Here is a 72,089-nt window from a genome sequence, read left to right on the forward strand (position 1 = left end):
ACCCTTGATATTTAAACATCCCTAGACAAAATCTCTAGTCAGGGGTATAGTGCTAGTAATCCACTGATGTGCCAAAATTATACTTGTAAAATACATTTGTTTAGGCTTGCTAAAGGAGGAGGCAATTCATAGGGAAAACAGGGTATATATATCGTGTATATGTAGCCAAACACTCTGCCACGGCGGGTCAAGAGTGGAGGAGGCGCAAATACAACCCGTATTCTGGTAGCTGTGTCGGACTCCAGTGACGTCACCAATCGTGATGCTCTACTTCATTTGGGTCCCACCACTGCTACCTGTAAACTCTTCCATATTCATAGTCTCTAGCATCACAGATAAAGAGTTTAATTGGAAGCCAGGAGAGGGATTTCAGCAGGGGCCGCTGAGACAGATTTAGGAGAGATTAAAGTGACTAGCAGCAGCGTTTAGGATAGATTATAGGCCGGACCGTAGAAGGTTACAATAGTCGAGACAGGAGAAAATGAGGGCCTGTGTTATATGTAGCCCGGTCTCTTTTTGGTCCCAGTGACCCCCTCTGTAGCGTGCCGAGCGATCGCGGGTGCCGCCGGAGGCAGCGGCGGACCCGCTGGCATGGCGCAAAGGTGGGGGCCGGAGCAGGGAGCGCTCCGAGTCCCCGGAGTCCCAGCGGTGCACCCGGCAAGCGGGGGCCGCCATTACAAGTGCTCGCGCATGCGCAGTGATCGCGCATGCGCAGAAGGCTTACAGGAGTCATTAGGGACTCGCGCATGCGCAGGGTAAGTGCGCACGCGGCCCCAATGCAAAGGCAGCCTCCACAGGACTACAGTTCCCATGAGGCTTAGGAGCGCAAGGTTACTGGGAGAGCAGATAGATACATTTTGCGGGCTTTGGAGCAAGGCAGTTGGAGCTGGGAGCAGGAAGGGGAAGGAAGGGTGTAGGGAGCAAGTGGCTCCCTCGCCAGGTAAGGTAGTTCCCCAGATCTCAGGCAGGCCCCAATCCCCACCAGGGTAGTGGGTAAGTACTGAGGGACGGCCCCTAGGTTAGGGACCCTGCCCTTAGCAGTGTGTGGAGTGTGTAGTCTTGTCAGTGTCACGGCTGTCAGTGCTGTGTGCGCTGACAAGTAGGCACAGTGTGTGTGTGCAGCACGGTTGCTGCAGGTAGAGTGTGAGTGCAGTGTGTTTGCTGCAGGTGTTAGGTTCAGTTAGTCAGAGGGGATCCGGGAGGTGAAGGGAGAGGTAGAGTGGGTGCAGGGGGTCATTGACCCACCTGCATAGTACAGGCTACCCCGTAGGCCCCTAGCAGTGTTCCCTGAAGTCACCAGAGGTTGCTGTGCTGCATGGACGCCCATAGTGGTAGCGAGCATCACCCTTCACTGTGTAGACAGCTAGGGACAAAGAGACAAGCGTGCGGAGCAGGCTTGCTGGCGAGTCGTCTGGGACCAGACGGCTGGACATTGAGACCCAGGAGGCAGACCGCTGATTTATCTGACCCTTTGTGAAGAGGTACCGGTCACCGCTGTGACCGGAAGGTACTATAACAACAAGTGCACCAACACCGGTCAACAGGCGCTGATCCCGCCTTAGGCTAAACTCTTTAGGGACACTGAGCGAGTGGTTAAAGAACTGAGCCTATACCAACACATTACCGTACACGGACACGGTGTGGAGCACGCGGTAGCGGGACTGAGACAGTACTCATGAGGAGCGTGGCTGAGCCACTACCGTTATAAGGACGGTACCAGTTATTAGGGTGTTAGGCATTTCTGCTAAGGTTATGCGGTAGGATATGCTGCGTGTGTGATTGATATGCGTTATTGCTACGTTGCATTATAGAGTGATAAGGTTGCTGTGCATTATCATTATTACAGTAAAGTTGGTTGCATCACATGTGTGTGTATGTATTTCTTGCCCAGGGGAATCTCACGTCACGGGGATCCTGGGTAAGTGGAGGCGCTGCGCTATAAGTGTTACCCCAGGCTCCCAGCTAGCAGAGGCTCAGATCTCCTGGAGCCGCAGGTGTTGTACAGTGACCAGTAGTTCCTTTGGGAGGGTTCAGAAAAAGGGCTACATAGTTTTAGCAGTAGAGGGACATAGAAAAGGGCGTATCTTTGCAATGTTACTGAGGTAAAAATGACTTGTTTCAGCTACATTGTGAATGTGAGAGGAGAATGTGAGAGAGTAGTCACAAGTAACACCTAGGCAGCATGTTTGTGCTACTGGGTGTTTGATAGTTCTGCCAACAGTTATGTGGAAGGGGGCAGTAGGGCCAGGCTTGGGAGAAAGTATGAGGAGCTCTGTCTTGGACATATTAAGTTTGAGTCAGTGGAGGGCCATCCAGGATGATATAGCAGAAAGACATTCAGAGACTTTGGTCTGTACAGCAGGTGTAAGGTTGGGTTGAAAGGTACATTTGTGTCATCAGCATAGAGGTGATATTTGAACTCTAGAGATGTGATAAGGTCTCAGAAAGTGTGTGTGTAAAGAGAAAAGAGTAGGAGGTCTAAGGATGAGCCCTGGGGTACCACCACAGAGAGATCAATAGAGGAGGAGGTATTAGCAAATGCGACACTGAAAGTACAATGGGAGAAGAAGAAATCCAGGATAGGGCTCTGTTATGGATACCAAGAGTATGAATAATGTGAAGGAGAAGAGGGTAGTCCACAGTTTCAAAGGCTGCAGAGAGGTTGAGAAATATGAACAAAGTGTAATAACCTTTGTCTTTTGCAGCATGAATGTCATTAGTTATTTTAGTGAGGGCTGTTTCAGTGGAGTGAGCCATGCGGAAGCCAGGTTGTAGAGAGTCTAGGAGAGAGTAGGAGGTGAGAAAATGGAGCAAGCGAAAGAATACAAGGTGTTCAAGGAGTTTAGAGACCAAAAGGCAGGAGGGAAACAGGGCAATAATAAGAGAGACAGGTAGGGTCAAGCTTGTTGTTTTTGAGTATGGGTATAACTATTGTGGGTTTGAAGTAGGAGGGTAAATGTAACAAAGTAGAGGGAGGAGTTGAAAATATGTGTGAGTGTGGGGATTAGAGTAGGAGAAAGAGTTTTGAAGAGATGGGAGGGAATGGGTCAAAAGAGCAGGTGGTAGATGGAGAAGAGGAGATCAGCAGCAACACGTCCTCCTCTGTGACAGGAAAAGGAGTCGAGGAGGAGAGTTAGGAAGAGGTGTAGAATGTGAGGATAGAGAGATGTCTTGACGAATTGAATCCACCTTTGTCTTGAAATAGTCCAACAAAGTCCTGAGGTGAAATGGAGGAAGAAAAACATGTAACAGATGGTTGTCTGAGTAGATAGCCAAAGACAGAGAAAAGTCTGCGTGGGTTAGACTTGTGAGTGTTGATTAGTGATGAAAAGTATGTTTGTTTAGGTAGCTGGCAGTCCCCCCCTCCCCCTTAACCCCTGTTTTGGTGAGTTTGAGCTCTTTTTCATGACTGTGTTGTGCCAGTTGAATAAATAGACTTTATCGAACGCCTTTTTCTTTTCTGGTGCCTTGATCCCAGTCAATTGTCCTGGTCTCCCGTGACAATTACATCCAGTAGTTTCAATGGGATTCAATGGCAGTGCTGGGGCAGAATATCGCAACATATCCCCTAAAAAGGGAACGACAAAGCCTGGTACATCTGCCATACTAATTAATATGTGGAAATATGTCTGAACTTACATTGTTGTAGCCCTCATTACCCCCCTCAACATAAAATATTTATGATCAAAAGTGTTATTCATTAATGCATGTTTTGACATTTCTTCCTGATGGGGTTTAATCATAGAAATGTCAAAATCATGTATTAATACATGTAAACAGGATTCCAAGTATGAATGCAGCCACCACTGGCCATGAACTCTAGTAGTCCCTCATTAGCTCCTGGTGAGGGTGTCTTCATCAGAGTATTGAATACATATACCAGTGAGAATAAATACCCAATGTATAACCTTTGCCTTGCTACAAAATGACCCATGACCTGTTATGGTGCTACTGAATGTGAGTCTGCTGCTCCGTGCGTATGAATGACTGATAGAAAACAGTGTACCAGTAATCAGTCAGTATCACATAAAACCCTGCTCATTTCTCTCTGAAATGCTTCCTCAGTATAAAAAAAAAAAACTGTTTTATGGCCTTTTTCCTCCAACTCATCCATCCAATGAATTCTCTTTTTATGATTTGATACAGTTACACTAAAAAGAAATACCTTAGTTGTTCTCTGGGGGCTATTAACGAGGAATAATTTATCCTAGAAATTTGTTATGTTAGAATTACCAATTAGATGTAATTATAACTTACTGCGGCTCGCACTGCTCTACAGCCGAAGAATTTGGATCACATTAAAATCAAATTAGCATACATTAGGATAGCTGGGCTTCTCTACCAAGCCTGTGCCAGATAAGAGAGCCTCAGTGCCCGTATGCACGTGAGGGTTATGCTTTGCCGTGACCCTACAAAATCTAGCACTAGTTACAGTACATAGTAGATGGGGTTGAAAAAAAAGATATATTTATTTATTTATAAAATGTGTTATCAGGAAGTAATACATTGAGAGTTACCACTCGTTTTCAAATATGTCCTGGGCATAGAGTTAAGACAAATAATACATGGTTACAAATACAATGACATAAATGAACAGGGTTATACATTATGTACAAGTCATTGCATGCACAGTTAAAGAAAATATATATTATAGGCTTACATATATATATATGTCCCTTGAGTTCCACCTATGCTAAATTAAATGTGAAGTACAAATAGCAGGAATTCTGTATATTTTAGCACATTTTAGCACATTGTCGGGATGTGTATGTTGAGCAAGGGCAGTGATTACCAACCTTATTTTTTCATGCACCCCCACCATGATAAAATAACAGAACGTCCCATATCATCAGCTATTTACAGGTTTATAAAATGAGCAGTAACTATAATTATTCTCCGGAGCTCATCTATGTTTAGTCTTTGGACACGCCACTCTTCCAGTTCATGAGATACTTGCCCTTCTAGATGTCAATGTTTTCTCTTCTGTCAGCAAATCAAAAAGGCCACCAAATAGGCATTGGCCAATAGAGCCGCAATGTTATCAGGTAGATGGTGTTGCGACTTCCTATTGGATGACTCCGGCAGCCATCTTTTAAATATCCAGGAAGAACACAGGCAACTACAATGGCCAACAATCACCCAGAGCTCCAAACTCTGTAAAGCAATCAATATGAAAAATGGGGAGAGGCGGGGGGGTTACTGCTCTAATATCGCTTACGGAATTGCCGTTTAACTCTATTCGTGTTTGGTGCGAGTTTTATGCTTGTTTTCTGTTTGCTTTTGTTATTCCATTCAATGAAATGTAGACCTTGTAGAGCTAGCTAAAGCCGCAGTCTCCCAAAGTAGCCCCCTTTTGTTTACAGGATTGGAACTGCAGGGTCCTTCACAGTTGAGCCACACTATTTTAATCTCTGGGGATCCCATGGTTCTCATAGTTACATATTGTAGTAGATGAGGTTGAAAAAAGACAAATGTCCATCAAGTTCAACCTATGCTAAATTTAGACGACAGATACTTTAGCCTATATTTGTATTTACACTATTTTGATCCAGAGGAAGGCAAACAAAACATTTTTGAAACGGTTTATTTAGAATATTTTCACAATAATGTATGGCGGGGGGCAGGAAGGAGTACAGAAAATAAAAGAGGGGAAATGGGGAGGTGGAGAAAGGGACACTGTACAATTAATGTATTTATACCATTACATTTTTACATACTTTGGTAGTGTAACGGTCAGACCCCCACCCAATCTCATATTGGCTCCTGTGGGTGTAATCTGCTCCCAATTACATGTACGTGTGTTGTGGTGCACCTGCTGGCATCAGGACTCCTGAGTCTCCCGCGGGTTGGTAATGGGGAATATCACCATGACAGGTGTCTGAGGTAGTGTTCTGAGTCCTACTCACATTTGGTACAGTGCCTCCACCCCATCAGGATCCCTACGGCAGCAGGGAGGAGTATCTGACAGGGAACTCCTTCTTGGTGCATCCTCCTGGTAAATAACTCCACACTCACACAGGAGGGATCTTTTGAACCAGGGCATCTTTAATGTCATCTCTTCTGGTAGACTGCCCATCATAGCGGTCGTACTTAGCCGCTAATTTCCATGAGGTACTCCATGCAGAAGGTTCCTCCTCTCTTAATTGAGTTGCTCTCCACCTCTCCCCTAATGGAGGCCAGCAGCTGTGCCAGGTCCCTGGACACAGTGTGTAATCAGCTTGCTCTTGACTCTCTGACAGACAGACTTGAACTGCTGCAGACACTTCACTCAGGATGAACATAACACACTAACTTTAGGCAGTGCTGTGTAATATATAGACTCCAGAAAGACCCACCTCTATGTCACTAACAGTGGACACAAAGCATGCTGTCACTTCCTTTGCCACATATGACACTTCACCAGGGTTTGAGGGCAAACCTCCATGATAGTTACTGGCAACCCTGCCTTTTTACCAGGATTACTGCCAGCAAGAGAGAGAGCTGTACACCAATTTTACACGTGGCTACAGTAGTAAGAGTGATTTAGTTACAGAGTCATGATATAGTGCTTTGTAATGCATTACATTACAATATAACACAATACAAAGGTCAATTTGAAATACAGGAGCCAGTGGCGTAACTAAATTTTTTTAAAGAACCCCCAAAATAACAAAACCATGAAATACATCTAGAGTTTCCCTCGGGGTCCCCGTGTCAGTGGCCCTGTGACCCTGTCCCTTTCTTACTCATACCTCGCTTTCACCCCCTCTATTTCTCTCCACCTACTCATACTCCCCCCTCTCGTCTTCCTCCACATATTTCTCTCCCCCACATCACTGCGGGCCAACTCCAGGTTGGGGAATAAGACTGGAGGAATTGGCTCTGGAGTGACGGGCCCTGTTCCCGCATCTAGCAGCAGCAACCAAAAGTGGAACTTGGGGCTTAGCTCACCCCCCTCCCACATTGCAGAGTTCAAAGGCACAGTGTGTTAGGAATGTGAGCACACAGCGCCACAGGCGGAGCTCATGGCTCTCTCCTTACACTGCTCAGACCCTTTCGCTACAACCACGCAAGCCCCCTTCATCTGCATCACTTACCCCTCGGCATGGTGGAACGCTCCACGAGGTACCTCCTCCACGCTCTATGCCGTAGCCGTCGGCACGGAATCGCCGCTGCACACGCACACCCTGCGTTGCTTCCTCTCATGCGCACCTCGGACTTACAGCGCACACACAACAGCCCCTGAACTTATCCCCGCTCAGGCTCCGCCCCCAAACACCGCACGGTTACAATCTGGCTCTTGCTGAGTGGCACCTGGGCTCTAAGAACAGCAGCCAATGCGCTGAAGCTCCCTGGGCTCCTCCAGGCACGCCCCCTCTCCTGGTTGGCTGTTCCAGCTTTATATACCCTCTCTGTTCTGTGCTTCCTCGCTCGTCATAGTTCTGTATGGGTGTTTCACAGTGCTTGTTCTTTGATTCTCTCGGTTTTGACGCGGCTTGGCAGACTTCCCCCTTTGGCTCTCGACTTCGGATTGTTCCTGTTTATGTACCTTCTGACTCCCTTCGACCACGGCTCTCACCTCGATCCTTCCATACTTCTCCTACCCCTGATCTCGGCAACGGCAACGACCATTCTTCTGGGAAAAACGGTACCGGCAAGTATTCACGCAATACACCCCATCTGGCCGGGCACCATCTAATACCACAACCTGGACACGTCCCTCACTCTGTCGGTGTGTGTATTCAAAAAAGGAAGTTGGGACCATTGATCTGCTTCTCATCTCTTGTCTTGCCTTTTCTCAGGTAAAAACATCTCAAATTGTCTGTCTGTCCTGCAATCATCATACCCTGCTGTTTATTTAGTTCAATTTAGGTAAAAACATCTCAAATTGTCTGTCTGTAAATCATCCCACTATTGTCTTAATTTAATTCATCTTTCACACTTGTGCAAGACAACACCCACCTTTGAAAAACCATTTGCTTTAACTACCCTCACAAGTTTGTTGTACCAACCAGATGACTTTCTAAATGTATATAAGTAAACTCACAACAGCCATTGCTGCCTGCAGCCTTTGCTCTTAAGCAAAAATGCTTTTAAGTAGAAATCTTTAAAGTAGTATGGAAGTTTAAAAAAGGAAGTTCAAAAAGAAGTGGAAAAAGTGGACACAATCTACTGCTTCTGATTCCTGCATTTGATCTACGCTGGAAAGGAGGATATCATCCCAGACTGCGCATCTCAACACATTACTATTGCTGTGATGCCGCCTTTACTTTTTATATTTGCTGTAACCTCACTTATTTTCAAATTATGCACTTCCTTCCACCAGCCTCATCATGTCTCTAACTCTATTCATATTTCGCCATCTCTCCTTACTTCACCACTTCTCAGTTCACATGAACTCCTCTCTTACCTGCGCCCTCTGTCACCACACAGCTATACCTCCTGCACTAAAACACACCCCTACAAATCATCCTCACACATTCTCTTTCTGTCCATGCTTCTCCTCCTTGCTTCTGGGGATATCTCTCCCAATCCTGGTCCCTGCCTTATTTCTACTTGCTCTCGTCCTCGCCTTCCACATGTAACCTCTACTCCTTCTGGTGTTAACCCCTCCAACCTCATACCCATCCCCTGCCACCCTCCCTCCTCTCTCCCTTTCTCCTGTGCCCTTTGGAATGCTCGCTCCCTTTCTAACAAGTTCCTCTCTGTGCATGACTTCTTTCTCTCTCACTCCCTGCTCCTATTTGCCATAACTGAGACCTGGCTCACTCAGACTGACTCTGCTCTGGAAGCTGCCCTCTCCTATGGTGGCCTTTCCTTCTCCCACACTCCGCGCCCTGGTGGCAGGGGTGGAGGCGTGGGGCTCCTGCTCTCCTCTCTCTGCCGCTACCGAACAGTTTCTATTCCCCCCTCTCTTGCTTTTCCCTCCTTTGAGGTTCACACAGTCCAGATCTTCTCTCCTCTCCCGGTCCATGTGGCGGTCATCTATCGCCCACCTTCCTCTACTCATCCACCTTCTGCCTTTCTCTCTCACTTTGAATCCTGGCTCTCTTTCTTTCTCTCCTCAGACTCCCCTGTTCTTCTCCTTGGGGACTTCAATTGCCACATTGATGACCCCTCTCTCCCTTGGGCTTCCCGCTTTCTTTCTCTAACCTCTTCTTTTGGCCTTCAACAGTGGACTGAAGCCAGCACCCACAAGGATGGACACTACCTAGCCCTGGTTTTCACTAAAAACTTCTCTCTCTCCGACTTCTCCATCTCCCCTTTTCCTCTCTCTGACCATCACCTCATCTTATTTTCTCTCTCTCGCTTCTCTCCATCTCCATCTCGCCCTCATTTTTGCAGAAACCTGCGCTCTATTAACCTACCAGCTCTTGATTCCACTTTACGCTCCTCCCTCTCCTCTCTCAGTTCTGCTTCAGACCCTGACAACCTGGTCAGGAACTACAACTCTGCCTTATCTTCCTCTCTTGATCTTCATGCCCCGCTTTCTCTCTGCCGTCCTCGCCCTTCTAACCCCAGACTCTGGCTAAACTCCCACACACGCATGCTGCGTTCCTCCACTCGTTCCTCTGAACGCCTCTGGAGGAAATCTCATACGCTCGCAGACTTCATTCACTACAAATTTATGCTATCCTGTTTCAACTCTGCCCTCTCTCAAGCTAAACAACCCTACTTTTCATCACTAATCAACACACACACACAAGTCTAACCCACGCCGTCTCTTTTCTGTCTTTGACTCTCTACTCAGACCACCCTCAGCTGCCTCCTCTTCTTCCTCCATCTCCCCTCAGGACTTTGCTGTGCAGGACTCTCCTCCTGCCTTTCTTGACTCTTTTTACGCTATCTCGGAGGAGGATGTATCACTGCTGATCTCCTCTTCTCCCTCTACCACTTGCCCTCTTGATCCCATTCCCTCCCATCTCCTAAAACCTCTTGCTCCTTCTATAATCCCTATGCTCACACAGATCTTTAACTCTTCCCTCTACTCTGGTACCTTTCCATCATCCTTCAAGCATGCAACAGTCATACCATTACTCAAAAACAGCAAGCTTGACCCTACCTGTCCTTCTAACTATCGACCTGTCTCCCTCCTGCCTTTTGCCTCCAAACTCCTTGAACGTCTTGCATTCTCTCGATTGCTACACTTTCTCAACACCTATTCTGTCCTAGACCCTCTACAATCTGGCTTCCGCACTGCTCACTCTACTGAAACAGCACTCACTAAAATAACTTACAACCTCCACGCTGCCAAAGACAGAGGTCATTACACTCTGCTCATATTACTCGACCTCTCTGCAGCATTCGACACCGTGGACCACCCTCTTCTCCTTCACATTCTCCATACTCTTGGCATTCGGAACAAAGCTTTATCCTGGATCTCCTCTTACCTCTCCCATCGTACCTTCAGTGTCTCTTTTGATAACACCTCCTTCTCTATTGATCTCTCTGTGGGGGTACCCCAGGGCTCTGTCCTGGGACCCCTTCTCTTTTCTCTCTACACACTCTCTCTAGGTGGCCTAATCACATCTTTTGGGTTTAAATATCACCTCTATGCTGATGACACACAAATTTACCTTTCAACCCCTGACCTTACACCTGCTATACAGACCAAAGTTTCTGAATGCCTCTCTGGAATATCATCCTGGATGGCCATCCGCCGACTGAAACTTAACATGGCAAAAACAGAGCTCCTTATACTTCCTCCCAAACCTGGCCCTACTACCTCCTTCCACATTGCTATTGGAAATACGATCATTCACCCAGTAGCCCAAGCACGCTGCCTAGGGGTTACACTTGATTCCTCACTCTCATTCTCCTCTCATATTCAAAACGTTTCTAAAACTTGTTGCTTTTTCCTCCCCAATATCACAAAGATACGCCCTATCCTCTGTTACTCAACTGCTAAAACTCTGACTCAGGCCCTCATTCTCTCACGTCTTGATTACTGCAACCTCCTGCTGTCCGGCCTTCCTACCTCTCTCCTGTCTCCCCTACAATCTATCCTAAACGCTGCTGCCAGAATCACTCTACTCTTTCCTAAATCTGTCTCCGCATCTCCCCTCCTGAAATCCTTCTCCTGGCTTCCGATTAAATCACGTATCTCACACTCAATTCTCCTGCTCACTTTTAAAGCTTTACATTCTTCTGCCCCTCCTTACACCTCAGCCCTAATTTCTCGCTATGCACCATCCCGACTCTTGCGTTCTTCTCAAGGATGTCTTCTTTCTACCCACTTTGTATCTAAAGCCCTCTCCCGCCTTAAACCTTTCTTACTTTCTGCCCCACACCTCTGGAATGCCCTTCCCCTCAATACCCGACTAGCCCCCTCGCTATCCACCTTTAAGACTCACCTTAAGGCACATCTGCTTAAAGAAGCATTTGAGTAGCACTGGATAATCATGGACACATGACACAAAGCTTGGCCCTCTGCAGACGCACTTACTAGAATTCCCTCCTACTGTCTCTGTACGTTCTCCCTACCTACCAATTAGATTGTAAGCTCCTCCTTCCTTAATGTTACTTTTACAGTATGTCTGAAGCACTTATTCCCATGATCTGTTATTTATATTATTTGTTATTTATATGATATGTATTACTACTGTGAAGCGCTATGTACATTTATGGCACTATATGAATAAAGACATACAATACAATACAATGCAATACCTGCCACCTCAGTTCTAGGGATAGGTCTGGTCTGCGGGCTACTCCGGCGTAACACAGTGGTTACGCCACTGACAGGAACACACTCATTACAGAGAAATGGGTATAGCCTCTGCAGCCAAATTAAACTGAAGATTGCATTGGTTAGAAGTGTGTTTGCATGCTCGGTCTTGCTTTATATTGCAGTAGGTTAATCTTTCACAGAAGTATCCTAAACATACTACCCACTCCACCATAAATATTAAACGTTACGTTTTGCAACTGGTCATAGGTGTCTGCCTTTGGTTACAAAGTCATCAAGATTAATGGTCAAAGGAATTTCTTAATTCAGTTGTACTGTGGAATCATAATTGGACCAATTCAGCCATTGCTAGTCTAGATCCATAGGCTATTAAGCATTATTTTGTGAACACTGTTGGACAGAAATCTGCTACGTGTCCCAGATTCAATCTGCAGTCTGCACAGAGCAGACATAAGAAACACATTTCAAATATTATGTTAGAGGCAAAACACCCAAGAGCCCATCCAAAATATCACACAGATCCCTGAAGACTGCATCACTTTATCAAATACCATAATTGTGTCACCTTTCAAAAGCCTTAACATATCCGCATTAAGGAAGTACAAAGCCTATAACCCAATCAGGGACAGTTTTTTTGTCCTTTTACATTCTCCAATATGATGTTTGTTTTCCCTTATTCGTGATCTGTAAATTAAACACAGAAAAGCAGAGTTTGGTAGCCAGGGGTCTGGGAAAATACACGATTAAGATAATATTGATGCAAAATGTATTTATTATTACATTTGTCCACAAATAGAAAAACGGAAGTTTGCCATTAGAATTACATTGTGATACCACTGTGAAAAATCATTATTAAACCTGAGCGCTGGAAACATATGGGGGAAGTATACAGTACACATCCATACACAATGCAACGCCAAGAACCAGGTCAGGCTGAAAAGTCCACAACGAATTTTAAAAAAAAATGGGGTTAGAAGGCATAGAGATAGAAACCTACTCAGGGACATCTGTTTTACCTCTCGGTACTACTGAGAACTAAATGTTCTAGAGCAGGAGTCCAGTTCCATCTCCAGTTCCCAATGGCCACCAACAAGTCTGGTTTAAAGGATATCCTTGCTTCAGCACAGGTGGCTCAATCAACGACCTGTTGGTGACCCTGCTCTAGAACAACATTGTCCATTGTGATGCCACTTTCCAGTTCCCATTGCATTCCATGGGTTACCAGTTTCTTTGATATGTTCATGGCCCAGTTGTTCCATAACATTTGATAAATAGACTCCAATAGGTTAATAGAATGTGTAATGAATGTCATGAGATGCAACTACAGCAGGACACAGCTGTACTCCATAAGATGGTTGTTATTAATAAGCTGTCTTCCCCATGCAAATGCTTTACTGCTTTATAAAGTCACCAAGAGAATTACATGGTGTCGAAGTGTAGAAAGGTCCTCATGGCCCTAGCTGAAGCGGCAGCATGACTGCTACCAGGGGCGGGGTAAACGAATAGTGTGTTTGATTGGTGTAGGGGGTGTGGGAGAAGGTGTAGGAGAAGCTATATAGGTAGGGGCCTGAGGTTCTTCTGGACAAGTGAAAATCCCCACCCTGTTTTAAGAATTGGATGGTGGTGCATGGTGGATTCAAGTTTACTTGTTGCAGCGTGTCGGTAATGTGTTAGATGGGTGGGGCCTGGGTAAAAGTTGGCTCCTTATGGGGAGGTCTAAGGTACCTCCAAATTATTGGTTATGGAGAAGGTGGTGTTGGCTTGGGCAGCCGCTATGGCGGTGACCTTCCAGCGGTGGTGTGTTTTGGACCAAGTGACCCGGGCGACTGTTGGCATATAGAGGATGAAGCCGGGCTTTATGTTGCGGTGGGTGGAGCAACTTACACGGGTACCCCCTACTTTTGGTTATCTTGTGTATTTATAAATAAAGCTGCAACCAATTTCTTGTACATGTGTTATTTATGGGTTGCTTATGTATATGTATGTTATTATGTATGAAGTTATGGAGCAGAACCCCCCACCCTGAACTCAAGGCATGGGTAAGAATGTGGAGAAGACGCCACTTTGCTGTTGTATCCAGTGCTGGAAGAAGATAGAGCACGTGCCACAGGGAGCAACAGATGCACGAAGGTTGGGCAATGGGAAGGAAGAGGGCGCGTTCCAACACATTACCTATTGAGGTTTAGCTTCAATATCAACATTGACTCTGTTCGGGACTTTTTTTTGCTTATACTGCAAAAGACGCGACGCGAGTACCCAGACGGCGCCATCTGATGACGTCATCAGCACACGTGCGGTGAGCCGGAACCGGCAAGTGAATTATCCTCTCTGCAACAGCGGCGGCTATACCCTCACTACACAGTGAGGGTTCCAACTGAAGTGGAGGGAACATCTATACAGTCACCAGAGAAGGAGGAGAGAGACCTGGTCCGGCTGCTGGGCTGTCACAACGTGATCCAAGGTCGCAGTCTGCATAGTGGTAACATGTCCCTAACATATCATGCTGCTATATATCTTTTTTGATGTACGTGCAATACTCACCTGTTTTAAGTTATAAACACTTTTTTAATTACTACACCATGAGGTTTTTTGCGCTGTTTCTCTCTTTGTTTTTGTATTAACCCACATCCATCCTGCAGCTATCCGGCAATGTTGCAGAGGACTGGAAAAGGGGCAAGCAGAGATTTTAACTGTATTTGGAGACCATAGGAAGAGACCAATGATAAAGTTCAATAATCAATCTCTTTACATGCTGTGGGGGAGGAAGCATTGGATATTCACAATAACTTCAGGGTTTGAAGACGTACTGTACTGACCGATTTTGAGGAATGTTGTATGCCAAAAAGGAATGAGACAAAAAAGAGATAATTTTTTTACATGCATGCAAATAATAGATGAAACCATAACGCATGCGTGCTCAACTAAAGTCCTGAACCCTCCCAACAGGTCAGGTTTTCAGGAAATCCCAGCTTCAGCACAAGGGTCTCAACCAAAGGCTCATCCAAAGACTGAGCCTCTGATTGAGCCTCCTATGCTGAAGCAGGGACTGATTGAGCCACTTGTGCTGAAGCAGGGATATATTGAAAACTTGAGCTATTGGGGGGGGGGGGGGTGAGGTGGCGTGAGGAGTTGAGTTGAGTACCCCTGCCATAAAGCAATACAGTATGTAATTGAATCACTGAAAGTCAGTGGGACCTGCGCCTTTGGTGAATTCACAGAGTCTACTGGTCAGAAATCAAATCATTTGTGGCATCAAAGAAAATGTGTTAAGAGAGATCTAACCTTATTAAAACTCTCCCGATATGCAGGACAGCAGAAACTGTGAAAGCAGGAGAGAAAAAAAAAGGAATTCACCCGACTGGGGTATCCGTGTCTTAAGTACAAAAGAGGACAATCAAAAAAGCTCACACCAAAAATTAGAAGCACCTATGAGGAAATCCACCGTCACAAGGGACAACACCTGTAGAGGTTGGTCCACAGAAGTGCGTTACATATTTAGCGTTAAGTAATTGCAATTTTTACGTATCGTTATCCCCAAAGGTGCTTAGCGTTACGATGTCCTCACCGGAAAAGTAGTGGATCGATACATTTTAACGGACGTTTTGCGTACTTATATGCAAACTATATGGTAATAAGCAGTTTACCTAATGCAGATCCCAGATCTCCCGTTCATGTGAGCACACGGTAATAACGCTGGGTATGTGTGACCTTCCAAACGCTGCCGTTGCCAAAATCCAAACCCTGATTATCATTGAGGTTTTTTTCTGGGAATAGCCTACAATCAATGTAATAGCAGTATAGAGTATAGGACTTAACCCTTTCATTACAAAAGCTTACATGTGCCATACAAAGATATACTGTTTATTAGTGATCATCTACATTTCTGAAAGATCATATATTATGGTATTTAGCGATTAAAGTGATATGTTGGTGTGAACTAATATGGTATATAATGTAATAATGACTGTATTAAGTATTGGCCTACAATAATGTATATCCATACATACCTCAACAATATTAATATTTAATTTTTATTAATGTACAATTAAAATTAATGAAGACAGGAGACTATAAATAATGGAACAAGTTAATAAGTGTTAAAATGTAAAATTTCTCAATATTATAACAAGTTTTCCATTAGCTTTGTGTAACGTACACGAGTAATGCGTCTCTATTGCATGCGTTAAAGTTTGACCAAGGCGCATGCGCAGTGTATTAGAAAACGCGTCTCTGAGGCATGAAAATACGCTTTGATAGCACTGCTACTTTGGTGAACGGACATGATTTTTACATCTTATTAGCTTTGAGGATATCCATTAAAATGAAGAAAAATAACGTCCGTTCCAAATTTCCGTAATGCGCGTTATTAGCGCAAAAATTATGGACTTTTGTGATCTATCCCATAGAAGGTTATTTGAGAAGCATAGGCTGCAGCATGGACCTGAACAATGCGTGGCCTTTAAAAATGTAACAAAAATAATCATTTTGCTAAGTACTGTGATTTGCAGAGGCAGAAAAGTCAAGTCCTTGCAGTTGAACCAATCTATCTATTTTATGTAATATAGATGTGCTGGAAACCAGTGCAGCTGAAAAGGATTGGATACTATCAATGACAATGAATCAAACATTCAATCCTTTATAACTGGACACTGAAGCTCAGGTTAACATTCTACTAATATATATATATATATATATATATATATATATATATGTTTCACACACACACATGTGTGTGTGTGTGTGTGTGTGTGTGTGTGTGTGTGTGTGTGTGTGTGTGTGTGTGTGTGTGTGTGTGTGTGTGTGTGTGTGTGTGTGTGTGTGTGTGTGTGTGTGTGTATATATATATATATATATAAATGTATATATATATATATTTATATATATATCTATATATATATATATATATATATATATATATATATATATATATATATGTATGTCCTTATTTATATACACGTACATAAAAGTAACATTTGGGAAAAGGAGTACCTGCTCTGAAGAGCTTACAATCTAACTGGTAGGAGGTGCATCCAGATATAGTAGGAGGGCATACTGTACTAGTAGTTGTGTACAGTATGAGGATGAAAACAAAGCCAAAACTGAGCTCAACACAAATAAAAGTAAAAGGTTATTCTGGAGCAGATTTACAGTACCAGTGAAGATGTATTGTGAGCATTAATTAACCATACAAACACCACATCACATACAGGTGGGAAAGGGAGGGGGGGAGAGAAAGATAGAGCAGGGGTTCTCAACTCCATTCCTCAAGACCCCCCAACAGGTCAGGTTTTAAGGATATCTCAGCTTCAGCACAGGTGGTGCAGCCTTTGACTGGGCCACTGCTTGAGCCACCTGTACTGAAGCTGAGATATCCTTAAAACCTCACCTGTTGGGGGGTCTTGAGGAATGGAGTTGAGCACACCTGAGAGGAGAGGGAGAGGGGGAGAAGAGAGGAGAAGATAGAAGATAGGACAGAGAAACTGAGAGGTATTTTGAAGCAACTACAGCTGCAAACTTGAAATTAAACAAGGAGAAATGTGTCTTTGGTGTTAAATAATGATCATTTATTGGTGATGTTTCCCATGAAGGTCTAAAACCTGACAAAAGAAAAGTATTTATCCAAGAAGAATGTTCAGCGGTTTCTGGGAATGGCGAACGACCATGGAAAACTTTATTCCTAATCGATTAGCAAAGACAGCACCAATGAGGACCCTTCTGGAAACCACAAATGAATGGTTATGGGGTGCAGAGCAGGAGAAATCATTGGAAACACTGAAAAAACAATTAGTGCCAAAGAAGAAAAAGAGTAAACATGGGACTCAAAATTCAGAGGGAATTAAAATAAAGTATATAGCAGAATATTAATGTGCACAGAGAGGTGACCTTCTGCCCCCATTCTTCCCCCTCCCCCACATACGTATAAGAGAATAATTGTCCCTACTCTAGCCCAATCATAACAAAAATGGAATACTGTTGATGGTGTTTCCAAACGTTTACTGTATATGAAGGTGTATAATCAGAATAATAAATCATAATATCTACAAAAAAAACCTATAGGAAAAACAAAAACAAATGATACAGCACAATATCATCACCAACGCTGAAGCATCGCCTATGTGCATGGTGGGCGAGGGCATCAACAATCAACGGGCACCAGCAGCGCTGAGGACAAAAGAAGTGCAAGGAAAAGCATGAGAAGTGCAAATTAATCAAGGCATTGCTAATGTGGTGGAACACTGTTTTCCATACTTGAATTACAAGCAGTGCCAACAGGCAGAGCCATTGAAGCCTCACTCTGTTACACACAGAGCTAATAAGAAGGTAGGAACTGATTTATTTACCTTGAACTCAAAGGACTATTTAATATAGTCACAGATTATTATTCTTTGTATGCAGAAATGTGCACACCAAGCAATGCTCGCAGCACAACTGTGATAGCGCGTTTGAAGGGCATATTTGTCAGATATTATATTCTAGGTGAAGTTTTCAGAGATAACGGGCTGCAATACTGTATACCAGTGCAGCATGTACCTACTTTACCAGGGATTGGGAATTTATCATTCAACATGTAGTCCAAATGACCCTGAATCCCCTGAATATCCAACTAGCACCCTCTCTATGCACATTTGGACCCATCTAAGAACACACCTCCTTAATGAAGCATATGAGTAATGAAGCTCCGTGGCTGATACTTTACACCTCATACATTGACCTTGGCCCCCTGCAGACGCACTTACCAGAACGCCCTCCTACTGTCTCTGTACGTTCTTCCTACCAACGAATTAGATTGTAAGCTCTTCAGGGCATGGACTCCTTTACCTAAGTGTCACTTTTATGTCTGAAACGCTTCTTCCTATTATGTGTTTTTTGTATTATTTGTTATTTATGATGGTTACGTGTATTACTGCTGTGAAGCGCTATGTACATTAATGGCGCTATATAAATAAAGATATACATACGTGGACAGTTCAGTCAAGACAGTAAAGAACCTCATGAAAAATCTTTGGAGTACAAGGGTGATTTATACAGCGCTTTATTAGATTACCCAAGAACATCACTGGACAATGTGTTGTTTTTTTTAGCCCCACTGTTAATTGGGAAAAGGATTAGGTCAAATTTACTGATCAGTGACAACTTGCTGAAATATCAAGACAATTAACAAATAAGTCCCCAATAAGTCACTTAATGTAGTGAAACCTACCTTTCCGTCACATTAATAGTAATGATGTACCCTTTAAAGGACAGTAACATCGCGTTAACCCATGTTTTATAAAATGTGGAGCATAGCCATTACTGATAATGAGATGCAAATGAGGTGTTATCATACATTGGACATCCACTAAAGTCTGTTAAGGTTATTTGTGGGGGCATAAAGTTTTGTTACTTAGGTCATAGTTACACGGCATTACTCACTTCCAGGTAGGGTTGCCAGGTGGCTTCTCCCAAAATATCCAAATACAGGACAGTCCGGTTCAATACTGGGCACCTGGCAACCCTACCTCCAGGCCAGGATATAGGGTTTTTGCAATGTCTGGGAGGGTCTAACGCCACAGTTAGACATCATTCAAATAACATAGTGTTATTTCCCTCTCTTCTTGTCATTTTCTCCACTTTGGCGAAACCAACAAAACATTTTGGTGTCTGGCTAGGAGTAACTCCAAGATGTACTGTAACCCCACATTATTGGAACATAGTGCCATGTTATGCTACAATAACATTAAGCCTATGGTAATGAGATGTAGCACAGCTGTTATTTTTACATATAATTAGCTTTGTGGATTCCATGGTAACTCAGGAAACATAACGTTTATAAACTTTATATATCACCTTAAGTGACCGTAGACAAAACAGTACAGTAATATGCACTCACACTTAAAAAAAAAAGAAACACTTTTTGTAAAATAAAAAGTAAAGAATAGGGTTTAAAAAAGTATAATTGCCTGAAGACAGTGTTCAGTCTCACTCCTCCTATATTATGCTGCTGGCTGGAAACGGTGAGGGCAGCGCTTTCTCCCAGGTTGTCCGTCGGACTGCTGTGCTGTTTAAGTGTATAGGGCAGATGTCCTCTTGAAGACCCGCTAACCTGTTGATTGGCAGTGGCTGCTGATCGTCTCCACGGGTGCCGTCCAGTTGTAGTCCTGGCGAAGCTGCTTTTCCCCCGGTTCCTTCTTGCTCTGACGTCCGTAGGCAGGAAGTCTTGCGACCTCGTCTGTACTCCAGCCGATGCTGCAGATCTCTGAGTCTCTTCACTCCGTTCAGATAGGGAGTCGATCACTGAGACTTCCGGTTTAGTGGAGCTTTGTGGATCTGGGCCTGAGACAGATGAAAGAACAACAGAAAAGGAAACTAAATGTTACTTTAACAGAGCAACCCACAGTCTTACACAGTTTAACCAGGAGATCGAGTTTGTCTTTGGAATCACAATGCTACTACCTAGGGCCAGAGAGGTACCATCATGAAATAAGTGAAGCCAAGGTCCTGGGTAGACCACACTGTACTGTAGATCCCACAGACCAAGCGTACACATTTCTGAGAAATCAATGGGACCTCAGGCCAATGCATGAAAGTCCAGACACACTAATATCCAATTGAGACCCTTCTATTATAATACTGTACCTAACACAGATAAGGAGGAAAAGGGCGTTCAACAAGATGAGAACTCGGATCTAGTTGAAGGACCAATATTGTGGAGATCAGCCACAGATATCAAGGTTTTTATATTTACATTTGTGTGTGAAAGACAATTACATTGTTTACTAGGGACTCACCTTTAACCTCGTATGCATAGCAAGTCCCTCTGGTAGCACTGAGGTTAAAAAAGGAGCCCCCTAATATCACTGTTCAACCCCTGCTGAATACTATCATTTCAACAAGGAACTCACGGATATTTATGTGATATTCTTCAACTATATTATATTACCTTGTTCATCATCGTTCAGTGTCACAGCAAATGCTAGGGACTTACTGTTTGATAAATGGTCTCAAATGCACAAAGCCTACTAATCTTATTAATTGCATACTATAAACAAGAGAGAGAAGCACACTTTTTACTGGTATCATTTTTGAACAAATACTTTGCCAAGAATATTTTAGGAAACACTCCTGAGGGCCATGTTTCAAGGGACAGTACTGCCCTTTTTGCTGTGACACTTATTGAACATTTGTTATCCTGCGCCACTACGTAAAGATTCAAGCGATGTTTTGTTTACATGTGTTGCCTCACGTGCATTAAAAACATGGATAGAGTAACGCAGGGGTGCTCAGCTCCAGCCCTCAAGACCCTCCAAGATCAGGTTTTTATGATATCCCAGCTTCAGCACAGGTGGCTCAATCAGAGGCCCAGTCACAGACAGCCTCTGATGTTGCCACCTGTGCTGAAGCAGGGACTGATTGATCCACCTGCATTGAAGCAGGGATACACTGGAAACCTGACCAGTTGGGGGGTGGGGGGGCTTGTGGACTGGAGATGAGACCCCCTGGAGTAATGAATGAAGCCACGTGGTGGACATCTAGTCTGCCCAGTTCCCTTCTTGTCAAAATTCCGACCCAGTTAGATCCCCGGCTTCTTTTCACATTTATGGTACCCTGGTGTCCACCCCAAGTAATTGTCATTCCTTAATTACACTAGCTGGTGATATAGGGGTTGTCTGTAGAAGGTGTTACAGAGGATGTACCAGATGAACATATTCTAATGCGATGCATCTGGCTCTGTCGCTTATTTCCACGTTCAGTGTTGAACATCATAAATCTCTGCCATTTCTGACTTAATAATGAATGACAGTAAAGCTACTGTATATAATAACCTTGCTTACATAGGTCTACAGAAAAGCAAAATAGGTCAGGAATATCAGTGCATAGTAGACTTGTTAAAATCAGTAAAACAATGTTTTCTTGTAAATAAGGTACCAGAAATTACATTTTGAACCTTCCAGAAGTCTTATTATCCCTTGACATGAGAGCATGCGTTACTTTTGGGACTTCTATAAACAGAGCTGTGCCATCTACAGCTGGTGCAGAATGCTGCGGCCAGGTTGTTAATTAATCAGACCCTTTCTTGCCACATGACACCCGTTCTCTGTTCAATGCACTGGCTGCCTGTAAGATCACGAATACGTTTCAAGATTAGCTTGCTGACATTCAAAACACGACATAATCAGGACCTGAAAGAGGCCCTGGTTTCCTGCACTGCAACTCGCTCACTTCGATCCGCAAGTGAAGGACTCCAAACAGTTCCCAGAATCGCATGGACTTCCTTCGGGGGCCGAGCTCTTAATCACGCTCAGTGGCAGAACTACCATAGGTGCAGATGGTTTCGCTGCACCAGGGTCCACAACTGTTAATGGCCCATCCTTGTACGGTGTTCCGGCAGTTCTACAGGCCCTCCTCTTCCTCTCTCCCACTCTCCTGTGTCCGTCGGTGTCCTGCTGGAGGGGGCCTGACATGGATATTAGGCTCCACCGGAAGTCAGGCCCAACTTCTACATTCGCCGCCCAGATGGGCTCCCTCAGCTGCCTGGCAGCACACGCACTGCTCGTCAGGTAGGGACCCGACGGGGAAGGGGTGTTTAAAACTTGAACTGAGGCCCACAGTCCTCTATTTCCACCCTGGCCACACTGCTCGCATTCATTGAAGAACGGTCCAAGGGGACCCTCTCTGCATCTTTAAAAACAGACTCAAGACCTACCTGTTTACCCAGGCATTTGATTAACAACCTGTCCAGCATGTAATACTTACAGTAGTGTTTCATCCTGTATTCAGTTCAGCCTATATCTTCTGTTTGGTTTCTTTTTTGCTTTAAATATGATCTTGTTTTTGTAACTGGGAAGCGCTTTGAGTCCCATTCTCAGAAAAGCGCTATATCAATAAATATATTATTATTATTATTAATTTGACTGGCCTTATACAAGCCAGCGAATATGTATGTATGTATGTATGTATGTATGTGCAGCACACTTTCCCCCACCCTGTGCGAGATATGGAGGCTACCGTGTATGTGGTGCGTTACCTGCGGCTCACAGGAGGCCTGGGCCTCCGCTGCTGTGAGCCTGGGTTGTGCCTGATCCATCGGGTGACAGCGCCTCCACCTGTACGGGATCCTACTATGTGGGATAACCCCGTTACAGGACCCCATGCAATAAAACACTGGTAAAAGTAACAGATTACTGCATGTATAGAATAATAATGGTACCAATCCCACCAACTAGGCCACACACAGCTGTACCCTCCAACACACTGTCCACACCCGGTAACTCAGTCCCCACAGTACCTAGGGGCCCTTGGGCACCCAACTACCCTGGTGTCCACAAGTAGCCACCCACCCAAGTGTGTGAGACAGTGCTTCCCCACTAGCGTGTGTACAGTTGGTGCATTTGTCGAGGTGAGGTACCTGCCGGGTGCTTCAACACCCGGTAACGCCATTACGTACGGATAGGATCCACTGATCCAGCGACGGTTGTGGTCACCGACGAGCCCGCCTTTGTATTGGGTTGTATCCAGCTGGAGGGTCCCACACTGAAGAGAATCTCTCATATGTAGCTGATGGCCTGGTCCCATACCACCAGAGGCAAGGATGCAGCCACAACCTGTCTGTGTCCCTCACACTGGTACTACATGGGCAGTGTCCCTAACTGATGGGCCTGTCCCTGCAGCAACCACAAGTTGAGTTGAGTCAGGGCCTAGCTGGGGCCTAAGGGGGTCTCTGGACTAGTGCAGGGGCCCCTGACACCCTGCACACGCACACCCTACCCTTCTGATGTCCCAGCTCCGACTGGTGTGCTCCAAGCGCGTGAATAGTATCTATATCTCTGCTGCCGGGAATCTCAGTGCCCTATTGGCTGCCATGGTCCATGTGATGCTTCATCCCTATGGCCTTCTGGGAGCTGTAGTCCTCCTGCAAGGTTCCTAGGCAATGGCTGCCACTCTCCTGCTCTCTGTGCATGCGCGACTGCACTGCGCATGCGTGGCCACATCTATCATGGCGGCGCCCTGCTATGGGAGCCGCGGTGGACCGTCGGTGACCCGCTCACCTTCCCTAACCGCCCACCGGCTCCTGCATCTCTCCCCACGCTCCCCCCAGCCTCCGCTGCCAGTCGCAGCTGCAGGGGACAACCGTGGGACCAGGGGGGACCCAGGCTAGATATGTATGTATGTATGTATATCTTTATTCATATAGCGCCATTAATGTACCTAGCGCTTCACAGCAGTAACACATGTGATCATCATATAAATAACAAATAATACAAATAACAGATCATGGGAATAAGCGCTTCAGACATAAAAGTGACATTTAAGAAAAAGAGTCCCTGCCCCGAAGACCTTACAATTTAATTGTCTAAACTACAGACTGGAAGATGGATATGCTGTAGGATTGTCTGTAGGTTGGTAGTCGCTAAAACGTATCCATTGTTTAGGATACAAATGACACTTAAGTTATTACAGTAAAGATGTAACTCTTACAGTGTGGGATATGTCTGCGGAGCATTGCTATGTCTCTACCCCCCTTGTTCAGCCTGACGTTCTGACTCTTTATGCCATTTGTACCCCAGATCCTGGTGCTGCTCACAGGGTCTTTTGTTACATTTATTTTTTTACATAGAATAGATCTTTTTTTGTATACAGTGCTGACGGTGTCCCCAGTAAACAATGAATGCATTTATATTTATTTCACTAGATACCTACAGAAGCAGCATCAATGAAATGCTTCTGTCGGTGAGTACAATGTTGTTTTGCAGCCCCCCTCCATCCCCCCTTAACAGGTCAAGTTTTCAGGATATCCCAGCTTCAGCACAAGTGGCTCAATCAGTCTCTGCTTCAGCACAGGAATCAGTCCCTGCATCACCACAGGTGGCTGAGCCTCTGACTGAGCCACCTGTGCTGAAACAGGGATATCCTGATAACCTGACCTGTTGGGGGAGGGGGGCAGGGGGGAGACTTGAGGAGTGGAGGTAAGCACCCCTGGTCTAAGTTATTCTTTCTACATCAAAATAGCCATCATTATTAACCCAAAATGGCATCTATCAAATTCCTGGAGGTTTTGTAACAGTTTTTAACTATTAAAGTGACAAAGGGACCTTAATGCCATTCTATCTAATTGCCTCGCTCGGTCATTATGCCTTAGGATTGCCTCTTGCAAGGGGCACAGGTGACTTGTTTAGTGTTCGGAATTTCCCGCTAAGCATCATTTCACTTGGAAATGCCATTCAGCTCTGAGACTGATGTATTGTAGAAGCTGTGGAATTTTATTGAATGGACTCACGCTTGAAAGACAAATCAATTCAGCCTCAACTGTTACAATTAGTGTCGGGAGTCAGATAAAATTTCTGAAGCTTTTGGTATTTTCCCCCTTGTCCTTTACTGTGTCTGTTAATTAAAACGTATTGTTTTCCACTGTTTTGTAAAGTAGACAATGATAAAGGTGGATATGAAATTCGAGAATATCTGCTGTATATCTGTCCCTGAAAGTGTCATGTCATTGATTTATATCAAAGGCTACATGGAGATTTTTGTCATTACTTGCGCAGAACAAAAGCCATTCCTTTCAAAGACAAAGCATTACAAACTCTATCATTTAGAGATCATAATCACAGCCAGAACCAGATACTGACTGCAAAATAGGGACGAGATCTGCTTATTGCTGCAATCTTTAGAAGGACCCAGAGAGATTGTCTACAATAAAGCTGCAGTTCAGGCTTTAAAAAAAAAAAAAAAATATATAGTTTTTTTTTTACTTCAATAGTTTTATGTGGGCAGTCTCTACTAACCTTAAAGAACTGCATAGCTGCCGGTCAATTCGTTCTCTGTCTATTGATCGGCAAAATTTGGCGACATCTTTAAATATGGGGAATGTATTTCCTCTGTTTCTGTCACTCAGTGGAAGCTCATGAATATTCATGAGCACTCCTGCACTGACATGTGCAAGAGGGAGGGCAGGGCTCACAAAGGGGTGTGCCAGGGCTTGTGACAGGATATGAAGGGGCAGTGCCTTAGTAAATGGTTGTTAAAATAGAATACAAGAAAATTGGTCTTTCAAAGTTGTTTTTTTAAAAACAGAAAATGCTAAAAGTATTTTTTCTTACTACAGAACTGATTTATTTAAAAAAAAAACACACATGCAGGATATTGCCAGAACTGCAGCTTTAAGTTCATACAATAATTTCACTCTGTCCTTAAACTTACTAAAAAGTGAACATATGTTTCTCAATAATGCAGACTGTCATTTCGTACTTGTGAAGTCGTAGTTTTGCGGATGCAGGAACTTGAAAATCAACTGTAGTCCATCTGTGCAGCATTGTGCATTCATCCTTCTCTCCCAACAGAATAGTATTAGTCAGAGGCAACACTCCTGGGTGGCAGAAAAGATATCTTCAGGTCACTGAAATCTCAAAGCAACAGCCTGCGGTAGCTATTTTCAACCCCTTTAGTACCAGAAGAGCCAGTACCTTTAGTACCAGAAGAGCCAGTAATCCACTTATAAATACTATATATATATATATATATATATATATATATATATATATATATATATATATATATATATATATATACAGTAGTCAACAAATCACCAAAAAATCTACTCGCCAAACAAAAAAATCTACTTGCCACCTAGTACCACACGTGTGCTGCTTGGGCCAATAGGAGCTCGCCACGATGTTAAATCCACTCGCCCGGGGCGTGCAAATGTATAGGTTTGTCGAACACTATATATATATATATATATTTATGCACATATACAAAAGAATATATATATAAATAAAGAATTGTATTAGTATAGAGATATACTTGCACATATAATCAATGTTTCGATCCCAGAATTAGATCTTTATCAAGAGGGGTGCACCCCCCTTGATAAAGATCTCGCTCCAGTATCAAAACTTGGATTATATGTGCAAGTATATCTCTATACTAATACAATTCTTGATTTGCACTGCTGAGTGTTGTTGCCTCTTTACCACTTCACTGCTGGTATTGTATGCTACTTATTTATATGGTATTAGCACCAGCTGCTTTGGCTTTGATCACAGGAGTGCAGGATATTATATATATATATATATAGCTGAACCCCGTTATAACGTGGTACTCGGGGTCCACATAATGAGATCGCGTTATAACCGGAATTGCGTAAAAATTGCATTTTTTTTTTAAATGGCCACCCTGATCAGGGGTTCCGCAAGGAGTTTCCTGCATCTGCAGCATTCTCCCTGCTTCATCAGCTTCAGGCAAGGGTGGTGTGTATGTGTTTTGTTTAAATAGGGCTCTTATTGCCTGTCCTTTCCCCTATGGCTTTTGACACCCAAAGACTACATCTCCCAGCATGCTCGCCGCCTGACAGCGCCTCGTGATTTGTTATTAAAGTATTTTTTTGGGGGCAAACTTTAATAACAAATCACGAGGCTCTGTCAGGCAGCGAGCATGCTGGGAGATGTAGTCTATGGTTGTCAAAAGCCATAGGGGAAAGGACAAGCAACAAGAGCCCTATTTAAACAAAACACACACACACTCGCCCAAAGCAGATGAAGCAGGGAGAGAGCTGCAGATGCGGGAAAGTCCTCGCAGAACCCCTGATCGCGGCAACCATTTTGTTTTATATTTAATTTAAACTTTTTTTTTAAACAGGAGACACGCTGAGACCGCGTTATAAGCGGTTCCACGTTGTGGCGGATCGTGCTATAACGGGGTTGAGTTGTATATATGTATATATATATATATATATATATATATATACACACACATATATATATAATATATATTTTTTATTATAGAAACTGTATGAATGAACAAGACTGTCAATATATCCTTATTCTTTTATTAATCTCAATTTGAATTTTTAAACAACATTATCTTGCGCCCTCACGGCAACGTAAGGCGTACAGATGTGGGAATCGTTCCTGGTTTGCTTTGTGAGTCATTGACTGAGCCACTGATTGAGCCACCTGTGCTGAAGCAGGTATATACTGAAAACCTGACCTGTTGGTGGCCCTTGAGGACTAGAGTTGGCCACCCCTGATGTAGAGGAAGCTGACAAAGATTAAACCATTGGCTGTCCAGGACAGTAACCTGTTTTAAACCAGCAGTCCCTTATTCACACAGCAAAATGTCAAGCTAAGGTAGAGGACATGTCACAGGGAGGTCTTTCCCTGAATACTGACACAACTTATCAGGCCTTGAAATAGGGAAGGAGGTGTATGTGATGAGGTGTAACCATTACATCAATGCAAACGTGTATCCTGGTTCAATATCTAGTGCATGATGTAATGCAAAAGGAAGGCACTCTACGTTTAGAGGCATCGGTTGATCGCATGCAATTTTCTCTGGGTTGTAAAATATAAGTACAGATGGGACGTTACCCCTTGGCTGTTGTTTTACATTAGGGGGGAGCAATGGAGTAATTATTTATTTTACTCTCACAAATACTATATTTTCCCTGGTTGTAAAATACACCAGAGAAAGAGATGTTATATATATATACTGTATATACTAGCTGAGAGACCCGGCGTTGCCCGGGATGTAATGTTCCCGCTCCTCTCTGTCTCCTCTCTCCTCCCCCCTCTCTCTGTTTGTCCCCCATTCACATCAATCCAGCCCCCCCCTCCCTCCTTTACAGCTCTGTTTGTCCCCCTTTACAGCTTCATGCAGTGTGAGTGCGTCAGTCATTGTGTGTGCGTCAGTCAGTCAGTGTGTGTGTGTGTGTGTGTGTGTGTGTGTGTGTGTGCACGCACGTCAGTGAGTCTGACGCAGAAACACAAAACACACACACACAGACTGACTGACGCACACACACACACACACACACACAGTCAGTGCTGTCAGGGGTTGTGTGCGTGCGTCAGTCAGGGTGTGTGTGTGCGCGCCTGTCAGGGTGTGTGTGTGTGCGCCTGTCAGGGTTTGTGTGCGTGCGCCTGTCAGGGTTTGTGTGCGTGCGCCTGTCAGGGTTTGTGTGCGTGCGCCTTTCAGGGTTTGTGTGCGTGTGCCTGTCAGGGTTTGTGTGCGTGCGTCAGTCAGGGTTTGTGTGCGTGCGTCAGTCAGGGTTTGTGTGCGTGCGTCAGTCAGGGTGTGTGTGCGTGCATCAGTCAGGGTGTGTGTGCGTGCGTCAGTCAGGGTTTGTGTGCATGCGTCAGTCAGGGTGTGTGTGCGTCAGTCAGGGGTGTGTGGTTGCGTCAGTCAGGGGGTGTGTGTGTGCGTCAGTCATGGGGTGTGTGCGTGCGTCAGTCATGGGGTGTGTGCGTGCGTGTGGCAGCCAGCCGGTGTGTGTGTTAGTGTGTGCACGTCAGTCACTCTGTGTGTGCGTCAGTAAGGGGTTGTGTGTGTGTGCGTGGCAGTCAGTCAGTGCTTGTGTGTGCGTCAGTGAGTGTGTGTGCGTGCGCCATTCAGTGTGTGTCAGCCAGTCAGTGTGTGTGTGTTTACCTCCTTGCGGCAGCCGGTGCTCCCGGCCGTGGGGGGGGGGATTGTGTGTGGGGGGGGTTGTGTGTGGGGGGGGTTGTGTGGAGGGGGGGGTTGTGTGGAGGGGAGGGGTTGTGGGGGGGGGGTTACCTCCTTGCGCCACCCGGTGCTCCCGGCCGCGGGGGGGGGAGGGGGTTAGGTGACCTCCTTGCGCCCCCGGTGCTCCCGGCTCGGCCGCGGTGGGGTGTGAGGGGGGTGGGGTTGTGTGTGGTGGTGGGGGGGGAGGTTACCTCCTTGCGCCCCCGGTGCTCCCGGCTCGGCCGCGGGGGGGTTAACTGCTTGCTGGCGCTCCCGGCGGTAATACGGGGCCCCGATGAGAAGAGCTGAGTGGCAGGCGGTGGCGTGTGAGAGGCGGCGGGAGTTTTGCTGGCGGCGAGTGAGTGGTGAGGTGGAGGAGGCTTGGCGCCGGGGAGGCTGAGGTTTGCGGTAAGGGGGTGAGGGGGGGTTTGCGGTGAGGGGGGGTTTGCGGTGAGGGGGGGCAGTGAGGGGGGGCGGGGAGTTTGCGGTGAGGGGGGCTGGGGTTTTGCGGTGAGGGGGGCACACACACGCACACACACGACGGGAGTGAGAGGTGGTGGAGAGTGGGACTGGCGCAGATCCGAGGTGTGAGTGTGAGTGTGTGTGTGTGTCTCCTTTGGCCCGTCACTCCGCCTCAGGCCAATGAGAGGTGTGCAGGGGCGGGCGGGCCAAGGGTGCCATCTCATTGGCCTGGCCCAAGGTCCAATGTGATTGCCGCTAGGGACACAGGGAGGGACACAGGGAGACACATACAGACACAGCCACATATGACGGTTTCAGAAATATATAGTAAGATATACACACACATTTTAAGTTATGGTGGGTGAAAAAGGCAACAAAAAACCTCCTCCGTTAGCATATAGCCAATAAAGAATATTACTTGTGAGCACATTCACATGTCTTAGGCCTTGCCCCCGCTGCCTACCACAGCGTCCGCTGTGGCGGACGCTGCACGGACGAGAGCCCTTCCCTCAATGGCGCCGGGCCCGCTGCGAGGGGGGGGCCGCAGCGCTCGGGCGAGAGTTGCTCCTGCTCTAAATAGAATTGAGAGCAGTACTCGCGTCTAGGCACGCCCCCTGGCGGTTCAGCCAATGAGGGCGAACCTGCCGGTTGACGTCATTGCCGTGCCCCCGTCACTCCCCCGCCACGCCCCCCCGGTCTCTCTTCCTGCAGTGAGCTGCAGACCGGGGAATCGGCTGAACGCGCCGCCAATATCGCGGGCGCGAGTTACAGCGGAGAGACCGGGGCCTTAGCCTTAGGCTGCGCTTATTGTGCCTGCTGCGGATGATGTCACCTGTCTTCGTAGCCCTTGTGTAAGTTGTAATTTGAGCTTTGGAGACGTCTTCCTACAATGGGAGTGATGGCAGGCAAGGGGGAAGGCAGAGGGATGGAGACAAGAGCAAGGGGGAAGGCAGAGGGATGGAGACAAGAGCAAGGGGGGAGGCAGAGGGGTGGAGACAAGAGCAAGGGGGGAGGCAGAGGGGTGTAGACAAGAGCAAGACACACACACACACACACACACACACATCATCACACACACACACACACACACACACATATCAACACACACACACACACACACACACACACACACACACACACACACACACACACACACACACACACACACACACACACACACACACCTCCCTGCATCAGAAGCTATCTGATTGGTTTATAGACTGTTACATGGTGAGACCGTCGCTGTAAAAATCTATTTCTACTGACTACAGAGATTTAGGTTGCTCCGTCGCGCCTACTATAAGCGCCTGCGACGGATTCAATGCATTTGTTTTGATGTGACGTTGCCTCGCCGTTGCCGGCACTATAAGCACAGCCTTAGACAGGTCTGCAACCCTGCCTTTCAACCATTATCACCTAGCATACAGTGCTTCCACTGCAGCAAGGGATTCTGGGAAAGGACATGCAAATGAGCACACAGTGCCACCTTTTGCTTCAAAACCATGCGACATGGTCCCCTATAAGCTTATGCTTGCTGCATTGCACAGCTTTTGAGCACAGCCTGGGTTAAGATGCATAGCCAGTAAACCTACCCACAGACAGACTGCTTGGTAAGGCTGGTTATACTGGCTTTGCAGGCTATGCTGTAAGGATCCCTAGAGATCCAATATACCGGCAAACCACAAGAGATAATGACAAAAAGTGGTTTATTGGATCTCTACAGACTGTAACTATTTACCCTTTACCGTGCACCACACCTACCTCTGCCAAGGCCTTTTTTTCAGTGTGCGCTGCCATATTTTCTCCCTCTCCCCAAAAAGGTAAATCTGCCACTGTATGGGTCTATATATAATGTTTACATTTACTTTATTAAAAAAAACTGAAATCTTTACCGTCTGATAGCATGTACTTGCACTGTTGCTTTATATGTTGGTGGGGAGCTCTGAAATCTAGCACACCAACCAGCACTCATTCTAATGGCAAACAGCGCAACTTTGCAGTCTGCAAACAATTACCCACATTTCTATTTATACTGCTACTCTCTTTAGCAGGGGATATTGAACTTGACCCAGGCCCTGCCCTTCTCAACTTAGTCCCATACCCCTGATAATGCCCCTTTTAAATTCCAAAAAGGGCTATCTGTTGCCCATTTAAATTTTCAAAGCTTGCTGCCCAAATTGGATGTACTAAGTTCATGGTGCCTTTTGCATAAGCCTAAAGCCATCATTCTCACCCAAACATGGCTAACTCCTAAAACACTTGATGCGTCTATCTCCACTTGGGGATACTCCATTTTTAGGAAAGATAGGTCAAAGAGAGGAAGCCCAACCTCTTTTGACATCCTAATTGGTAAAATGTATCTCCATTTCTTTAAGCCTATTCTTATTGCTGGCACCTATCGCCTCCAAAAGCCCCACTACAATCCCTGGATGATATCGCTCACTTTCTTGCACAATTACCTCTTTGAATGAAAAATTAGCGGTTAGTTCCAGGTGATTGCAACCTTATTTGGCTTGACCCTAAAAGAACATATACAGACCAGCGCCCAAAAAGAGTCCAAAGTCCCTAATAGAGTCCAAACAGATGGAAGGGAAGATAATCCAAATGCTCCAATCACTGGAAGATCTCCAATCCGGGGGTCCGTGACATAGGGACAGCAACAAAGAAAAATAATAGTGTAATACGTAATGTTAAAATGGGACAAACAACATGAAACACTTAACAGAAGACAAACATAAAACAATCAAGCTGAAAGAAAAATAACTATTTAATAAAACAAATGGAGCCTGCTGCAGCGGGTCATCAAGGGGTTAAAACCCAAAACCCTACTTACAGCAGGACTGGAATAAACAAGCATGTGTGACCAAGTGGGGCAGACGCCTGCAGCAGTGGGGGTTCTCACGGGCTCCCTGATGTGTAGTTTCTTTCCCTCTAGCTTCAAAACACTCTCCAAGAGGGACGCCGAGTAAGGGAACTCCACACTCTCCTGCTTGCCAGCACTGCAGCTTCGATGATGCTGCTTCCTGCTTCACTTGACTGACACTTCTCACAACCAGTGTTACGCCAAGGCACCGTGACCTTTGACCCTACGCGTTTCGTGACTGACGTCACTTCCTCAGGGGACCCTAAAAGCAATACAATCTAGACTCAATTAAAGTCATTAAATTGAACCCAACTAATTTCCCAATCCACACAGACAAATCTAAAATCTGGCAACCATTCCTTGTTAGATTGGATCCTATCCTATCTATTTGATACTGTTGATCATGCTATCATGCTTAACAAACTCCAGAGCTCTGGAATAGGGAAGCATGCTTTAAACTGGTTTCAGTCCTACCTATCAGGTAGATCCCAACATGTGTCCCTGGATATCACCTGTGGCGTCCCGCAAGGCTCTGTTCTGGGGCCCCTACTCTTCTCAGTGTTCATCAATGATCTTCCCACAGCTTGTCAGGAAGCCTCAATACACATGTATGCAGATGACACAATCCTATATGCACACAGCCATAGCCTCTCTGACCTTCAACACATGTGTTCATCTCAGGCTCTAACTCCAACCCCTTGGATATCACCTGTGGTGTCCCGCAAGGCTCTGTTCTGGGGCCCCTACTCTTCTCAGTGTTTATCAATGATCTTCCTACAGCTTGTAATACACATGTTTTCAGATGACACAATCTTATATGCACACAGCCATAGCCTCTCCGACCTTGAACACATACTTCAATCTGACTTTTTGAGACTTGAAAACTGGATTTCCCAAAACAAACTGTTTTTAAACACTGACAAGACTGTAACAATGGTATTTGGGACCAAGACTACATTTTTAAAGCTTCCAGCGACTGAGCTCCAGATTAGAACCAACACTAACACCACCCTAACACCTGTTACTAGTTTTAAATACCTGGGCATATGGTTTGACTCCCACTTAACATTCGGGATGCACATTGATACCCTGACAACCAAGACCTATGCCAAACTAGGGGTACTTTACAGGAACAAATCCTCCCTAAGTCGCCTGGTCAGAAAACGTATCGCACAGCAGATGCTAATGCCAATTATGGACTATGGAGACATAGTATATGGCTCGGCACCTCAAACCCACCTTAGCAAACTTGACACCCTCTACAATTCAATTTGTCGTTTTGTTCTCCAATGCAACTATAACACACATCACTGCGAAATGCTCAAAGAACTAGATTGGTCATCACTCGAGTCTAGGCGCAAAGTTCACCTTTCCTGTCTTGCCTTCAAATTCTTTATGGGCAAGCTACCCAGCTACCTGAACAAGCTCCTCACCCCTACCACATGCAGCACCTATCACCTGAGATCAGACTCCAAAAGACTGTTCATGGTCCCAAGGCTCAACAAAGAATCCGGCTGCTCCTCCTTCTCTTACCGTGCACCCCAAAACTGGAACAACCTACCAGAGACTCTCATATCCACCACCAGTTTAAGTTCTTTCAAATCTAAGGCTGTCTCACATTTTAATCTGGTCTGTAACTGTTTCATTCGCCCATAATATATATTATCTTTAACTGTGCATGCAATGTCTTGTATATAATGTATACCCTGATCATTTATGTAACTGTATTTGTAAACATGTACTATTTGTTTTACTCTGTGCCCAGGACATACTTGAAAACGAGAGGTAACTCTCAATGTATTACTTCCTGGTAAAATATTTTATAAATAAATAAATAAATAATCCTCTTGTCCCAATAGAATCCAAGTCTCTGGTATCCTACCTGACATTTTCAGTGACCATGCAATAGTGTACTGTGTAAAGAAAATCAACTCACCGAAGTTGAGCCCTAGAGTCTTACTCACTAGAACATTTAAAAAATTGAACCCACAACAATTTCTAGTCCATCTTATTAACTGCCCATGGTACTTGATACCTGACCCCGATTCTGTGCTTAATTATTACCAAACAGGGTTCTTAAAGCTCTGTGATACCCATGCTCCACTACGCAGAATAAGAGTGCAGGGGGGCCACCTTCCGTGAGTTACAACCCACCTTATTGCGCTTTACAATCTTAGGGATGGCTTGAGGAAAAAATACAAAGTAACTGGCGCTAATAATTATCTTAAGAACCACAGATGCCTGCGGAATACATGCACAAAGCAAACAAGACATGCAAAGCCCAATATTACACAGACACTTTTAATCAAAATACATAAATTCTTCTGGAAGGTCATCAGCATTATATTCCAGCCTTCTAGCCCTCAACAACAATCAAATATAAAAAAGGATGACAAATCCCACAGACATTGCAAATGCATTCAATAAATAAATACTTTGTGGGGTGTGCTGCTTCCCTTTTATTAAAGCGCAACCCGAACTACAAACATGCAGCCCAACCCTGGTAGAACCTCTATAGCTCCACCCCCTCCCAACAGTGTTTCTAATTTTTTATTTGACCTGTATCTGAAGAGATTACACAAGTGCTCCTAACATTGAAATGAAACATCCAATGTGGGCCTGACTACAAAGTTCCTACGACTCCGTGCCCCAGCCATTGCCATACCGCTTGCCTCGCTAATCAACTCCATCTTGTCTTCAGGCCATATCCCACAGACCAGGAAAACTGCTACAGTTGTCCCAATCTACAAAAGTGGGGACAAAAACATTGTCTCCAACTACAGACCAATCTCTCTTCTTCCTATACTATCTAAGGTCCTGGAAAAATGTGTCCACTCTCAATTAAGCGATTACAATACCAGGACAAATTTCCTTAGCCAACTCCAATCTGGCTTTCACCAAATCTACTCCACAGTAATAACCCTCATAAAAGTTTGCAATGAGCTCCAGTGTGGAATGGAACTGGGACAACTTACTGGTGCAATATTTCTAGATTTTGCAAAGGCTTTAGACACCATTGACCATGTTATCTTGGTGAGCTTGGTTACCATGTGAGCTTAACAAGCTCAGTGCTCTAGAATAAAAAGAACATGCTTTAAACTGGTTCCACTCCTATCTATTAGGTATATCCCAATATGTGTTTATCTTAGGCTCTAACTCTAACCCCTTGGGTATCACCTGTGGGGTTCCTCAAGGCTCTATTTGGGAGCCCCTACTCTTTTCAGTCTTCATTAATGATCTGCATACACCTTGTAAGGTCACTTCAATGCACATGTATGCAGATGACACAATCTTATTTGCACACAGCCCTAGTGTCACTGACCTTGAACATGTACTTAAATCTGATTAGCAAAACTAATTATGTATTTGGGACTAAGGCTACATTTCTAAAGCTACCAATGACAGAGCTTCAGATCAGAACCAACTCTAATACCACTCTTGCCCCGGTTACTAGTTTTAACTATCTGGACATATGGCTTGACTCCCATTTAACTTTTGGGTGGCATATTGATAACCTGACATTCAAAACCTTTGCCAAACTCCCCTCAGGGAGACTGTGGTGTAGCCTGTGTCCTTTTGTGCGTTTAATAAAGATTTATTGTTCAAACCGGAAGTGTCTCCAATTCAGTCACTGGCTGTGACGCCGGATCTCTTCTCCTGCCTGTTACATACACTGAAGGCTGCACGCCCAGATCAGAGCACAGAGGAAACTAGGACCGAGGTATGAAGCGAGCTTTTCATGGGTAAGTACACTCTTATCAAACTCTGACCTCCATTCTGGTCCATTTGAATTCCCTGTATCTTTTCATGTGACTTACACTGATATCAACAGTGTTGGATGACGGCTTGAGCGCAGGACAGTTTTCTTCCTTTTGCTAGACCCTCTACAATTCAATATGCGGTATTGTCCTACAACGTACACAACAACACACATCACTGGGAAATGCTCCAAGAACTAGATTGTCCATCTCTTGGATCCAGGTGCAAAGTACATTTTTCCTGTCTTGCCTTCAAATACCTTCTGGGCAAGCTACCCACCTATCTGAACAAGCTCCTCACCCCTACCACACGCACCACTTATCACCTAAGATCTGACTCCAAAAGACTGTTCATGGTTCCAAGGTTCAACAAAGAATCTGGTTGTTCCTCCTTCTGTTACTATGCATCGCACAACTGGAACAATCTACCAGAGACTCACAAAGCTGCCACCAGTTTAAGCTCTCTCAAGACTTTAGCTGTCCCACATTTTAATCTCATCTGTAACTGTTAATTGTCTGTTAAATATGCCCATAACATATATTGTTCCCAACTGTCCATGAAATGTCTGTAAATATAACAATGTATTTTCATTATAAAACTGCCCAGAACATACTTGAAAGAGAGAGATAACTGCCAATGCATTACTTCCTGCTAAGAACATTTGATAAATAAATACAAATAAATATCAGTAGCACCGTTAAAAAAGTGCTGTGAAGAAAAAGTACACTCTCATAAGCTTAGTTATTTTGTTTCCTTATTCTCCTTATATAAAGTATAATAAGCATGAAAATTACTTCGCAAAAGAAGGCGGTGCTTTCAAATCAGAGTACATGCCTAAAAAGGACACGCGGATATCCTCAAACTGTTCTCATTGTATAAGAAGGGAGGTTGTGACACGATGTAAAACAGCGTTACCTTTGATGGTGGAATGATCACATAAAAAGTGTCATTTAACCCTTTCAGTGTTCCTGATTGGTCAAGCACTAAAAAGCATTGAATGTGTTTGAAATAGAGTAGGATATCCTGTTGGGCAACAAAGGCGAGTGCCAACATCCACCTTCTCCAATAAATCATTCTATCCAAGCAGGGAGATATAAGTGCAGAACTAAACCACTAAACACGCAGCTGCCTCCCCAAGGCATATGGACTGAGTCATTCTATTCCTTCTCAAACCGCTTGATGCTTACATTAGGGATTTGACTAAAGAATGAGTTTAATTAAATAGAGACTTTTTATGTTGCTGTTTCTAACGGTAGGCTAATCCTATCTCATCAGCAGCAGCCGTTATCTACAGCCTAATACCGTCATTGGGTTGTGTACTATTGGCTATTAGGTCAAGATGAGGCTTAGGAGCCAAAGAAGTGGCAGTGAGATAAGGTGAGCTGTATAACATCACCCATTCTTCAGTTAAGGATGCGTGCTGGATTAAATATGCACTGTCCCTTGTCTGCCGTTGCGCTCCAGGCTTCATCTGAACATGATTAAACAACCATTATGCCCACTCGCTAAGAAAATTGAGATTTACAGACTTCCGACTCTCCATTTAAATGCAAATGTAAAGTTTTAGCCTGGAACCGTGGAAAAGATGAGTATTAAAGGCACAGGAGTGCTATAAAGTCCCTGGGACACTGGGGTGATCACTGCACCAGACTTTATACGGAAGCACTCTGCAACACATTACTGTGTTATCTATGGCGGGACTTTGTGGAACATAAGGGGTTAAAACTGCAATTAAATGTATCATTACATCGTGTTGCCGCATTGTGACATGTTAGAAACTTATCAATGTGTTTTACATGGGACTAAACCTTGAAATGGTTTTAATAACACACACCAGGATATTAACCAAGTGTTAGAGGGTACTGCTAATTTGTTTTATTTAAACACTTACGGGTTTTTATATTATTTTATACAAATTTAAGACGGATTTTCTCCATTTCTGTTCTTATCGCATTCATATTGTATTAATCTTTCTACTACAGTATTAAGTACAACAAGCATAGCCCCAATGTTTAATTTAATATAGAATATTTTAATGTCAGACACACTACCACTACTTTTTAAACCCCTTATATGTATATATGTAACCCCCTTTGAGTGTACATAGAAGAGTCTATGTTCTGTACATGGAAGTGCTCAGTCTTCGTTACCGTGTCAGGGTGCTGGATCCGTGCAGGCTGGGCGTTAGTAATGCAATGATGAACGCCAGGGACTTTATTCATTCAAACAGCAACTTAATTATCCTTTAGGCACAGGCTCACGTATATTATATACAGTGCATCTTGTATATCCACTTGACTGCCCTTTGGCTATACTGTTTGTGCTACATCCCTAGCTGCCCCTGTTTCTGCCCACAGGGAAGGTGCTGAAGCTTTATACTTCTCATGTTACCTAACTGATCCCTCTCCTTCATAGCATCAGTACGGCATGTGGGCCCCTGTTAGGCCTTGTAACAATCTCTCTTAGCCTGCGGTCACTATCCCCATCTTGGGTTCTGAATGCCACCTCATGGCCTTCGGGTGAGAGTCAGCTATGGACCCTCAATTGGGCTCATCCGGCTATATCCCACGGTTACAGCTTGGGATACCCATCTAGGAGTAGAGCTCCTCCAGTGGAATAACTACAATTTTTGGGCCCCTGTGCAAAAAATCTTTTTAAGGCCCCCCTCTGTTACTCTCTCCCTCTCCTCTCTAACTCTCTTCCCTTCTCTCTAACTCTTTCCCTCTCTCCTCCTCTCTAACTCTCACAATCAATCCCCCCTTACTTTCACACTCAACTACCCACAGACAGCTGTTTTGACTTTTTGGGTCTCATCAGTGTGAGGCTGGTTATACTGGCTTTGCAATTTGAAGCTTAGGATATGTATCCACCAAACATTATTTACGTTATGGTGGGTAAAAAAAGTGACAAAAAACTCTCCACCGTAAAGCATATAGCAAATGGAAATATTAGTGTGCTCATTTGCATGTCTTACACAGGTCTGCAACCCTGCCTTTCACCATTATCGCCCAGCATACAGTGCTTCCACTGCAGCAAAGGATTCTGGGAAATGACATGCAAATGAGCACACAGTGCCACCTTTTGCTTCAAATCCATTTTGACATGGATCCTTATAAGCTTATACTTGCTGTATAAATATATATATATATATATATATATATAAAATCAAAAAATAAATAGATGATACCGTTCTGTGGCTAACGAAATGCTTTTATTTGTGCGAGCTTTCGAGATACACTGATCTCTTCTTCCGGCGATGTTACAATGAATGAAGCAAGGATAACTTAAAAACAGTGTCTCTTGGAATGTTATCTGTGCTGGTCCTTCCCCCGGTGTGGATGAGATTTATGGCTGGAGGTGTCAAAGGGTAACTGAAAGCAAGTGAAGAAAGAGTGTGTATGTGTATCAGTGTGAATAAAAATGAATGGAGAGCCCACAGTATAAACTGTGCTCTACACAAGGTGTGTGTGGAGTGAGAGGGGATATAAATGGTGTGGGTGGGTGTGGAAATGTGAGAATTTGTAGCACAACTAAAAGTGTGTGTGGATACTATGTGGTCCCTATTGGTGTATAGGGATGGAAAAATAAGGAGTATTAGTATGTGTGAGAGACAGCTGTGTGTGCATACATATAGCACAGTATGTACATACATGGCCTTTAGCGCTCATGGGAAGAGAACACAGATAACATTCCAAGAGACACTGTTTTTAAGTTATCCTTGCTTCATTCATTGTAACATCGCCGGAAGAAGAGATCAGTGTATCTCGAAAGCTCGCACAAATAAAAGCATTTCGTTAGCCACAGAACGGTATCATCTATTTATTTTTTGATTATTGAAGCTCGGCTAACACGGTACTGATACCTCTACATATATCATTTGCATGTCATTTCCCAGAATCCCTTGCTGCAGTGGAAGCGCTGTATGCTGGGTGACAATGGGGAAAGACAGGGTTGCAGACCTGTCTAAGACATGCAAATGAACATACAGTAATATTTACAGTGGCTTTATGCTTTACTGTGGAGGGTTTTTGTCACTTTTTTTACCCACCATAACCTAAATGACAGTGGTGATTACCTAGTCTAGTCTCAAACCTGCTTGCCATTAAGACCAGCCTCACACTGATGATACACATCAAGGTTGAAATATGTATGTGAGTAGGTCTAATGGCTTTGCATCTCATCCCAGCCTCTGTTTAAAAGCTGTGTTTAAAACAGCATGCATTGGCTTGAGGATTGGCTTGTGTAATACGAGCTTGAGACAAAAGGTGGCACTGAGTGCTCATTTGCATGTCATTTCCCAGAATCCCTTGCTGCAGTGGAAGCGCTGTATGCTGGGTGACAATGGGGAAAGACAGGGTTGCAGACCTGTCTAAGACATGCAAATGAACATACAGTAATATTTACAGTGGCTTTATGCTTTACTGTGGAGGGTTTTTGTCACTTTTTTTACCCACAATAACCTAAATGACAGTATATATATATATATATATATATATATATATATATATATATATATATATATATCAAAAACGAATAGATGATACCGTTCTGTGGCTAACAACATTTTATCACTCCCTTGATAAAGGTCCTGTTCCTAGGACCGAAACGTTGGTGTATGTGCCTGCTATTTAAATACAATTCTTTTTGCTAACAAGTGTGCTGTCTCTTCCTTGCTGTGCTTACTCTGGATTCTCTGGACTCTCTGGTCTGCCTGGTAAGGAGCCTTTGATTATATATATATATATATATATATATATATATATATATATATATATATATATATATATATATATATATATATATATATATATATATATATATATATATATATATATATCTTATACTATATAATTGAAAGCACTGTATGCCTGCCTGCCTGGATGTCTGGTGTCCCTAGGGGAAATCTCATTGGTCCCTTGGGCCGCCCCCGCACACCTCTCATTGGCCTGAGGCAGAGTGACGGGCCAAAGGACACACAGGGACACAAACACACACACACACACACACACACACACACACACACACACACACACACACACACACACACACACACACACACACACACACACACACACAAACTAGGGGGGGGGTGTACATTAGCAGCATGTATAACCCGGGGGGTGGGGCTCACATACCTCCGCCTCTTCCTCCCCGAACATCAGCCTCCACACCCGCGCGCACCTCCTCCTCTCCCCGTGTCTCCCGCGCTTTCAGCCCCTGCCCCCCGGTGCCACTACAGTCAGCGGGGGAGCGAGCGCCCGGGACACAGCGGGGGAGCGGCCACAACAAGCTGCCTCCCGCCTCAGATACACGTGGGAGCTTCCGGACGGGTGAGTGAGCGGCCTTCACCTCCCCTCACCCCCCTTCACCCAACCCTCACCCCCCTTCACCCACCACTCACCCCCCTTCACCTCCCCTCACCCACACCTCACCTCACCCACCCCTCACCCCCCTTCACCTCCCCTCCATCCCCCGGCGCCGCTACAGTCAGCGGGGGAGCGAGCGCCCGGGACACAGCGGGGAGCGGCCACAACAAGCTGCCTCCCGCCTCAGATCCCCGTGGGAGCTGCCGGACGGCTGAGGGAGCTGCCGGACAGGTGAGGGAGCTGCCGGACGGGTGAGTGAGTGGCCGGACGGGTGAGGGAGCGGCCTTCACCTCCCCTCACCCACTCCTCAAATCCCCTCACCCACCCCTCACCACCCTCCACCCCCCCCTTCACCTCCCCTCCACCCCCCCTTCACCCCCCCTTCACCCCCCTTCACCCCCCTTCACCTCCCCTCCACCCCCCCTTCACCTCTCCTCCACCCCCCCTCCACACCCCCCTTCACCTCCCCTCCACCCCCCCTTCACCTCCCCTCCACCCCCCCTTCACCTCCCCTTCACCCCCCCTTCACCTCTTCTCCACACCCCCCTTCACCTCCCCTCCACCCCCCCCTTCACCTCCCCTCCACCCCCCCTTCACCTCACCTCCACCCTCCCCCTTCACCTCCCCTTCACCTCCCCTCCACCTCCCCCCCTTCGTACCACCTCCCCCCCCTTCCCACCACCCCCCCCTTCCCACCACCTCCCCCCCTTCCCACCACCTCCCCCCCTTCCCACCACCTCCCCCTCCCTTCCCACCACCACCCCCCTCCCCCCTTCCCACTTCCCACCACCTCCCGCCCACCCCCCCTTCCCACCACCTCCCCCCTCATCCACCCCACCTCCCCCCCCTTCCCCCCTCCTCCCCACCACCTCCCCCCTCCTCACCACCTCCCCCCCTTCCCACCACCTCCCCCCCCTTCCTACCACCTCCCCACCACCTCCCCCCTTCCCACCTCCTCCCCCCCCTCCCCCTCCTCCCCCCCCTCCCCCTCCTCCCCCCCTTCCCCCCTCCTCCCCACCACCTCCCCCCTTCCCACCTCCTCCCCCCCCTCCCCCTCCTCCCCCCCCCCTCCCCACCTCCTCCCCCCCCTCCCCCTCCTCCCCCCCCTCCCCCTCCTCCCCCCCTTCCCCCCTCTTCCCCACCACCTCCCCCCTCCTCCCCCCCTTCCCACCACCTCCCCCCTCCACCCCCCCTTCCCACCACCTCCCACCACCTCCCCCCTCCACCCCCCCTTCCCACCACCCCCCCCTTCCCACCACCTCCCCCCTCCTCCCCCCCCCCCTTCCCCTCCCCCCCCCTTCCCCCCTCCACACCACCTCCCCCCCTTCCCCCCTCCTCACCTCCTCCCCCCCCCCACACGTATACACACACACACGTGTATACACACACACGTGTATACACACACACGTGTATACACACACACATGTGTATACACACACACGTGTATACACACACACGTGTATACACACACACGTGTATACACACACATGTGTATACACACACATGTGTATACACACACAAACATGTTGTATACACACAATATATACATACACACAATGTATACATACACACATGTATACATACACACACATGTATACACACACACATTTGTATACACACACATGTATACACACACATACACATACACACACACACACATGTATACACACACACACACACACACATACAATGTATACACACAAACATGTATACACACACACACTATCCCCAGCACCACCACATCAGCACACCGGTATCCCATGCCCCCCCAGCACACTGGCATTCTCGGCTCCCCGCCATTCCCAGCCCCCATCAACACTATCAGCACCCACACATCGCCACCTTTGCACCTCCCCCATCGGCACACCCACATCCGCACCCCCACATCAGCACCAAACCCTCCCAAATCAGCACACCGATACAATCACCATCAGTACAGCCACAGCAGCACTACCACCGCACATGGGCCGCGTGGACCACTCCCCACCCAAATGCCACACCCACACCACAAACATCCCGGGCAACGCCGGGGCTCTCAGCTAGTATATATATATATATATATATATATATATATATATATATATATATATATCAAAAACGAATAGACGATACCGTTCTGTGGCTAACAACATTTTACAAATCGGGTGATTTTTGATGTGCTAGGAGTAGATGTTTAACGTGTAAGAATCTGTTTGCTGACAATCATTTTTGCTCCCATACTACTGGTGAATCGTTTAAAATAAAGAGATGCATTAACTGTTTGAGCACATATATTGTATATTTATACTCTACCACATGTGCTCTCAGCACAAGATTTTTAGAACACCATCGGAATATCATTAGAGGTAATGCAAATGATAGCGTTTCCAGAGATTTTTAGGAGCACCACTGAAAGGATCCCACTGGTCTCAGGGTAATGGGCATCGAGCATGTTCCTTCATCTCTCTTGGGGGTGGGAGGGGGCATTTCAGATCCCTCTCCAAGAGAGAGACTATCTGGATATTCAGACTTGATACTATGTCCCAAAGGATTTAACGAGTGTCTACATTGGTTTAAACCTATTTTTTTTCCCCAATCTTTTGGAGGTTTCTTTCTTTCTGGTTGCTGACATTGTTCATCAATAAACTTATGTTCATACATCTATAGGCAATTTATAGTCCTACCCAATATATATATATATTCTATTTTATGATACATACCTAAGTATAAATTTTGTATATTTTGTATTATTTATTTATATTATTTTAACACACATATATTATTAGTTTGAGTTTTAGACATATATTGTAATTACATATAGTTTATCATGTACACCTTTAAACATATGCATATTTTTATAGGTGCCATTTTTTCATATTCTAGTTTGGTCACAATTGGATTCAGTTCATCACCTTTCATGTCTAGGTAATCCTATACCATCAATTTCTTTAATTCTTGCACATTATACTGTATATCTATTAGTATATGTATACTATTATGGTACACCTTCATGTATGTGCATAATATATCTATTTGAGGGACAACATCTTCCCCCCCACACACACTAAGGGGCCTATGTAGTAAAGTCCGATAGAAATTATCGGCAGGGTTTTGAAATCGCCATGTTTTTGGTGAGTTGCTCTCACGGTATGCAGAAAGGCCCGAATACCTGCGAGAGCAACATTTCCAAACATGGCGAGTGTCCGGCGGCGAGACGATCTACCTGCCGAGAAGGGCTCACCCGGCGAGATCTATCTGCTGCAGAGAGATCCGCCTCTCTCTGCGCAAATCTCGCCGGAAAAAAATATTTTAAAAATAAAAATGTTATTCATAGTGTAGATGTGCAGGGGGTCTCTGGAGCAGAATATATTATTATTATTATTATTATTATTATTATTATTATTATTATTATTATTATTATTATTATTATTATTATGTGATGTATGTCTTTTTTACAATCTGTGTATGTATTTGATGGGTTGATGAAGGGTCATTTGCTGATTGAGGTGTGGCTACATTTGTCCATTTACTATGTAACGGGTATTCCACCCCACCCAATCGCATATATAGTGTGGGTGAGTAGAACACACGGTGTTACCGATGTGGTGCGTATACCTGCAGGCTCACAGGAAGTCTGAGCCTCCGCTAGTGAGAGCCTGGGGAGAATCCTCTGGAACGGTTCTTCTTTCAGCGCCTCCACCTATGTAGGATTCTAGGGAAGTGTAGAATGACCCTAACATAGGAACCCACTCAGAAACCACACACACAGTGATTATATAACTAATGACTTTACTAACAAATAATAATAACCTGTGCCCCTCTCACGAGGAGACACTAACAGTGACGTCTCGCAGGACGATTCCCCAACACTAGGTGATCCCACCCAGTGTCCCAAGAACCCCACCCAATGTACCGTACTCCTACAGAGATAGTTAATGGGTGACTGCGCAGTCACTAAGAACCTCTAGGCCTGTTGGTGCACATATGATGGTATAATACCTGCCGAGCACTCCGGTGCTCGGGTCAGCAACAATCTTCTCAAAGGGTCAGACGTGTGATGAATCCGTCTGATCCTCCACCCGAACTCCTTGCACGTGCGGACCGCTAGGGCGGTCCCACTCTGGAATCGTCTCTGTGGACCCCAACGTGGGTCCAACTGCTTCCACAGGAACAGCAGCAGCCGCTGTGTCCCTATCTATCTAAGTGGTACTAACGTGACAGGAACCCTAACCTAGGGCCTGTCCCTGTAGTACAGCAACCTGTAGTGGCTTGGGGAACTCCTATGGCCGGTAGGGGGTAATGACCTGACCCACTCCCCTAACTACCCAAGTCCCTTCAGCCTCACTACTTTCTAACTAGTCCCAGCGCCTACCGCAGCAAGCTGTAGCTCACTGGAGGCTGCAGCCAACGTGCTGCGCAACAAGGTGCCTGCCTGTCAGACCTCACAGCACTAACAGCCGTGACTCTGACAAGGCAGCACTCTATGCTAAGGGCAGCGTCCCTATCTTGGGCCTCCCTAAGCACTTACCCACCCAACTAGTGGGGAGTTGGAGCCTACCTGGGGTGTGGGTACCTATGTGGGGCAGGAGCTGCACTCGCTCCCCGCACCCTTCCTTCCCTCACAGCTTCCCTCACAGCTCCCTGAATCCAACTCTTTGTAACCTTCCTTTTCCAGCTCCCACTAATGTAAGTGGCAGGGTCCCTAACCTGAGGGCTGCCCCTGGCAACACTCACCTTACTGGGGAGCTGAGCTATCTCTGGCCCTGGGGGTACTGGCCTAGTACAGGGAGTCCCCAACCTCCTTCCCTGGGCTGCTCCGGTCTTTGACTGACTAGTGTGCTCTTTTGCCCGCGAAATGTATCCACTTGCTCTCCTGGCAGTCCTGCAGCCCTATTGGCTCCTATGAAGCACCTGGTGTGCTTGGCCCTAAGCCTCATGGGAATTGTAGTCCCGTGGAGGCTGTACTTACATTGGGGCCGCGTGCGCACCTTCCCTGCGCTTGTACTAACCCCTAATGGCCGCCGCAGCCTCTCACTAGCTACCCCTACTCTCGCGCGACTCTCCTGTGCTTTTCCTGCCCTCACGCAACTGCTCCCTGGCTCTAGGGTTCTCCCTGCGCATGCGCGAGCTATCTGGGCCGCCGGGGGCCTACTGCGCATGCGCGACCCGGCACAACATGGCGGCGCCCTATTCGCCCGGCTCCGGGAGCGCCGGGAGCCCTGAGCATGCGTCCCCGGCAACCCCCGAGCCGGGACCTGACCGCCCTCTCCCCTGCCATCGCCGAACGGAGCCGCCATTGGACGCGGCGGCCCCCGCGATCGGCAGTCAGGTGAGGGGGGTGCGGGAGTGCTGGGGAGACCTGGCTACAACTATATGAATTGATTGCCCCTATTGGTGTACGTTTTGTGGGTTTGGTTACTGCTGCCTATTTTATCCAGTCCCAGTTTTCCGTGCCATTTTTATTCACTGATAATTGTGCACTTTATTACACTGAACAGTACCTACTGTATCTATTTACCCTCTAGCGAGCTTCTCACAATATCCTTTGGCAAGGGGTTCTCAACTCCAGTCCTCAAGACCCCAAACGGGTCAGTTTTTCAGGATCTCCCTGCTTCAGCACAATGGTGCAGTCATCGACTGAGCCACTGATTGACTCATCTGTACTGAAGCCGGGATATCCTTAAAACCTGATCTGTTGGGGGTCTTGAGGACTGAAGTTGAGAACCCCTGTAGTGCTGTATAGTAATGCAAGGGCAGGTACTACCATTAATATACTGTGTGTTCCCTTCCAATACAAAGAACCTCTAACCCTACGAACATTCAAATTTCTCTCTTGCTAGAGATGATATTCTTAATCTATGTGTATTTTTCTTTTCAAATCCCTTAAAGTTAAACTGTTCCCAGTAGCATTCTCACAAGACCCTTCTCCTTTTCCGAAAAGCGTGTTTTACAGTAAATGCTACAAATAAATTCTAGTTATTTTCGCAACGTGTCAGAGAAAAGTTTCAATTAATTTGTTACATTTGCAGGTGTCAGCTACTTCTATATTCTGCAGAGGCTACAAAAAAAATATTATATATATATATATATATATATATATATATATATATATATATATATCCCGCACCAGTAAGAATGTAATAATCCTTTCTGGCATAAAAAGAACAATGGAAGAGAATCCAGAAAAAAGTATGGCGCAGACTTTTCACAATTGGGCAATTTTAATCGCTGTGGCTAGGTTAGGGTATTATTCATTTTTAAATTAACAGGCTTAAAAGAGTTATATTCTGTGGAAGGCAAGCAGAAAAATAAATGCATAAATCCCTTATTTGTGGCATTCTGAGCAGGAGTCCAGTATCACTGAGGGGTAATATACATTCACATATTCACATCCAGCTTATCACAGTGAGGTTCTCCTTTATCATGGACGCCCCTACAGCATCTTATTGTCATATAAATATAAACCAGAGCTGGAGTGGTCCCATCTCAGGAGTAAGGAAGGGGACGAGAGGCCAAATTACATGTAATATCAGATTGCTGGTGGTTCAAGGGTATATCAGATGGCAGGCAAGACACTGATCATCAGTGCAGATCTGAAACAGTATCCTACTCCAATCCAGCCATGAAGGGGTTATGTTTCTAGGTCTATTGTTGGTTATAGCAAAGAAGGGATGTTTGTTCTGCAAGATAAAATCTGCCATATAAATCCTTAAATTACCATAATTGTAAAATTTCACAATGGGACTGAGAAACACATTGCTATCTTATTTAATAAAATTATAGCACTGTGTTAATTCCAATTCCAAATAACCTCACTTTCTCCCGTCTCGATTACTGTAACCTCCTGCTGTCCGGCCTTCCCGCCTCTCACCTGTCTCCCCTACAATCTATACTAAACGCTGCTGCCAGAATCACTCTGCTCTTTCCTAAATCTGTCTCAGTGTCTCCCCTGCTGAAATCCCTCTCCTGGCTTCCGATCAAATCCCGCATCTCACACTCAATTCTCCTCCTCACTTTTAAAGCTTTACACTCTTCTGCTCCTCCTTACATCTTACAGGCGGTCCTCAGTTATCCGACGCAATGCGTTACTCAAAATGGCGTCGGATAGCGAAGCGTCGTAAAGCGAAACCCGTTTTCCCATAGGAACACTGTTTAAATCAAACGTTCCATTCCTGAAGGCATTTTTAATGCTAAAATACACAAAATATTTTACTCAAGCAATAAGATATGCAGCACACACATAGATTATGATTTAAACATTATATTTATTGATTCCAGAACTGTAAAATAAAACTATAAAAAAAAAACTATACTGTATTCTGTACAGAAATGTACATGAGCAAAAAAAAACCCATCAATTATTGGAGGAAGATGATTGGGGGGGATCTTCAACAGACAACGGACTTTTTGGAGGTGATGTAGGTGGACTTGAAGGTTTCGGCCTCTTGAAGAATCTCTTCATTGAAGTCTGGACAGATCCTTTCCTTTTCTGCGTGTAGATCTCTCTATAGCAGCTGATTTGGTTGGACACCCCACGACTGACTGTTGAACTCCGTTCAATGTTAGGGTCATTGTCCTCAAATATGGCCAGTGCGCTATCAATGTGCTTGAATGCTGCAGCCAACATTTTGGTTGACAATGATTTACGTGGCTGTGGCTGTGCCACATCAGCAGATTGGTGGGCCTCCTCTTCAGCAATTTTTTGCTCTTCTAATTGCATCAGATCTTCATTGCTCAACTCGTTAGAATGTGAGGCTTCCACCTCCAAGTTGAGATCCCTGGCCATTTGCACAACAGTTTCTGTAACCTCTGCAACAGTCTCTGTAAGGCCTTGGACATTCGACACAAAATCAGGGCACAAATTATGCCAAACTCCATTTAAATTGAATTGTTTGACCTCATTCCATGCCTCTCCAATGTTTCTTACTGCATGGAGAATGCTGTAACCCTTCCAAAATTCTTTTAAGGTTGGACCTCCTTCCACATCAGTTGCTCTGATGGCCTGGGCAAATGTTCGCCTAAGATAGTAGGCCTTGAAGGAAGCGATAACCCCCTGGTCCATCGGCTGTATCAATGAGGTGGTGTTGGGGGGCATGAACACCACCATGACGTTTGGACGATGGTCATCCAGGTACATGGGATGGCCAGGAGCATTGTCCAGGAGCAGCAATGCTTTAAAATCAAGGTTCTGGTTTATGCAATATAATTGCACAGCTGGGATAAATTGATGCTGGAATCAGTCCTCAAAAAGGCTCCCTGTTACCCATGCCTTACGGTTGGACTTCCAAATCACTGGAAGTGTGCTCTTTGCCTAACCCTTGAATGCCCTAGGGTTTTCTGCATGATAAACAAGCAAAGGTTTTAGCGTGAAATCACCTGCAGCATTTGATCCAAGCAGAAGAGTCAGCCTGTCCTTTGCAACTTTAAACCCAGGCATAGATTTTTCCTCTTTTGCAATGTAGCTTCTACTCGGCATTTTCTTCCAGTAGAGCCCAGTCTCATCAACATTGAACACTTGACGTGTGCAATAGCCACCGTCCTCTATAATTTTGGCCAATGTAACAGGAAAGGTTTTACTGCCTCCTCATCAGCACTAGCAGCTTCACCGGTCACTTTAATGTTATGCAAGTTTGCCCTCTCTTTAAACCGCATAAACCAGCCCTTACTAGCAGTGAATGTTTGCTCGGTGGACCCTTCTCCATTCTGGTGCTTAATGTCCTCATAAAGACTCAAAGCCTTGGCCTGAATTAAGGCTAAACTAATAGGCACATGATGCTGGGATTGATCTTCCAGCCATATGATGAGGAGTTTTTCTACCTCAGCAATATGCCCAGCACGTTGCCTTATTGTTGTACCTTGCATAGGTGCTGAGCCCTTGATCTGTTCCAATATTCTTGCCTTGTCTTTGATTATTGTCACAATAGTTGTGCGAGGTATATCCAAGCACGTCCAATTTCTGTGTTCGTCTCTCCTTTCTCAGAGCGCTTTATTATGTTTTGTTTGGTCTCCAAAGTAATAGCTTTTCTATTCCTTTTTGGAGTAACAGCACTTTGCTTTTTGCTTTTATCAGCCATGGTTAGGGCCTAAAATACACCACTAAACCTTCACACAGACTGTTCAGAATGATTTCCCTAACCTGCAGCCTTCTGATTGGGCAATTGTAGCAATTTTTTAAAGCGTCGGATAAGCCGTTCGGGTGTCGTACAACGGGCCATAGGGATGCAATGACTAGCGTCGGATAAGCCGTTCGTCGTAAAACGAAACGTCGTAAAACGAGGTCCTAATTTCTCACTATACACCATCCCGACTCTTGCGTTTTACTCAAGGATGTCTTCTCTCTACCCCTTTTGTATCTAAAACCCTCTCCCACCATAAACCTTTCTCACTGACTGCCCACACATCTGGGATGCCCTTCCCCTCAATATCTGACTAGCACCCTCTCTATCCACCTTTAAGACCCACCTTAAAACACACCTGCGTAAGGAAGCATATAAGTAGCTCCGTGGCTGATAATTTACACCTCGTACATAAACCTTGGCCCCTTGCAGACGCAATTACCAGAACGCTCTCCTTCTGTCTCTGAACGTTCTTCCTACCTACCAATTAGATTGTAAGCTCTTCGGTGCCGGGACTCCTTTTCCTAAATGTTTCTTTTACGTCCGAAACACTTCTCCCCATTATGTGTTATTTGTATTATTTGTTATTTATATGATTGTCACGTGTATTACTGCTGTGAAGCGCTGTACAATAATAGTGCTGTATAAATTAATACAGTACATACTGTACAAAGTGTTTGGCGGCTCTGCTCATGTTCACAAGAAAATGTATAGACATTTCTTTGGTGCAAGTCTGGAGCAATTCAAATACAAATAATGTTTTCCCTTAATACATCTGGTGCTGTCATTTCGCTTCAGAAATACACTACTTTATCCTTGCTATTTACATTACATTGCATAGTTTATAGTACAACGTATATAAATATGAAATATCCTTAAATCGAAAAATGAAACTTTGGGCGTTTCTTTGAAAATCCACTTTTCAGCCGAGATTTCTGGCCGAGATTTCTGGGATATATATATATGCTATGGTGCTGCTAGGGAACACAGAGATGTATTTAATCGAATTAGTAGAACAATAGTTAAACAAGAAGTATGGATCCCTTCCTAACATAATTAAGGTTTACATTTTTGATTATAACGTGACAGAGACAAGTTTATTACAAAATAACCACTTTTCACCTACTTCAAAGGTCAGCATCTTTCCCACAAGGCCACTTCTAGTTTACACTTTATATATTTTGCCATGCAATGGGTTGCAGCCCCTCTGGTACACAAGGGGTTAATCAGCTCTTTAAAAAAAAAAATACATGACAGTAAAAAGGCAAGGCTAGTATTTGTAACAGCAACAAATCAGGCAGTTATGAATCTCAAAGCAATCGCTTGGCTTTCAAATAAAGGGCATGTATCAGTGTATCTTTAGATCATCAATGTGTTTTATTCAGCAACCTGGATACTCCCTTTCCCTATGCTCAACCTTCACGGGGAAATTACAAAGGACAGCAATTAAAGTGCTGCTTTTTCCGCCTTTTGAAGACCTGGCAGTGAATAATGCAAGAGACCGCTGGGCTAGGAGCTGCTTAGATTGTTTCATTATTGATGAGAGATGACACCTCCTTTGCTGACAGTCTGCCTGAGAGATATGATTAGTTGGTAAAAAATTAATCATTGTACTTGGGGCAAATGCAAAAAATGTTTAAAAAAAAAAAAAAAAGCAAGTTTTGAGCGTTCAATATTTCCATGCTAGGGTTTTCATGAAACTTTGAAGCCACAATTAGATTCAATTAGCATCAGGGCTGCTGAAACGTCACTGCTCATTGCTAGACAGCAAGATGGGCAGGATGATAAGAAAACTCCGGAACGCTGATATAGACTATTCCCTCTTCCCTTTGAACATATCACTTCTTTATTGTACAAAGTAACACAATGGTCCTGCACGTGTGGATGGTGCTGAAACCTGGATTCATCTTTATAACCTGACTAACATTTGGTTGTAATTGAGTTTTGTGAGAAGGGGTTGACACAGACGTGGGTGATGTCTTCTTCCAAAGTTCATGGTTATTAACCTCTACGCTCACCCCTCAGACAGTGAAAGGGTTAATGAGTTTATTATTGATCTCCCTCTGACCTGTAATGTACTGAGGGGGGGGGGGGGGCGGGGGGGGAATGCAAAGCCTTTCAATTTATTGTGTACAGTATGTATATAGCTATTCTGTGACGCGAGGTTCATTAGCAGCACTGCATGAGGCTGAGTGAAGCAGAGCATCATTATTTCCACTAGTAGAATGTTACAGCTTTGTTTTTCTTTCCTAAAGAGCTTGCAATCGATTGCAGTACGGAGATATATTGACTTCCCAAGGTCACCCCAAACTGATGCTGTGTCTAAACTCCTCTAACTTCAAAAGCCAGTGCCTTAACCAAAAGGGGGGCAGCTCTTTCTCCTCTTTATTTGTTACGCCTAAGAAGTGATACACAGACTCTAGCTCTGGGTCACACGCAGCTCCTACAGTAGGTTCCTTTAATGTGACGCTGTAACTGAACTTCTTGTACAAAGAAAATACTTCCAGAGAAAATGACCTAGAAAAACTGGTTCAGAAGTCAACAGTCATAGAAAAGAAGTCTTTACACTACAAACAAGATGTCAAGTTCTCCTTCTTCATATCCACAAGAGACATCGAACAATCACACCCAACAGTTTGGGAAAAATACTGCAAATGTCTGGCAGTAACAGAATGATATAAAACAGATGAATGCTTGCACTCTGTACTAAACTGTTAACAGGTGACTATTCTGGTCAACATATAAATAATCCTGTTCTGGAGAAATTAGAAAGATCTCATCATCTTTCAACTATGTTGCCTCGGTTTCAATCTTTACAGTGTCTTTATTACATTTATGGAACGTCACAGTAACCAGCACATTGGTGAGATCCTTAACCATCATAAGGCTTTTTTTTTTAATGTCTAGGGCTCCTCTTCTGTTCCTGACAATTGGGAGTGGGATGGGGACTGTAGGATAGTAGCAATAGTCATCACTATGCCTAGAGCCACATTAGCACTGTTAAATGTTCTATTGTACTCAACTTTTCTTTAGAGGGTTGGAAGATGGTCATTAAGGAGCTTCCTATCAGGATTGTTGAACCCATTATTGAAAGACTTTTATGTAGCTTCTTGTTTGTGACCATTCTATCCCCTTAAGGTCAGGTCCCCAGAGGCCACTGTGGTCCCCGCTATGGTGAGCACGCCACGCACAACAGCACAGTCCCCTATGGGGCAGGCCCCAGTGGCCGTGTGTGTGTGGGCGCACAAAGTGTGATGACTCGTACGCTGGCAGGGAAGGCAATAATTGCGTCTTTCCGCAACGTGATCACGTGAACGGCAGGCAGCCAATGGAAGGGCAGATATGCCCCATCATGGCCATGCCCCCTCATGACTCTGCCCCTGCGCATCCCATAGCTTCCCTACAGACTGCCGATCACGACTTATCTGTGCAAGCGCTGCCAGGTCACCAGGCGTGCGTATAGTAGTTAATACTGGGGCCGTAGTATAATGCATGAAAGCTCAGACCAAGCAAATCCTACATGTGTGATTTTTTTTTATTAAATCAGTTCTTTACTATGAAAAAATACTTGTAGCATTTAAAAAAAAAAAACAACAACTCTGAATGACATTTTTAATCTATTATAATGTAACAAGCATTTTGTGTTTCTTTAGCACTCATTAACATATTCACATCCCCTTCCTATTCTGAAACAGGCTCTGGCACACCTCTTTTGCATCCTGCTCTCTCTCTAGCAGTGCACCAATTGTATCTAGTGACTGCATGGTTACATGATCTTTCCCACAGAACTTTGTATCTTTGGTCCTTTTCTGCTGCACTGACAGCCATTAAGTGAATCCCTGAGCCGAATCTGCATCAATCTATCACAGGACAATAGATTGATCAGCAAATTAGCTAATTACTTATTGTGTGGATTGTATTGATGCACATATAAAAGGGGGGAAAAACGGCAGCTTGGACTGCTGATGAAACAAAATAAACCTGGCGCCAGATAGTGTCCAATAAGATGAGTCCTGTGATCCTCTAGAATCCGCACAGGTGCTTGCAGGTCATGAAACGAGAAAAGACAAACAGAAAACAGATCATAGCATATAACTGCTGGGTGATGTCAGCCTATGCTAAAGATACTACATCCAGACTTAAAAGTAACAGACTAAAATAATTTGTGTGAAGCAGCTTGGACTGCTGCTTTAATCTCCCAATGATAAGTATGCATGTATCTGTCACGTATGGCACACCAGTGCATAAAGGACAAGGGTTAATACTCAGCTCGCAAGCTGCCCCACTTTTCACCTCCGCAAAGTTCCCTCAAATGAGTAATATCTCCCCTAAATATGTCCCCATATACCACCTGTCAGGAACAGCACTCAAGTGAGCACATAACTTAGATATGCAATCGGGTTAATACACACAGCTACTCTAGTCAACTCACCTTTAACCTGCGCAAGGTACCTCTGATGAGTTAATATTAACCCTTTACTCAATTGCAATCATATCTGTATGCTTCCACCACCCGAGATAGTTATGCAAATAAAATATGTAATATTAATATTTGCTAGGGTCCCAGGTCCCGGTTTATTATAGAAAAACTATACACATTAACACACAAAAATTTGTTGTAGCAAAATGTGTCCAAAAATGTAAATACTCTCTCCAGGGACAGGCACTCTCAGATATCACTCTCTCCAGAACTTGCAACAGTTCATTCAGAGCCCAAAGCATCCCTTATTAAATGTTTATATATGGAGGCGATCTCCCACGGTAGAACTTGAACTCTCCCCCCAGTTAGATCACACACCAGGCCGGAGGTATATTGCAAACAGGAACGGTTTATTACTACAGTCTTTGCAGTAATACACAGCTACTTAGCAGTCTTCTGCCGGTTACATTCTCTTTACTCATAGCTATCACTGGAGATGGCCCCTGGACCGTCACTACAGGCCAAGGGCACCCGCAGCCATCCTAACTGTTCCCCACCTCCCTAGTGGAGGCAGAGATATAATCACACTCACTCCTCCCCACAGGGAAGAGCACATGGGTAGCCCCCAATCTCAGGCTCCCAGATGTGTGACCTGCCTTCCACAGAGGGAAGGAACAACCTCCAAATTTAGGGCGGTCCTGCCCTTAAGTACAGCCAGAAGGGGGGCACCCCGCTGTCCCAGCTACAACAGGATGTACCACCCTCTGCTGTCACTCAAGTGCAGTACCAAAGGTGAAGGGGAAAACCCCATACCAACTACTGGCAATCCTGTAAATAAAACATACAGAACACCTACAAGCTCAAATTGAACCCCCAAAATACCCACAATATATATATAAGCATATAAGTTTCACAGTGGAGTGCTACTGAGCATGGCAATATGTATTTAAAACCAGAGACATAACATAAAACACAGACAAAGCTCAGTGCACATCCAGAAAAACTTATATACGGTACCGTATATAAGTTTTTCTGGATGTGCACTGAGCTTTGTCTGTGTTTTATGTTATGTCTCTGGTTTTCAATCCTGTAAATACCAGGGTTCACTGCCAGCCCATTTGGGTATTATAGTAGCCAGGGGGTACCCCGCTACATATAAAAATACAGTGCTTAGATTACAGAAAAAGGATTACACGCACATACAATAGATGCAGAACAGTTTCTCAAAAAGAAAGGAGAAAACAGAAACAGAAAACCCTATGTGACAGTAGGGGTAGCCAGCCTCACATAATAAAGGTGAAGCCTGGCTGGCTGCCCCAATACAGTGTGTAATGGCTGCCTCTGTGAGGCTCATTTTGGCCTGATGTTATGTATTGTGTGTAACCTCTTCCAGATGAGAGCTATGTCACTGTGTGATATCTGGAAGGGGGAAAACTGTGTGTCTTGGGGAACGGGAATTGTATATAAAAGTATTTTATTCCCTGTGGTAGTATGTTCTCCATGCAGTTAGCAAAGCCAGCAGTATCCTGTGTGTTACTAGCATTTCTCCGTGGGCAGACACAGTAATTCACTTAGTTGGGCTGCATACGGAGAAATGCTGGTTTGTGACAGAGCCTGCGAGTGGCTTGAGTACCTGGACAATGGTGAGTGGGGAAGGGCTGTGACTCAGGTCCGGGAACTGGTTCTCGGCAGTGCAGAGCCATTGTTCTCCGAGACGCTGAGGCGCTTATCTTGCAGGGGGCATCGGACTGGCCAGGGGAACCATTGCCAGGTATCAACCCTGTAGGTATGATTCCCATTGGCCAGTTCGAATTTCCCGCTCACAAGCAGCTCCCTCCCCGTGGGGCGGTCTAGAGTCCTTAAACCAGTCCTTCCTTTGAGTGCTGCCAGGTGAGCCCTCATCCTCCAATTGGCTGCACCTTCATGTTCCGGGCTCTGATTGGTCGGCGGCATCTGTTCCATGGAAAAGATAGGCAACTGAGGCCTATGTAAGAGGCACAGCCGATCAGAGTACCAGAGGAAGATTGGAGTTTGGACGATGGTGACATCACGACTGGCGGGCGTTTCGAAGGTGCTGTTGGAAGAATAGCACTGAGAAGCCGGAGACGAAGCTGTTCAGGCAAGCCTACAGAAGCAGGCCCCTGCACCTAGTTGAAGCTAGATTCTTCCCTCGCAGGCCCCAGTTGGTGAGTGTTAAATTGTGATTGTGTGATTTGAGTGTTTTTTGGCTTGCCAGAATAAACTTTAGTTTATTCAGCTATTGTGTCCTGTCTGGTGATAGTAATCCCGGTGGGAAAGGTGTTAAAAGTTCTGGTCTCCCGTGACACCCTATACATTACATTACCCAAATGCCATAGGTTTTCTCCCAGAGAGGCCACTGGTTTGGTCCAAACACACCTCTGTTCAAATCTGATTTTCAGAAACCCATGCTAAGCGTTAAGTACAATTTTCCCCATTGCAACAACATAAGCTCACCCCGTCGTAAATCAGTTGGGGGCATAACCTGTGGGTCACCTTCCTCTGGAGTGTACCAGCAATTATTCACAAAGTGTGAGTTTGCTTTGAGGCTGGTAGTCAGTTCTGCTTAACATTTACGACCCTCTAACAAACACATCACTTCAAGTGGGCCATTGAGGATAGGCCCCCAAATTAAGTTCTGTTTGAAGTGCAGCACCCACCCATGACAAGCCTGGGCCTGTCATAAACCCAATGCTGTATTTTCAAACCCAAGTTATACCTTTTTAACCCCTGAGGCACCAGATGGATTAAAATACATAATATCTCAGGATATTATCATGACAGTACCGTACGTATATCTTTATTTGTATAGCACGATCCATGTACACAGAGAAGTACTAGATGCTATACATGGACACATTTTTTGCCAAAATGTGGATGTTGCTGAGGATTATTTTTTTTGCACAAATCCACAAATTAGTTGGAATTTAAAAAAAGCCGTTACTAGTTTATTTTTTTTACATTTGCATACGTAAAAATATAATATTTGAAAATTGGAGAAAATAGCAAAGAGAATATTCAAAAACAGCAGAATATTTGCACAAAAACAAAACAAAAAAGAAAACATTTAAAACATATTAAGGATTTTTTTTTCGATTTTTTTCTTTCTAAAACTTGAAATGAAACCCACAAATTTAAATTTTACAAATTTGTCCCAACTTTAAAATACGCAACAAAATAATATAAAACATTAGAGGAAAGTCCCGGAGAGCTTATAATAAAGTAGTATAACCAGAAGATTTATAGTGGCAGGGCATTTACACATAGGGAGAGCACCGGGGCAACTGTCCCAGGCCTGGCGCCATGTGGTCTGGATTAGGAAATCAGGCTCAACTTTCGCGTTAGAGCACCTTGATGAGCATCTACCTCACCGCCAGGTAAGGGGACTGAGAGGAGGAGGGGGGGGGGTGAAGGAAAAAGAGAGGGGGTGGGAAATGAGAGAGGGGGAGGAGGGGAGAGAGGCGGGAATGAGAGGGTATCAAAGAGTGGGATAGTGAGGGGGGGAGAGGAGGAAGGAGAGTGAGAGAGAAAGAGAGGGAAACAGCGAGAGAGTGGGGGGTGAGAAAGAGAAATTGGGGGGAGTGGGAGAGAGTGTGTGAATGACACAGGGAAATAAGTGAGAGAGTGGGGAGGTAGATGGGAGGAGAATAGGAGAGGGGGGAACTTGCAGGGCCCCTGACAGAGGAGAACAGACACCCCCCCTCCTTTCGCTCAACAACCCAGTGCCCAATTAGAGACTCTAGTCCTGGGCCCCCAGGAAAGCTATTGGGGGACCACTTATCAAACAATGTAAACATGAATTGGCTGATGTAGTTTATATTCAATATATTTAGAACGGAGGATCAGATATTATAATAATACACTTTTTAGCTAATTTGTCTCCCGGGTATTTGGAGGATTTGCCAGTATGCAGATAATGTTGCCCACTGAGTTTATTCTTGAAGCGGTGCTGCCACATAGTAAGCATCTTTCCTCCCTTTTTAATATAGTGAAATGCCTTTAACACGCAGTTAATGATGTGTTAATTTTAATTCACTGTTAATTATGCATTAAGAGCTTCTGATTATATTGATGAGGAAGGAGCCTTTGTGTTACATTGTTGTCTACTGTGAATACAGAGAACAGCCACCTGTAGAAGGGGTTTAAACGAGTGCTGTTTTCGAATTAAAAAATGGCATTTGACACATACGAAGAAAAGAAAAAGGAATCTCGCATGTGCGGCTGTGGTTTTCCACCTGAGTTTTGTGTAAGCCTAGGGTTCTATGGAAGATTTCCAGGGGTTTAATGAGAACATTTTAGCAATGGCTGATATATTTTTTTGCAACGTTTTTACGTGTAATATTTGGATACAATATAGAAGTCTGTTCATTTATTAAGAAGATTAATCTTTTCACAGTTATAGTATATTTAAGTACATGCACAATACATTTTTAAATGGCAATATAATTTTGAAGGATTCTTAAACTGATTTAAAAAATACAGTTTGGCCCAATGTAAAGAAAAATGGGAAGCAATTGTTGACCAAGAAAGCCTTACTTTATATCAATTTCTGTTACTATTGTAAAACTTAGATGCCTGGTGCTCTGTATCGCATAATGTATATAATTGCATGTATAAACAATTTATAACATATTAATTATAAAAAATAATAATGTGTATATACACATTCACACTGTTATGCATTATACACTTGTATTGTAGTGCTATAAATGCTGCATACACTATCACTAATCTCACTACATGTGATATAATTGAATTATATATATCATTTAAATATATTAACACATTACATCCACATGTTTAATTTTACTTTCATTTGAGTTAAAACAGCTGCGATCTTGTCCTGCAAAGGTACAACGGTGTGTAGCGCGAGAAAGGGCCTCACACATATGTGAGATTTCGGTGAGACCCCTCTTCTCACATGCGGAGCAGGAGATCCTGCGCCTGAAGAGGGCAGCGTTATGGTGCATGGGGGCAGGGTTATTATGTACAGGGAGGAGTTATGACACATGTAGGGTTATGACATGAGTGGGAGAGGTTATGATGAATGTTGGCGGTGTTAAGATAAATAGGGGTGGGATTAGGACAGATGGGGGCATGAGATCATGCTGCATGAGACAGAGTCCAAATGTGGGAGATACGCAAATTCCATGAGTGTTGAAGGGCTGCTGATTTGGAGTCAGTTCCACAGATTATTAACATCTAAGTTGTCTTAGACTTCAATGTACTTTCACTGATAAAAATCAGTACTTTTTCATTAAAATGCCATTTTCTTATCTAAAGTCTTTAAATCTCACTGATATTGGTACTTAGAGGTTAACATATCTGTTATTGTATTATAATTTTTAGCCCAGGGTTGGTGCTACATGTAACCCCTCTTGCCTGGGTCTAATGGAGTTTACATCAAGTTGAACAATATACATGGCAGTACTCAGTCTCTCATACCGGTTCAGTGTGCTGGGTCGGCGTAAGCTGGGCATGGATATGCAGATAGGATAAGGGTGGCTGACAGGAACTTTTACAGTAAACAAAGGAGCTTTATTCAACATCTGCTTATAAGGCTCAGCATACAAAGACATACGTCACATTAGACATATTGACTGGTGGCAAATCATAAAGTTACTCTGTACTTCTTCCCCTGGTAGCTCTCACTCCTACTCTGGGGAGATACTCATGCTTATTTTCCCTAGTATTGGTTAGATTGACAATGTACTGCATAGCATCAACAATAACCCCATCTCAAGTGGGTCCCTGTTAGGAATGTACTCTGCTTTCCCGGATCAAACTCTGTCATGTACCATCTTATCTGCAATACGGAGCACTTGGTAGAGCCTAAATTGATGGCTCCTTTCTAGGGTTTTCTTTTAGGACCATTTCCCACAGGACATCTTTGGTGTGGGATAGTCTATCATCAGTAGCTTCCAAATACTGCAGGTAGGTTCTCTGCTCTTTCCATAGGATCAACAAGCCCTCCCACCAGTACACAACCTAGCCCCCTCTAACCAAGGCCGGCCTTAGGGCATGGCAACCAAGGCAGCCACCTTCAGCCCTGCACCTTCAGGGGTTCCATGCTCTCTCCACTCCTGCCTCTCCCTCCTCGTATCGCACCATGATCCAATTTCTGCCTGAAGGAGGGGAGCTGGGGGGGGTGGGGTGGCGGGAGCTGGAGGAGGGAACATGCCCCTCCCCTGCTCAGTGAGAGAAGTGTGTGTGTCAGGCCCCCTTCTGAAGCATCGCATTGCCAAGGTGACATGATGTTACATGTTGCCATGAAGTCATGACGAAACGATGATGCAAGAGGAGCACCGCTCTTCAATGTAAGTTCCCTTAATCTTTTTCACAGGGGGGTGGTGGAGCTGTCAGTGTGCCACCTTCTGCCATCTCAAAGTTTAAGGATGACCCTGCCTCTAACCATAGACATATGGGTACGTTTACCTTGGGTGGGATGCTCACTACCACACCATTATTTCCTCTCGTAATTGACAGGAAAAGGGTGGAACTGGTATCCACCATATGATTGTCCATCAAACATGCTGGTCATAAGACATCTATAATTGCAGATTCAGGAATTGCAACTTGATCACATATTTACAGGACTCACGGTGAGGCCTCTGCCACAACTCCAAGGAACCTGCAATTAGATCATCAGGTGGAGCTATATATACCCTTCTATCTCCGTATGGTGACATCACTGGTCACGATATACAATTTTACATCCCATGAATGGGAGGGGCAATAAGGAGTGATCTGACACAGTTAACCCATCAATCCCTTACACTAATTAGTAGTCCCCAGAGGGGGGCTACACATATTTAAAAAACATATTAAAATGAACATCCATTATAATTTAATTAAATATTAAATGTTTAAAAGAGAAGTTACTGTTTTAAACTGTTCAGTGCTTACACATGAAACCCCCCTTTGGGTTTACTATGGCCTTATTGGGTTAATTGTGTGGGCCGATACAGAGTAACGCCCCTTTCCCTACCCCATGGTGCTGAGTGACTAGGCAGAATCACAGCCCCACCCACGTCTGCCTGGTGATAGTAATGTCATCATAGGATATACAGTATATAGTGAGGGAGACTTTTCTGGAAAGCAGGTCCTGGGAGGAGTTACAGAGGAGGGACCTCGCTGTGAATAGTGTATATATGTTCAGAATATAGGATAGGATCCCCTTTGTTGTTTTATAGTTAGGGACAGTGCCCTACTCAGATATAAACTGTCTTATTTAGTTATTATTATTATTATTGTTTATTTGGAAACTGCCAACATATTCTGCAGCACGGTACAATGGACGTTAAGAGTTATGTATATTACATAAATAGAATGACATACCAAATAAGGACAAATCTGCCCAAACCGATACATAGGTTAATGAGGGCCCTGCTTATGGGAGCTTACAAACTAGAGGGACTAGGGGGAAATGTTGAAACAAAAGGTAAAGTGGCTGCTCGTTGTGGGATGGAGTATGTCTCAGGATAGAGTATGATCCATCCGCACTGCTGATCCTATTTATGTTTGGGTGTGTGGATGTTAAGGGGGTATTAGCGTGGCATTTGGTCCAGCCGCACAGGAGCTATAATAGTGATGGAGGGAATCTGGGGAGGGTGGTAGATTTTAGGAGTATGCCAGATAGGCTTCCTTGAAAAAGGGAGCTTTCAGGGAGTTTTTAAATGTCTGAATGTTGGAGGAGAGTCTGATGGTACGTGGTAGGGAACTCAAGTGAGAGGGGGCAGCATGGGAGAGAGGGCTTGTAGGCAGGGCCATTGACAGGGGGGAGAGTAGGAACAAGCAGGGGTTGTGCTGGAAGTTGTGCCCCAGCAGTGGTCAAGCCCAACTTTTCCATCCGGCTGTTGGACCTCTGGTTGCCGCTGGGCCCTGGCTCTCTTCAGCTGCTGTGGGACTCCTGCTGAGCCAACCTCTCTCCCACTAGAAGCTCGGCTCGACTTCTGGGCGGGCCCAGCTTCCGGCGCGCACTGGCAGGAGAGAAGCCCGATGTGAGAGAGACAGGATCCATCTGGACACCCGCAGCCTGGGGAGAGTTGGGGCACAGAGGCCTGTGACCATCCCCAAGGTAAGTGTATGCGTTGTATGTATTTGGGGGGGTTAGTATTGTATCTATTGAGGGTGTAGTGTTGTATGTATGCGGGGTAATGTATGTATTGGGGGCGTAGTGTTGTATGTATTTGGGGTTTAGTGTTGTATGTATTTGGGGTTTAGTGTTGTATGTATTTGGGGTTTAGAGTTGTATGTATTTGGGGAGGTAGTGGTGTATGTGGTTGGGGTGGAGGGTAGTGTTGTATTTATTTGGAGCTAGGGTAGTGTATATATTTGGAAATGGGGTGTAGTGTTGTATGTATTTTGTGGGGGATTATTGTGTGGGTATTGTGGGGGGTATTGTGTGGGGTAAAATGTTATGGGTATTGAGGGGGGGGATAATGTGTGTAGGGCCAGGGGGAGGAGGAGGGAATTAGTCTGAGGTAGGGGGGATTGAGTGAGAGGGAGGTCATTAAGTGATAGCGGGGGGGAGTGAGAGAGGGTGTAAGAGAGGCAATGAGGAAGAGAGAGAGGGGTGAGAGTGAGTAAGTGAGGAAGAAAGGGGGTAAGAGTGAGACAGAGGGGAGAGAAATACATGGGAGACGGGGGTATAGAGGGGGCTTGTGAGAAGGTGTGAAAGGGGGAGATCACAAGAACGCCGGTAGTGGGAGGGGGCAGTCGAAACCGCTCCCCAGGAAACCTGTTGGGTGCCCTGCTTGTAGGCGGTAGTGAGGGGAGGTAATAAGGCAGCAGGAAGGGCAGATGTCGTGTTGGGGGTGTTTAGGTATATACTGTATTTTGGGATTAAAAATATTCTTTATATACAATAGTGTGTTTCTTCTGATCCAATATCAAATACAGTATAATGTGGCAGTAATAATGTTAACCTTAAAATCAGACAGTTAAATTTCACACATACACCCAATACACTCTTACATTTCAATACAAAGATTAAAATACCAATAGTATTGGAAATTGCTCACAATTAGGGTCTGCCTCACATATTCTATTCTGACTGCACTGATCTTTAGAAAATCTAATTACTTGCTCAGAGATTAAAGCAGCACTACTACTGTCCAACGTTCTTTTTCTCTTGTTATTATTTGTATATGTAAATCAGGTGACAATGTAGCATTCACATTCTTACCTACAGTAAGCTGGTAATTGTTTGGTGCTCCTGTTATAAATCTGTCACCATCCTGATTGTGTGCCTAACATAATGGCTGCTTCAGTCCGTGTAACTCAGAAGCCACAATGTATCCTTATATTACTAAGGTAACATTATCTACTGTTACACTTTACAGCTCAAACTGCTGGGAATATTGGCAACAAATTGTCTCAAACAGGAAAGTGTTGCAAAGATTGTGCACTGCTGTGGAGGTGAGCTAAAGCCTGCTATAGAAATCAAAGGATGATTTAAAAACTCAGTCAATCAGCATTAAGAGTTGAATTTAAAAAAAAAAAAAACAGTCACTGTTATCTAATACTAAAGAGCTGATTTATTTAAAAAAAAACAACTATAACATTTCAAGTTTTGCTGCTTTAAAACCATTTTGGTCTTAAGCTGAAATTTATTTGTCCCTTTATTGGTGACAAATTTATTTTCATCAATTTTTTTTTTACATACATCCATAGCTTACTTCCATAAGGAACACCATATTTCTGCACACTCTTTGGGCATCATCAGAGGAAGCTTTCATTGATTAGCCATGGGGTGGCCAACCCGTGCCCACGTAACGCTTCAGTGCTTCATATGCGGCCCTGAAGCGAGCAAGTGTAGGAAGAAAAAGGCATACTGTAGTGCCGACGGTTATTCTAACACAAACCAGTGGCAATCGCCAAAAAGACCCAGGTACATGCTGGGTACATGTTGGGTCTTGTTTAAGGCAAGTTTAAGGCATTTCTGCATTGACTAATGGCGCATCAGATTAACAACGGGGGTCCCTGGCAGTCCCATTCAAACTGAATGGGACTGCCAAGGACCTCTGCTGTGTTAATCTGATGGGTCATTAGTCAATGCAGAAATGCCTTAAACTAGCCAGGTTACACCCAGCATGAAACCGGGCTAGTTTAAGGCAAGCTTTAGAATACTCGTTGTCTGTACAAGCTGAAAAAAAATATAACAAAAACGACTGCTCCGGATCTCCAACTGCAGATAGTGCAGAAGGATCATAGAGATGGAAAGGGAAAAGCCAGAGCGCCCCCTAACCAGATCCTCTCCTGAGATCCTATGGACCAATGACCCCTAGTGGGCTCCCAAGCCACACACTACAGTGAGTAATGTATATACCCTGTCTGTTGACAAGCTCCAAGTGGTGCTGGATGTGGAGACTTTAAAGCAAGGTAGGGACAATCACTCCACTGCCCGCCTTGTCCCCCACTACCTTCCCATTCCCCCCTGTCATCCCTTGGTCTCCCTGTCACCCCAATTTCCCCCATTTTCCAGGTTATACTCCGCTCTGTACACTGACATGGAGTATCACCTGACGACAATACACACTGACTCAGTTAGATTATTCTCTGTGTCAGTGTATACAGGTATTAATTAGATTTGTTTTATTGTGGACCTTTGACAAAGACACTGGTAAATTCTGGCTCCAACTCAGTCAGTTGGCCACCCATGGATTAGCCTGTTTCTGAATAAAATCCATATTAGATTACACAGTACTCAAATGAATTATGTGCTTTTGGTACCTACGTAATAATAATAATAATAGCATGTTCTTGTATAGCACTGCTAGTTTTACGTAGCGCTTTACAGAGACATTTTGCAGATACAGTCCCTGTCCCGTGGAGCTTACAATCTATGTTTTTTGTGCCTGAGGCACAGGGAGATAAAGTGACTCCATCTCTTGCTTTTCCCTCCTTTGAGGCTCACACTGTCCAGATCTTATCTCCTCTCCCTGTCCATGTGGCTGTCATCTATCGCCCACCTACCTCTACTCATCCCCCTTCTGCCTTTCTCTCTCACTTTGAATCCTGGCTCTCTTTCTTTCTCTCCTCAGACTCCCCTTTTCTTCTCCTAGGGGACTTCAACTGCCACATTGATGACCCCTCTCTCCCTTGGGCTTCCCGCTTTCTCTCTCTAACCTCTTCTTTTGGCCTTCAACAGTGGACTGCAGCCAGCACCCACAAGGATGGCCACTACTTAGACCTGGTTTTCACTAAAAACTTATCTCTCTCTGATTTCTCCGTTTACCCTTTTCCTCCCTCTGACCATCACCTCATCTCATTCTCTCTATCTCACTTCTCCCCTTCTCCACCTCCATCTACCCCCCGGTTCTGCAGAAACCTGCGCTCTATTCACTTACCTGACTTTGAGTCCACTTTATGCTCCTCCCTCTCCTCTCTCAGCTCTGCTACAGACCCTGACAACCTGGTCAGGAACTACAACTCTGCCTTGTCCTCCTCTCTTGATCTACATGACCCGCTTTCTCTCTGCCGCCCTCACCCTTCTAACCCTAGACCCTGGCTAAATTCCCACACGCGCATGCTGCGTTCCTCCACTCGTTCCTCTTAACGCCTCTGGAGGAAATCTCATACTCTCGCAGACTTCCTTCACTACAAATTTATGCTATCCTGTTTCAACTCTGCCCTCTCGCAAGCTAAACAAGCCTACTTTTCTTCACTAATCAACATGCACATGTCTAACCCACGCCGACTGTTCTCTGTCTTTTATACTCTACTCAAACCACCCTCAGCTGCCTCTCCTTCCTCCATCTCTGCTCAGGACTTTGCCGAATATTTTAAGGAAAAGGTGGAATCCATACGTCAGAACATTCCCTCTGTTTCTTCCTCCATCCTACACCTCTCCTAACTCTCCTCCTGCCTTCCTTGACTCTTTTTCCACTGTCTCAGAGGAGGATGTGTCGCTGTTGATCACCTCTTCTCCCTCTACCACTTGCTCTCTTGACCCCATTCCCTCCCATCTCCTAAAACCTCTTGCTCCTACTATAATCCCTATGCTCACACACATTTTTAACTCCTCCCTCTGCTCTGGAACCTTCCATCCTCCTTCAAACATGCAACAGTTATACCACTACTCAAAAACAGCAAGCTTGACCCTACCTGTCTTTCTAACTATCGACCTGTCTCCCTCCTGCCTTTTGCCTCTAAACTACTTGAACGTCTTGTATTCTCTCGCTTGCTCCATTTTCTGAACACCTATTCTCTCCTAGACCCTCTACAATCTGGCTTCCGCACTGCTCACTCCAAGGAAACAGCCCTCATTAAAATAACTGACGACCTCCATGCTGCCAAAGACAGAGGTCATTACACTCTGCTCATATTACTCGACCTCTCTGCAGCATTTGACACCGGGGACCACCCTCTTCTCCTTCACATTCTCCATACTCTTGGTATTCAGAACAAAGCTCTATCCTGGATCTCTTCCTACCTCTCCCATCGTACTTTCAGTGTCTCTTCTGCTAACACCTTTTCCTCCTCTATTGATCTCTCTGTGGGGGTACCCCAGGGCTCTGTCCTAGGGCCTCTTCTCTTTTCTCTGTACACACTCTCTCTAGGTGACCTATGACATCTTTTGGGTTTAAATATCACCTCTATGGTGACAACACACAAATGTACTTTTCAACACCCGACCTTACACCTGCTGTACAAACCAAAGTTTCTGAATGTCTCTCTGCTATATCATCCTGGATGGCCCTCCGCCGCCTTAAACTCAACATGGCTAAAACAGAGCTCCTCATACTTCCTCCCAAACCTGGCCCTACTACCTCCTTCCACATTACTGTTGGGACTATGATCATTCACCCAGTAGCCCAAGCACACTGCCTAGGGGTCACACTCGACTCCTCTCTCACATTCGCCCCTCACATTCAAAACAAATCTAAAACCTGTCGCTTTTTCCTCCGCAATATAACAAAGATACACCCTTTCCTCTGTTGCTCAACGGCTAAAACTCTGACTCAGGCACTCATTCTCTCCCGACTTGATTACTGTAACCTCCTACTATCCGGCCTTTCCGCCTCTCACCTGTCTCCCCTACAATCTATCCTAAACGCTGCTGCCAGAATCACTCTACGCTTCCTAGATCTGTCTCAGCATCTCCCCTCATGAAATCCCTCTCCTGGCTTCCGATCAAATCCCGCATCTCACACTCCATTCTTCTCCTCACTTTTAAAGCTTTACATTCATCTGTCCCTCCTTACATCTCAGCCCTAATTTCTCATTATGCACCATCCAGACTCTTGCGTTCTTCTCAAGGATGTCTTCTTTCTACCCCCTTTGTATCTAAAGCCCTCTCCCGCCTTAAACCTTTTTCACTGACTGCCCCACACCTCTGGAATGCCCTTCCCCTCAGTACCCGACTAGCACCCTCTCTATCCACCTCCTTAAAAAGCATATGAATAGCACTGTGGATAATACTGGACACATGATACATAAAGCTTAGCCCTCTGCAGACACACTTACCAGAACTCCCTCCTACTGTCCCTGTACATTCTCCCTACCTACCAATTAGACTGTAAGCTCCTTGGAGCAGGGATTCCTCTTCCTTAATGTTACTTTTATGTCTGAAGCACTTTTTCCCATGATTTGTTATTTATATTATCTGTTATTTATTTGATTACCACATGTATTACTACTGTGAAGCGCTATGTACATTAATGGCGCTATATAAATAAAGACATACAATACAATACAATACAATACAATACAATACAATACAATACAATACAATACAATACAATACTTGCCCAACATCACAAGGAGCCGACACCGGGAATTGAACCAGGCTGAAAATCTCAATGCCAGTCTCAATGCCAGCATTTTGTGTCTTTACTCACTGAGCCACTTACCTCAGAAGCTTTCAATACAGTAGGTACCGAGAGAGAAAATCCCTTGGGCTATTCTCCTTCTGGTGCCTTTCAAAATTGGTGGAGCGCCTCCTGAGAAACTTTCTACGGGTTCTGGATTTAAGAGCCTGTCACGGTTCCTATAGTCTTGGTGATCACCATTTACCATCTTGAAGCTATCCAAGAGCATCTCTCTTATCTCTTCACAAATCAAATGAATCTGGAAACATCACTCGATCTTTAGCCCACTTTGCTGTTTCTTTGATCCAGACCCTGTGCCCCCATCCCTGCTCTCCCCCACTGCTTGCGCCTCCCCCCCCTTACCTAGTCTGAAGCGTCAAATGACACCGCAGGGTCACGTGACCCCGCAGCGCCAAATGACGCCGCGTTGCCATGGCGTCGCGTCACACAAGCCGACTGAGTCACGGTATGGAAAGTTACAGAGAGCGGGGTCTCTGCAACCACTGTGCCTTCCCCCCCAAAAATCTTGCGCCCCCCAGTTTACGCACCCCTGATCTAGACCACTTGCCTTTCAACTGTTTTAAGCAAGGAGATTCGAGACTCACCCAGGCGACCGGGGCACACCCTCTATCTCCTTTCCGTAAATTTAAGTGGGTCATGGATTACAGTTGGCTCTGGTGCAGAAAATAGTTTGTGTGTTTTCTTGCTCGAATTTTGAAAATAAACGTCTTTGCTGTAAGTAAAATATAGCCAGATACAGGGCTGGCTCGCCATTAAAAAGAAATATTCTTTATTTGTAATAGTGCGTTACTTCTTGTTCAATTTCAAATTAAATATCCAAAGACTGATCTCTTGGCATTTCATGAATTTTTTTTTGTAAGGTAAAATAACAATAGAGCTTCATCTACAAGCTAAATAAAAGCATACTATAGAGATGGAGAACATTATAGCACATCGTTATCCTGGATGAATCTCGTTGGTCCTGATGCATCTACTTTAAAACAAGCTCCATATAGCTATTTCCTAGTTATCAATTTATCAATGTAACCTATGCATAACTTTTTTTTTTTTTAATTAACAATAATAAAATATTCTTGACCTTGGATTTGTTCCTATCCAAATGTTAACAAAAACAAAATAATAGTTTTTACTTTTCTACAAACATAATAAAATCTTTCTTACAGTGTGAAACTAACATTACAAATAGAGTCTGGGGAAACAAAATGGAGACTGAATGAGACAAACCCCCATTAACAAATCCAAAATGGATTCTAATAGACATAATGGAATCCGAATCACAGAAATATATTTGCAGGGATGAGGGCTGAGATGTAGGGCTGGGGGCAGCATTGTTGAGAGCTTCGTAAGTCAGAACTACGGTTTTAAATTTGATTCTAGAAGGTATGTGAAGCCAGTGTAGAGATTTGCATAGTGGAGCAGCAGAGTTCAGACCCTCTATGACCAAAACTGGAAGCGTTCAGATGTTCCATAGAGCAGAGCTGCCATAGAGCAACCAGCAGGTCAGATTTGAATGATTCCCCAAGTTAAACAAATTAATCTCTAAATATCACTATGGCAACTTGTTTTGGTACTGTATACTGTTGCCCAGAGAAGTTGGCCTATTGGTTGTTCCGGATAATTACATTTGGGTAAACAGGCTGTGGAATAGATAATACTAACTTGTCTCTTGGGGTGTGATTTCTTAAAGCTTGATAGCGCCGATCCCAGAAGCCAATGGGAGTTTCCATGCGATAGAGCCCCAATCGGCACCGAGGCAGCTGAACAAATCACCCCATTGGTGAGAAAAGCAGGTTTCATTTCCTAAGAGGGGAAAACAATGTTTCCTTCCTTGGAGTTGGTGGTACTGTATTTGTACTGTTTTCGAATAGGCAAACATTGCCAGATCTGGGCTTCTCACAAACATACTCTTCATTCTCTCCTTTTCTAGATGGCATGCTGCTACTTCCCGGAAAATTACATACAGTGTGTTTGGTTAAAATATAATTTAAGGGGAACTGGAAGGATATTTAAATAAAGGGATACAATTTCTTTGTCAATTTCTTTTTAGAATCCGTCCAAACAGGAGAGCATTTTATTTATGTGCCAATCAAAAATCTGTTAAGAAGAAACTCGCATATGAAAATGTTCAAAATTCAAATTAACTTTCCAATCTCTCGCTTTTTTTTTGTGTTTAACATATCATTTTACTTAAATTGAACCTTGTGGGGTGGAGTGGAGTGGGGTGAGGAGGGGAGCGGGCAGACGAGGTGCTGCAGAGGTGATAAGCAGGTGGCAAAGTTACTCTAATTACTTCAATGTTGTCGTGCTTGTAACTGAAAAACAAAAATATCTGCGACTAAACAGACTGCCTAAATGGTGTACTGCTAGCTTATATGGATGCAGCCTGCCATTTACTGCATGTGTTTGATGTGGGTTTTGCTTTTCATTTGTATCTCAAAATGAAAAGAAATTCCTACTGGGGAGAGAAAATTAATTTTTTTTCCTTCTTCTTTTTAATTAGGATTGCCTGCAGTTGCTCTGCTGGATCCACATTGCTGATAATGCTGGCGCATAAACAAGCCCCTCTGTTGTAGCAGAACATTGTGAGGATTTGTGTTGCGCTGTGGTGCCGCTGAAGCTGTATTGTCTGATTATAACCGGAATGGGCTCGGCAATGACTCTGGATGAGAACAGCGCATCGTAGCGGTGCCAGAATCCTTTCAAAAAGGGGCGATTTGTTCAGAATACAGGTCATCCAGCCCCTCTTACCAGTTCAAATGCAGTGCAGAATATTTGTATATATCTCCGTACAACAGATATGATATTATATTACAGGTGCAGGTTAAATGAATAAAGAGCAAATGATTTATTCTGTTGTGAGAGAATGGCAGCTATGTTATGCATTGTGCCCACATCCCCCAAGCCCCCCCCCCAAATTTTTTTAAAAAAAAAATAGGTGAATTGTATATCTCAGGAGTGCTAAGAGAAAATTGAATTGTCAACAGTCTAAAAAAAGCATATTATGGTATCATGGTTTACACCAGGAGTAGCCAACTTCAGTCCCAAAGAGCCACCAACAGGTCAGGTTTTCAGGATATCCCAGCTTCAGCACAGGTGGCTCAATCAGTCCTTGCTTCAGCTCATGTGGCTCAATTCGTCCTTGCTTCAGC

The sequence above is a fragment of the Ascaphus truei genome, chromosome 6 (assembly GCF_040206685.1).
Source record: "Ascaphus truei isolate aAscTru1 chromosome 6, aAscTru1.hap1, whole genome shotgun sequence".
Taxonomy (NCBI): Eukaryota; Metazoa; Chordata; class Amphibia; order Anura; family Ascaphidae; genus Ascaphus; species Ascaphus truei.